The sequence below is a fragment of the Akebia trifoliata genome, chromosome 15 (genome assembly GCF_017979445.1).
Source record: "Akebia trifoliata isolate Shusen 1 chromosome 15, ASM1797944v1, whole genome shotgun sequence".
In the NCBI taxonomy this organism is placed as follows: domain Eukaryota; kingdom Viridiplantae; phylum Streptophyta; class Magnoliopsida; order Ranunculales; family Lardizabalaceae; genus Akebia; species Akebia trifoliata.
Window position 1 is genome coordinate 22,032,172 of NC_141389.1, and position 72,089 is coordinate 22,104,260.

The window sequence follows — 72,089 nt, forward strand, 5'->3', positions numbered from 1 at the left end:
GATGAGTTAGAAGTTTTGGAATGGGCTGATTTGGTGATGATGATTATTCCCTGTAGAGATCATCCTCACCAAAAATCAGCCCATTCCAAAAACTGTAACCCAATTTTCAAAAATGTTTTGCCAAAATGTTTGTCAAAATGTTTGTTGCTGAACATTTCCCATATATATATATATATATATGGGTCCGTTCAGCAACAACATTTTGACAAACATTTTGGCAAAACATTTTTCAAAACATGAGTTAGAGGTGTTGGAATGGGCTGATTTTTGGTGAGGTTGATCGCTACGGTGAGGAGATCATCCTCACCAAAAATCAGCCCATTCCAAAACTTCTAACCCCATCAAAAATGGTTTACAAAAATGGACGGTCCACGATTTTTCAACTTGTAAATTGGGGCTAGAAGTTTTGGAATTGGGATTTTTGGTGAGGATGATCTCCTCACCGTAAGAGATCAACCTCACCAAAAATCAGCCCATTCCAACACCTCTAACTCATGTTTTTGAAAATGTTTTGCCAAAATGTTTGTCAAAATGTTGTTGCTGAACGGGACCCATATATATATATATATATAGCACTCAACAAGCAATACTCCCTAGCTATGCTGTGCACCTCTCTTCGAACCACTTCTCCTTATTGAGGTCGTCCATCGGTTGTGGGGGAGGTAGTGCAACATCCCTGACTTCTTCTATAGTTACCACGAAACATCGTAGCTTTCCATTATCAATTATATCTTGAAGAATATGCTTTAGCCTCCAACACCCATTGGTCGGGTGGTCCTCAACCTTATTTTTTCATCACAATCATAACAACAGTAAAGATGGACAAGAATTCCGAATAAAATTTCAATATCCATGCTATTAATTTAATTGAGATACAAAGATAAAGATCATAATTAATCTTAAATTGATTGTCTCTTAGAGTAACAATGTTGATGGACTACCATCAGATAACCTTCTAGAGTCACCAATTTTTTTTTGTCGCAACAACCGATCTTTGAATTGCTATTTTGAACTTTTAATTGAAATACTAGAAAATCAAACTAAAGGGTTCCATAAAAAAGATGAAAATTCAAAAACAAATAAAGGAAGTCGTAGTTTTTCATACCCCAAAGCATGTTGTTGCCTTTGTTTTGATGTGTTGTCAACTTGAGTTTTATACCATACATGAACAAAAAATGGCGATGAATTGAAGTTTTATATTTGATCATGGTTGAGCAAGAAATTAATGACATATATTTTGTTTCCTTGCCTTTCAAGCCTCTATTACATTTTTTGCCCCATCTGGGTAAACAACTAATGTAGTGCATGCATGAGATCAATTAGGGCATGTCTAGTTGTTGGGACTTCCCTTGCCTTGTTTTTAGTATTGATCATGGTTCAATTCTTGTGTTTATAGTAAGTTTTTCATAGATGGTGCCAAATTATGGATGCAACAAATTGCCTCCACCCCAAGGTACAACCAGAGATTGATTGATGCTCCTTGAGATATGTTACTCTAAAATTGCCATCTGTTTTTGCACTATAGACTCTCTGATGCTCAAGTCAATATGAGAACTTTTCGAGAGTTTTTAAAGGTAGAAAATACCTACTTTGATGAGTGGTTGATGTCTCTATTTATAATAAAAAAAATATGAAAAATCATTACTTGATTTCTTTCTTAATTTGTCCTTAACCTTTTTAGAAATTTTTTACTATTTTTCAAGTTTCCCTTTGTTGGGATCTCCCCCTTATTTAGGTCAATGGACAATTATTAAAAATTAGTTTCCTTCCATATATCCCTGATTTTGCAGCATTTGGCAAGATCCTGGATTTAGCTATTTTCTAAGCAATTCCCTTACTTTTCGACCTTCTATACCCTAGGAAATTCTAATAGGACTAACCTCTGAGCTTATATTCACTAGTACTTTCCTTGGCTTCCTCATGGGTGGGAACAAATTCTTATGTGATATGTATCTGTCCATGGGATCAGAGGGATTTTATCCTCCACAATAACTTCTTTGAATATTTTGATAATGATATGTGTAGACATGTGGGCTTCTTTGGAGTCACCACCATTAAATTGAAGTGTAAATGGACACTATAAAAATATTTTTTTTAAATTTTGTTTTTTGGCTTGTAGTGACTCACATATCTTAAGGATAAAATGAAATGGTCTTTTTAGAAATCTAAGATAAGGATGTTCGGTTGATGAATAAGGAATGTCTCAGGCACTTTATCTTTCCAATCTTAAGATGGTTACTAATATATGACCATAGGTGAAGATTATAAAATTCTTTTTGAGTTTTGAAAATAAAGGAAGTTATAGAGAAAATTAAGAAGTAAAAGAATTATAGTTTAGTTTTAGAAAACTAAGAAACTAAACTAATGAGAAAGCTAAAATAGAAATATTACTTGCTATAATTTTTCGTAAGCCTAGGATTTTGGTAGAAATCCTCATGGATTTCTCCTTTTTAGATCTAAAGGATTTTTTAGAGGGTTATGTGTTCACTTAGAAGCATCTTTTTATTGATTTATCCTTTAAGAGATGTCTATGAGTTGGACAATACCATGAAAAGATTAGGAACCTTGTGCATAAGATGTGTTCTCTTTGAGATTATTTTTTGTTAGCCTAGAGAGTTAGGTATAGATCTAGGTAGATCCCTACCTTTAACCTTTAGCCATTTAAAAGAAAACATTGTGATGTGTGTGACATAGTGTATACATGTAATGGACTTAGAAAGAGAAGATTACCTCCCATAAGGGATTACTCTCTAGCTCTTAAACCATTAAGAAAGAAAATGAAAATCTCTATTCTAGGAATTTAAACTTGCAAGGAAAGTAAATAATAACTAATCAAAGAATTTAAAGCTTGTAAGAAAAATAAAGAGCAACTAATCTAAGAATTTAAAGCTTGTAAAGAAAATAAAGAACAAATATTCTAATGTTCTTAAGAGTTTATTGAGGACTTATAAAAGGAAATTACTTCTAGGAGGTTTTACTTTCTACCTTCAAGCCTCATTAAAACAAATTAAGATCTACATTGCTAAAGACAAGGAATGCTTAAATGTAAAGATGAGAGTAGATAAAAAAGGGAGGTTTATAAGGAAAAATTACATAGAAAAATATGAAAATTACAACTAAAATCCCACCTTGGTCTCTTCTTTTTCTTCTTGGTTAGAGTTGCTTGGGTGCTTGAGAAAGGATTTTGACAGAGTTTTGGTAAGCTAGAAGGTTTAGAGGAGAGACTTGGACTACTTGAACTCCTTTTTTACTCTGGATGGGGGTCTTATTTATAGGATTTTTGGAGACTCTTGGGGTTAAATTTGTCCTAAATCCTAGGGTTCCCAATAATTGCATCAAGACCTTCATAGAAAATCCAAAATTACCTCTCCTCTCTTAGGACTTGATAGTCTTTCACCCACCTATAAGTCTCACCAATCATGATGATCAAGAGGAAAGAATTGTAAAAAACCATAGTTTTTAAAGAATTTCTTTAGGAGGATAGAAAGGTTTTGGGTCAATTAAAAGGAATTAGACTAGATGACATGTAAATATGAATTGAGATCTTAGACATTAAGGTCATCTAGCCCAACTAATTCTCTAACAACCAAGGGTTAATCTAATTTTTGTTCACAAGTTCTAGAGAAATCTATAGATTGGACAAAATTATTACAAACCATGAAATTTGGTCTAATTACATTGAATCTTCTAAGATTGAGGATAGGCTTGGGGGACATAAGGGTAATCTACTTTAGTTTATTTCTAACAAGATGAGATTATGATAGTAATTACACTTATGTGGGGACCAATTTGACTAATGATCTTTGTTGGAAGAATATGATAATTTACAAAAAGAGCAAAGTTATAGGATTATTGAAGAATTGAAGGAAGATTAAAAGAGTAAAAGAGAGGGGCTTCTTGGGAGAAAAGTTATTAAGGAGTGGGTTAAAAGATAATTATCCTTAATCAAACTCGAGCACACATAAGTTTGTAACAGAATTGGCCTTAGGTGAACCAAGGCTTGAACAAAAATAATGCTTGGCCATAGGTCATCTTTGGACTCGGCAAAAAATGCTTCTGTCCATGGGTCATCCTTAGTCAAACCAAAAATAAGTTTGGCCAAGGTTGAGGTACGATTAAGCTTACATTTAAGCTTGGCCAAGGGTTAGTATGTCTAGGCTTAAATCCAGAATCCCGCAAATGGCGTTTAGGCCTTGTGGTTATTTGAAAATAAAAATTTTGAACCTTCTTTAAAATTACCTTAGGTCAAGTCCTTTCTTGAAAGATTTTTAGTATTCTCAGGCTCAGCATAGGCAAAAATGGGGTGTCAACAATATGTTGAACTAATGATATTTTCCCTCCAAGATATAATATCTTAAAAACATTTTGGGGGGTATTTTTATAATGTAATTAACTAAAAAGAAAATAAATTTTTTGTTTAAGAAATTCGTAATTTGTCATTTTAGGTTCTTAAACTCATTTTTCTCACTTTTCATTTTCAACTATTGTGCTCAGTAGGAAGCGGGATAGTGAATCGTAACCAAATATGATTTCAAATACTAAACCACTTCTAAAAGTTGAAAGTGCGAAAGGGTAGGGTTTCCCAAAAGTATTCCCCAACACCACAATACTTGCCCTAACCTTAAACCATGGATGACCATGGATTAATACAAAAAATGCAATAAATTATCCGAAAGACCATACTAGATAAGATATATTGGTGTGAGGTGCCTTAATAATATCCACCCATAAGATAAATATTTGATTTTTAAAAGCTAAGATGAGGGTGAGGTAGCCTAATCATACACCCAGGAAGCCCCACATTTTGATTCCATGGGAAGATTCAACAAATCATGCCCAAGAACGTATTATCTTAATTCTTAAACCTAACCCCACATTTCTTCATAGGTCGAAGTCAGAGATATACGATTCCTCAATCCCATATACCTTTCAGATCGAGGAAAGATGCTACATCACTAACAGATGAGTTTTCATATTTTTTTCTATTTAGAGAGAGAGAGTTTATATTGCCACACCAATTTTTTATTTATCTGATCCAATCACTAAATTAAAATGGATTTCTCAAAGTGGGGACAGCCAACTAATTTTTTACTCAAAATCATAAAAACAATAAAGACAGACAAGAATAGCAAATAAAATTTCAATATCCAAGCTATTAATCAACTTGAGATACAAAGATCGAAATAAATCTTAAATTGGCAATCTCAGGCAACTCTCTTGCGCGAGTCACTAATTTTTCGGCCACAAAATATGGAAAATCATATTGAAGGGTTCATAAAAAAAGGTGAAAATTCAAAAATGGATAAACGAATTCGTAGTTTTCATAACCTGAAGTGTGTTGTTGCCTTTGTTATTGTGAAGTCAACTTGAGTTTTATAGCAAACTGGAAGAAGAACTTGAGGTGAGTTGAACTTCTACCAAAAAAAAAAAAGGAGATATATCAAATTAAGGGGTGTGTAATTATCTATATTTGGTGTGCTATATATAATTTCATGAATAGAGCTGTAAAAATTAAAAGATGGTCTGGCACCGTTAGATCTCTTTCTTTTATTTTTTTACTAATTAATGATGATAGACACAGACAAGGAACTTGATGGCATCATTTAGAAGATTTGCTGTCATAAACATTCTAATGAGGGTTTTGTTTTTTTGTTTAACAACTTCTAGCCTCAAAAGCAACTTATTATATATATATATATATATATATAAACTAGGGTGCAATTTGGTCCAGTTCAAATTGAGAACCGAATCAAACTGATAGTTTTGAGGTGGTTTAGTTCGATTTGTAATAAGTTACGATTCGATTCTGGGTTACAAAAATGGACAACCGATCAATTAGATTCGGTTCTCGGATCAATCTTGTATAGAATCGAACCAAACTGAGAACTGAACCCCTATGCAATAAATAAATATATATGTAAATAATAATTATTATGAATTATTTTAAGAGTTAGGACATAGATTGGTGATCTTTTATGAATAAACTCATGTTAGTGGAACAGACTTATGTTAGTTCGGTTCCAATTTGACCTCAAACCGAACCAAGTTGCAGCCCTAATATAAACTCAACTTTTGATCTCATTAGGCAAATCATTTAGCCATGGATTAGTTTGAATGACACACTTTCGAAAGACAACTAATCATTTTTCGTCTTTTAAACTTTTCAGTGAACATATTATTGTTAATCTAATTAATCAAATATTTAATTGTAAACTTATGGCCGGTCCAATAATTTGTGTGATTGTTGTGTCTGGGAATCTTCCTAGTGTTTTGGCTATTTATAAAGAGGCCATGTACAGATTGTTCTTAATGACAAAAAGTTCCTTTATTTTATGTATCTTAACCACTAAAACTAGAATTTTTCTTAATCTAATTAAGCTATAGATTGCCTAAGCGCTGACGTTAAATGAAAATCATTGTTTCCATGTGGAACATGATTAGAGACGTCCCTTAAGCTATAATTGATTAAATATGTAGAATTTGGTGTGCATAAACTACCCGATTAATTAAATCGATCGAAAGTTATGTAAAAGGATAATTCATATTGGAAATAGAAAGTAAGTGGGAAAATAAATTTTCCTTAAAAAAATGCCAATTTCAGGTAGGGATGCTTATTTTTCGTGGAAAGTCACATATATGAATTCATTTTCCCATGCCTATCATCTTAAGAAATTTAGTTTTCTCGGAAATGAATTACTTACGGTCATACGCACGCTGAGTAATGAGGGTGGATTGTAACATTGTCGTAAAATAGGTTATGTTTTGGTGAATATTTGATTTAATACCCTCTCTATGTTTTCAAACTGATGACGATGATCGCGCGACCTCTTCTTCTACTTTTCAACAAATCCTATCTTGTTGTATGTTGAGATTTAAAGACTGAATTAGATAGAATCTTAAGGTTGAAGATGATACAAAAAGTTTACCAAAGAGATTGAAGTTGGCTAGTTTTTTGAGAAGAAAAATCAAGGGTTTTGACTATATAGAAGATAAGGGTATTTAAGTCATTTTCATTAGTCTATATGAGTATATCAAATATGAACCTTACGAAATGACTTAAATGCCCCTTTCTACAAAAATTAATTTTAATTTTAATATCTTTAATTATATTACCCCTTGTCTTGGGTCTTCCCTCATAGGCTAATAAGAAATGACTTAAATGACCTTTTCTACAACTTTTACTAAAAAAACCTTTTAGATCTTCAACCTTGTCATCAATTATAGCTTCCCCAAGAAGAAAATCCTGGCTCTGGTCCTACTTATAAACTAAGGTTAGAAATTTCAGAATTGGCTGATTTTTGTGAGGATGATTTCCTCACCATAGAGATAATCCTCACAAAAAAACTAAGCCATTCAAAACTTTTAGACCATAGAGGACAAAAGACTTTGTCTACAAGTTTGTCTACGGAACCTAACCCTATATATATATATCCTTTTGATTATTTTAATTAATTTTATTAATTGGAGTATAACAAACAAATGTTGTTGTCGTAACTGGTAACATTCGACTACTCACGACATATATGTGCATTAGATATTTAGATAAATATTATCCATGAATTATCTTTTGCTAATGTTATCAAACTCTTGAATAGTATACTCGAATTTCATTCGAGCTTTAACAGTACAACTAAATATTTTAGTCTCTAATTCTCCATTTGTATTTTGGATGTGGACCTCTTTAGCGAGCATCAAATGTACAATTGAGATGAGAGGAAAAACATAAGTTTCCGAGGGATCAATAAAGATTTACAATGGATACATTTTATCCATCTAGGCAATCCTAGGAATATCTTTCTATCTCAACCGTGTGTTTGATGCTTTGCCTCGTATTGTTTTAGGTTAATATTTACCTTTTGATATTCCCACCCCTACATAAATTGCGAGGATTTGATAGACATCGAGTACATATTTGCGAAGGGAAGCACTCATCACTATGTGTCAATAATCTGGGCTTCGCTTTCGATAATTATTAAACAGATGTGGCCCGCCCGCCTATGGGATGGCCCATCGATACCACTATTACTACCTTGATGAAGTTATGGTAGCACTCTTTCTTGTGGTAACTGTATCCTTAGTGAATTGTTTTTCTTTCAAATTAGTTTCTTAGGGCACTGTCTTTGGAGGATAAAAACAACATTTTCCAGTATGGTCCATATATGTTTTTTACTATGTTCAATCTAAATGGGATGGCCCAATAAGTTTTTGGGGAAAACTTTGGGATTGGGCCCAACTTTATTTTCCATCGGGCATAACAGCCGCTCTTCTTAAAAACACTGAGATTCAATTGCCATGCCAGTTATTGCTAACGCCACCCCAATTCATATGTAAATCATCAAAGAATTAGCACAAATTTGGGGTGGTGTTAGTAAAAGTTGGTGTAACAATAAAAGTTCTCTTAAAAAAAAAAAAAGGGAGAATGTTCAAGTGACTGCGTTATTCACTGCATTTTACACTAAGCTGATGTGGATATATGCACGGAACCATAGATGATTTTCCTCTATGGTTCCATGCACATCTCCACAACAACACATCGTGAAACACAGTCACTCCAGGATGACTAAAAAAAAAAGCTTAATCTAATGCTCCATCCCATTAAATTTGGAATCGTGCTGGAGTGACCTCAAGATTGCACCTTATATTGCACATCTTGATGTGAAAGTGGATATGAACCATAGATACTTTTCACTCATATCTTGAGGAAAGAATCTATGGTTGTCATGCACTTTCATGTCAGGATGTGCGATGAGATGTCCAATCTTGAGGTCACTTCGGCATTATTCTTAAATTAGGTATTAGTTGGAGTTTTCCCATTATGGGCCTGGGATTCTCTTGTGTACCGCTGTCAAGCCCATTTGGAAGCATACCTAAACTTAGTTAGATTTTTGTGTGCAGGCCTGTGCTAAATATTCATAAGATATTGGCCCCAAATAAAAAAGAGAGATACTATTGCCACACCAAATTTTAGTAATGCCACACCGTTCCTATATTGTACTTGACCACAGTTGGTGTGGCATTAGTAAAAGTTGGTGTGGTAATAGTAACCATCATATAAAAACAACTTGTCATTCTGCCTTCATCTCCCATTCAATAATTATATATGTCTCTCAACTCAATTTGTACAAAGTATGGGTTTGAGTTAAAATATGTGGTGCATTGAAATTCATCATCGATGACAGTAACCGCCTAGGTATTGTGTTTTCTTGGGACCAACATAAATGTTCTTCAGTCAAGTAATTCTTTCGCATGGTGTCCGATTAATTACCTAATTAACGTTTCTCCTAATAGCACTTAGGAGTTAGAAGTTTGAACTGCCATTAATCAGTATGACATATTTAAAAAAAAATTCTCCAAAGTAATAAAGATTAATCCTTTATATAAAAAATAACATGGGTCCACTCATCTTCAACATTTTGTACACATCACAGTAATAAGAGCTCCCGAGTGTTCAATGACAATTTTTTTTTTTCTATTTATGTAAATCAATTTTTTTTTTTTCTAATATACTCTTTTTCTCTTTCTTTTATTTTTCTAAATTAAATGTCTGATTACAAAGCATTTCGCAATACAATTAGCATGCTTATGTAGGGATGGTAATCTTAACACGACTTGAATACGACACAAAATTAGTGGGTTTGGATCAAGTTTAGTTGGGTTTGGGTCATAATAGTGTCAACCCATTTAACATGGTTATTAAATTAGTCGGATCCAAGTTAAGGGCATCAATCCTCTTAACCTGTTTTGATATGTTTAATTATTTTATTATTTACATGTAGCTTTAAATATATTAACAATTATCTAAGAATTTTTGAAACTACCCTGTTTTTTTTTGTTAGAATTTCTTAAAACTTTTAATAATATTTTGCTTTTCAAACTCTACAAAATATAGAACGTGTTTTAAGATATTTTTTAAATAATATAAAATTTTAATTTATAAAACTTAGTTTATATCTTGTGATACTTAATATATGTTGATTGATATTGGTTTATGGTTATGTGACTTTACTTTAAATAATGATATTTTTATTTATGGTAGTGGAATTGAAATTTAATTTTCCCAAATAAAGATTAGAGTTTTATTAAACAAGTTATATATGGGTTGGGTCAGGTATACCTATTTATAAATGGGTTGAGTTTGGATTGAAGTTTTTGATAAGATTAATAAATAGGTTGGGTTTGGGTTTGGTAATTTTCATAATACCCTAATCTCAACACAACACAACCTGGCCCATTGCCACCCTTGTAAAATAAAAATTATGAGGATAATGATCAAGAGCCTTAGTATTGAAAAATTAAAATAGCATAGACAATAAAAATTACACAAACACAAGGAATTAAGTGGTTCAACATATCACTATAAGAACAATCACTATTTTTCTTTCTCTTGAGTTTTATAGCTCAAGAAATCTTTATTTATAAAGATTTTGGTTGAGATCATCCTCTCAAAAAATCAGCCCATTCCAAAACTTCTAACCCCATGTTTACAAGTAGAAAAATCATGGACTGTCCATTTTTTGTAAACCATTTTTGATGGGGTTAGAAGTTTTGGAATGGGCTGATTTTTGATGATGATAATCTCCTCACCGTAGAGATCATAGAGATCATCATCATCAAAAATCAGCCCATTTCAAAACTTCTAACCCATGTTTTGAAAAATGTTTGGTGTTGAAAATTTCCCTATATATGGACCCTACGCGGAAATTGTTGTTTTTATACTAGAAAGATAGTGCCCTAAGAAACTAGAAAGAAAAACAGTTCACTTAGTGGTAACGGGAAGTTTCGAAGAAGACTCAGTAGGACTCGCCACTCACGACTGGTACACGGTCACTCACACGTGGGAACACTTTTAATTTTAACTATTTTTATTTATTTATTTGAGTCAAAGTAAACCCAATGCGTAGTCTCTGTCTCTTACTTAGCCGTGTAAGAAAAGATGCTACACCGAACCTATAAATACAACCACTCTCATCTTTCTCCTTCACGTACTCATAAACAACTTTTCTAAGTTTCAAAACTTTTTCTATTTTCTGAAAGACATGAAGAGAAGCAGAGGAGAGATAGAAAGCATAGCAAACATGGCCAAGTGTTTGATATTATTGTCTCGTGGAACCGAGACCGAATCAATAACTCGTTCCCCAAATCGTGTCTTCGAATGCAAAACCTGTAATCGCCAATTTCCATCGTTCCAAGCATTAGGAGGCCACAGAGCGAGTCACAAGAAGCCCAGACTAATGGGAGGAGACCCATTTCAGGAATCCGACAACCAGAATTCGCCACCGAAGAACAAAACACACGAGTGTTCAATTTGCGGTCTAGAATTTTCGATAGGGCAAGCTTTAGGTGGTCATATGAGGAGACATAGAGCCATCATGAATGAAAAGTTGTCTTCTTCAACTATTAAAACTAAATCTGATCCTCCTTCGCACGTGCCAGTATTGAAGAGATCAAATAGTAGGAGGATTTTCTGTCCAGACTTGAATTTAACTCCTTTAGAGAATGATTTGGAGTTTCAGTTTGGAATTTCGTATCCAAAGAAGATTTCTACGCCTATGATTCATTGTTTCATTTGATGTTATCTTACTTTCTGCCTTACCAAATTATTGGTGTTTTTCTAATTATATATTTTTTTCTTTATTTTTTGTGTTATTTTTACATGAGATATTGTAAATTTTCATATATGAGATTCAATGTTAATTAATATAGATTGAGTTATTTGTTGATATACAAAATCTGTACGAATCTCTAGAATGTTTCACCATTAATAACTGCGTAAATTCCGTTTGTTTTTTTCATGGTAACTCATGATTCATGAATGAGGAGATGTTGCTTGTACAAGAGGTTTTAAAATTAATAAGATATTTTTATTTTATTAAGGAGGGATCCTCGACAAGTTTTAGTGAATATTGTATATATCCCTGTGTTCATAAACTGATGAACACACCCTTGACCTCGGTCTTCTACAAGAGCATAGTAGAAAATGACCTAAATCCCGTACATTCGATCTCCAGTAGAAAAAACCCATGAATCTTCTCTACAAAATTCAGAATTCCCTAGAATAAATTTTTTAACCTTGTATTCAACCTCAAGATTACATCTTATTCAATCTCCAAAGCTCAAGAATAATATAAGACTTTTGGGCAAAGTTGAAGATTGAATTCTTGGGATTGAATGTCGTATTAAGGACGATGTCGGATAGGCTAAAAATGTTCACTCTAGAGATTTGATTTTAACAGGTTGAATGAGTTAAAAAAAAGTTTTTACACAAGTTGAAGAGTTTAAAGATGATGGATTTTTAGTTAGAGGTTGAAGATGAGGACATTTAAGTAATTTTTATTAGTCCCTTGGAGACATGGTTTTAAAACTAGTCCGAGATTGATACGTATTGCTTGAGATAATTCGGTATCGGAACTAAACGAGACCAACTCACAAAATCGCTTTTTGATTGAGATTTAGGACTCACGTTCAATTTTTTAATTTTTTGAACGATTTGTCTTAAACATATCGGAAAACTCGTCCGAGACGACTTGGTATTGGGCCTGGACGAGACGAGATGGAAAATCAAATTTTAAAACCATGCTTGGAGAAGACAAAATTTAGTGGATAAGTCATAAATTTGAAATCATTAGGACATCCAAAATATTCATCAAAACCAAGGGCTATGTCTGTATCGCACATAAATTTATCATATAAAAATTTGACCAGTGTTGTGATATTAGAGTTCACACGTGGTTACGGCACAAGTACCAGGAATTAAGGGGGTAAAAGAGAAAAAATAATAAAATTTAAGGAATATTATTAAAAAATCTTTAAGGTTAAAAGGATATGAAACCATAGATCTCTTTTCTCAGGATACATAAATGCAATCTTTTATGTATCCCGAGGAAATAGATATATAATCCCATATCTATAGCACGTCAGACGAGTGAAGACTTTCTAGTTAGAAAATAATAATATATTATAATGTGGGTGAAGCTGATTTGTTTTACTTTTGAAGGACACGTGTGTCATAAAAAATAGAAAAAAACAGCTTGAGAGCTATTTTGATTTTATATTAATAAAAAATATGAAACTCCTTAGAACCGAGAGGACATACAAAAGATATTAATAAATTTTCACTTATAACAATAAAAAATACAAAAAGATCAATACATTTTCATCATACCTAAAAAAGAAATTTGTAGGTAGTAAATTTGGCTCAGACAAAGCGTGACCTCCTTCACAAGAAACTTCTAATCACTTTTTATTTGTTGACTTTCCAGTCTCCCACCAAAATTGATTGGCAACATAAAATCCAAACTTTTAAGAAAGAACAAAAAAGAGGAAATAAGTTTCTTTCTTTAGAGGGACAAATGGATAATTATAATCCTCACATAATTTTGCATGTAACATGTCTTTTGTTTAACCAACAAACGTTGGGTGTAGTAGCAGAAATCTCCTAAAAAAGAAAAAGATCATGAGTTCAAACCCTCTGGTAGTCACTTATAGGGATTTATCCTGACTTACCTTTGCATATGTGATGTACTGAGGGATTTGGACGAGATATGGTGCTCTAAGAGACTGATTGCCTTGTCCTTGCTAGTCGAGCTTACAGGTCTAGACACATCATCGTAAAGATAAAAAAGAAAAGTCGCTCAAGAATTTTCTCTCAAAATTCTCTCTCTAGCTACTAACTAATCACTATTGCTTTTCCAATACATAAAATTGCCATTACTTTATCAATTTAGCACATAAAATTCAAAACAACAAACCTCTGCTCTTTAACAAAAGTCTTTGTCCAAATAAATTAGCCTAATGTATGAAGTTTACAAAGGTTGTAATTCTCTATAGAAAATAAATAAATCATGAGGTTCATTTTATTATTCATTTATGAAATTTTTATTACAAGCAAGCAGATTAGTGATAAGATTTCACTTAGTAAAAAAAATTAAAAAATATTAGTGGTAAGATTTTTTTTGTAATGTAGTATGAGCTCTCTTAAAAGATCCTTTGTAATAATCAATATTCACAATAGGACATTTCTAGGGATTTTCATATTTCAAATACCCATAAAACATACACCAATTTCTAGGAAACTTATGTTCTTCCACCCATCTTAGTTGTGTGTTTGATAATGCGAGTGAAACCTCTTTTGAGATTAGAAGGCTCGTCATAATATGGGATATGAAAGGGATCTGCCATAGTAGGCCACTGTGATTAGTTTGGGAAAGGGCGACTTATGAAAAAAGAGAAAGTCGCATAGGTATTTTTGGAGCTTTGGTTTGGATCTTAACAATATAAGTGTTATACACTTGAGGACAATCAATTGTTCTTTTCACACATGCGTGCTACTTCGAGCATGGGCAGATTTACAGTGGGGGCATTTGCCCCCAAAAGAATTTTTAAAATTACATAATCTTCTTGATAGTTTTGATATATTTTGAGTTTGCCCCTTCCCCCAATTAAATTTTTTTTTTCTTTTGATTTATTGGAACCCCCTCTATTTAATATATATATATAGTTAAAGTACCACATGTATTCTTTAATGGAAGACATACCCATTTTGACCTTGTTGACCTCTCAATTTTTTATGAGTATTTGAGAAACCCTTTTGCTTTCAAATTTATGACTTCTCTATGTGAAAATTGGAAAATTCTACAGAAAAAATTGACAGGTAAAGGCCCACGAATTTTAGAAACTAAATATTAACGGTCTAGGACCGTCAAAATTCTAGATTTTCCAGATTTGACGGCTTAGAGTTGTCGAATTTCTCCCATCCTTTATTAATTTGACAGTTTCAACCCATCAAAAAAAGATTTGACAATAAAAAATTCGATGCCAATTCAATCTCTTTGTCCGTCGAATTTTATGAAATTTGACAGCTCAGGACTGTCAAATTTGGGTTTTTTTTTTTCACATTATGCATGCCCCCTCAATTTTTAATGGATATTTGAGATACCCCTATGTTTTCAAATTGATGATATCCCCCCCCCCCTTCCTTTTGCTCTTCACCTCAATGTTTTAGTTGATTTGGACACCCCTCCATGTTTGGGTGAATATTTGAGATGTCCCTATGTTTTCAAGTTGAAGACATGCCCCCCATTAACGTTGTTCTTCTTTTCTGCACTAATAAAAAATAACCTAAATACCTTGTCTTCAATTTGTAACTGAAAATCCTTCATTTTTTGTCCTAAAATCAATCATCTTCAAATTCTTCAACTTCTATAGAAAATTAATTTGAATATATTTAACATCAACTTAGTCCGTCATTTAAACCTTGCCTAAATCCCTTTGTAGAAAAACGTAGAATTTTTCTTTTGAAAATCTCATCTTCTACTACAACAATCCTATATTTTCCTTTGTTTTAAAGGTTAAAGTAGATTACTCCTCTAGTTCAAGACTAGGGTTAAAAAGTTCGAATCTCACCTTAATGCCTTCATAGAAAACCCTAGAATTTTCTTTCAAAAAAATTTCATGTTTAACAAAAATTCTATATTGTTCTTTAGGTTTAAAGGATAAAGTAGATTAAACCTATGATTCAAGACTAGGATAAATTTTTTACCCTAGATGTTGAAGATTCCTAGCTTTAAAAACATAAATCAAAGGGGTTTTTTAATTTTAAGTTGAAGATAAGGGTATTCACATCATTTTGCATTAATCTATTAGAAAAGACCAAGGTCACAGAGGCATGTAGGCGTTTTGATCAATATTTGAGAAATAACTTAAATGCTTTTTTCTTCAACCTCTAATGAAAAAACCCTTGAATTTTCTCATCAAAATCACTCATCTTCAAGTTCTTCAACCTTATAGGTCAACTATATTTTGCCCCTATAAGAAAATCTTGGCTCTACCCTTAACTTTGTGTTATTTTGAGTCATTGTACTTGTTGTGTATGAGATGTCTTGTATTTTGTTGTACTACGCACAGTTACAGAGGGCAACACCAAAGTGACGAAAAGAGCAATTATATAATATTTTCTTTAAGGGTTTTCTATTTTGGGGGCATTTATGTTTTAGGGAAATAAACGCGTCTTAGCAATTTTCAACTTTATAAATGCAGATCTCTTAGGCTATAAAACCTGAGAGAGAAAATTAGTGATTGTTCTTATTTTGATCTGTGGACATAAGCACATTGTCGAACCACTTAAATCCTTGTCTGTGTGATTTTTGTCGTCTATGCTATTTTAATTTTTCATTGTACTAAGGCTCTTGATCATCGACCTCATAATTTTTATTTTATAGGGGTGGTAATGGGTCGGGTTGGGTCGTGTTGAGGTTAGGGTATAATGAAAATTTACTAAACCCAAACCCGACTCATATATAACCTGTTTAATAAATCTCTAATGTTTATTAGGAAAAATAAATTTCATCTCCACCACTAAAAATAAATATATCATTATTTAAAGTAAAGTCACACAACCATAAACCAATATAAATCAACATAAATTAAGTATCACAAGACATAAACTAAGTTTTATAAATTAAAAGTTGACATTATTTGAAGAATATTTTAAAACACCTTCTATATTTTGTAGAGCTTGAAAAACAAAGTATTATTAAAAGTTCTATGAAATTCTAGTAAAAAAAAAGAAAGGTAGTTTAAATTGTTTTTTAGATAATTGTCAATATATTTAAAGCTACATGTTAATAAAAGAATAACTAAACATGTCAAAATGGGTTAAGAGGGTTGACAACCTTAACCTGGATCCGACTAATTTAATAACCATGTTATACGGGTTGACACTGTTATGACCCAAACCCAACTAGGCTTGATCTAAACCCACTAATTTCATGTCGTTTTCAAGCCTCGTTAAGATTGCCACACCTACATAGGAATGCTAATTGTATTGCGCAATGCTTTGTAATCAAACATTTAACTTAGAAAAATGAAAAAAAAGAGGAAAAGAGTATATTAGAAAAAAAAAAAATGATTTACATAAATATAAAAAATTTGTTCTCGGGATCTCTTACTGTGATGTCTACAAAATGTTGAAGATAAGTGGACCCATGTTATTTTTCATATAAACCATTAATCTTTATTACTTTGGAGAATATTTTTAAAATATATCATACTGATTATTGGCAGTCCAAACTTCTAACTCCTAAAGTGCTATTAGGAGAAACGTTAATTAGGTAATACCATCATAAATACTGATGTAACGATGCATTTTTGGTTAATCTGGACCCCATGCGAAAGAATTACTTGACTAAAAAACATTTATGTTCGTCCCAAGAGCTCACAATTCCTAGGTGGTTACTGTCGTCGATGATGTATTTCGATGCACCAAATAATTTAACGCAAACCCATACTTTGTACAAATTGAGTTTAGAGGCTCATATAACTATTGAATGGGAGATGAAGGCAGGATGTCAATTTTTTTATGAGGGTTACTATTACCACACCAACTGTGTGCAATTATATGGTGCTGTACATAGGAACTGGTGTGGCATTAGTAAAAGTTGATGTGTCAATAGTATCTCCTTATTTATTTAGGGTCCAATATCTTATGAATATTTAGCACAGGCCCGCACACGCAAAATCTGACTAAGTTTGGGTATGCTTCTGAATGGGCTTGAAAACGGTCCACAAGAGAATTCCAGGCCCATAATGCGAAAACTCCAACTAATACCTAATTTTAGAAGAATGCTGAAGTGACCTTACATCGCACATCCTAACGTGAAAGTACATGACAATCATAGAATATTTCCTCGAGATACAAGTGAAAAAGCATCTATAGTTCTTATCTACTTTTACATTAAGATGTGCAATATAATATAAGGTGTAATCTTAAGGTCACTCCAACATGACTCCAAATTTAATGGGATGGGGCATTAGATTAAGCCTTTTTCTTTTCCTTTTTTTTTTTTTTTTTTTTTTGAGTCGTCCCGGAGTGACTGTGCCTCACAATGTGCTGTTGTGGAGATGTGCATGGAACCGTAGATGATTCGAGGAAAATCATCTATGGTTCTGTGCACATCTTCACGTCAGCTTAGTGTAAAATGCAGTCACTCAAATATTTTCTCTTTTTTTTTAAGAGAGCTTCTATTGCCACACCAAATTTTGCTAATGCCATTCAAAATGTGTGCTAATTCTTTGATGATTTACATATGAGTTGGAGTGGTATTAGCAATAGACGGTGTGGCAATTGAGTTTCCGTTTTCTAAGAAGAACGGCTCTTTCGCCCAATCGAAAATAAAGTTGGGTCCAAGCCCAACTTTTTGCCCAAAACCTATTGGTCCATCCCATTTAGATTGTACATAGTAAAAAAAATATGGAAAATGCTGGAATTATGAGGGCATTTACTGCTATTCTCACAATTTTGACGTTGGGTATGTTTCCTTATGATATGAGTAAAAACTATCCACTATTATGTATGCATCTCCACGTCAGAATTGTGAGAATCACAATAAATCCTGTGTCACCCCAGCACAACTCAAAAAATATATGGACCCTACTCGACGCAAAATAAAAAATTTCATAATGCTATTTTATAATCTTTTTGCTAAGATAATTAAATGGGACGGGTTTGGGTTTGGTAAATTTTCATAATACCCTAACATCAACACAACGTGACACAACATGACCCATTGCTACCCCTATAAAATAAAATTTTTGAGGCCAATGATCAAAAGCCTTAGTATTATGAAAAATTAAAATAGCATAGACGACAAAAATCACATAAACACAAAGATTTAAGTGGTTCAACAGTGTGCTTACGTCCATGGATCAAAATAAGAACGATCACTATTTTTTTCTCTCAAGTTTTATAGCCCAAGAGATCTTTATTTATAAATTCGAAAGTTGCTAAAACACGTTTATTTTCCGAAAATATAAATGCCCCCAAAATAGAAAATCCTTAAAGAAAATATTATATCATTGCCCTTTTCGTCACTTTGGTGTTGCCCTTGTAACATTGCATAGCGCAACAAAATACAAGACGTCTCATACGCAACATGTACAATGACTCGAAGTTAAGGGTGGAGCTAGGATTTTCTTGTAGGGGGCAAATTATAGTTGACCTACAAGGTTGAAGAGCTTGAAGATAAGTGATTTTGATGAGAAAATTCAAGGGTTTTTCATTAGAGGTTGAAGAAAAAAGCATTTAGGTTATTTCTTATTAGTCTGTGAGAGAAGAACTATGAAAACATTAATCATCCATTTAATAATATATATAGGGATCTCAAATATTGACCAAAACGCCAACATGCCTTTGCTATCTTTTCTAATAGATTAATGCAAAATGATGTCAATACCCTTACCTTCAACTTAAAATAAAAAACCCCTTGATTTATGTATTTAAAATTAGTCATCTTCAACATCTAGGGTAAAAAAATGTATCCTAGTCTTGAATCATAGGTCTAATCTACTTTAACCTTTAAACATAAATAACAATATAAAATTTTTGAAGTAAACATGAGATTTTTGGAAAAAAATTCTAGGGTTTTCTACAAAGGCATTAAGGTGAGATTCAACATTTTTACCCTAATCTTGAACCAGAAGACTAATCTAGTTTAACCTTCCAACAAAAGGAAAATATAGGATTGTTGAATTAGAAGATGAGATCTTTTGAAAGAAAAATTCTAGGTTTTTCTACAAAGGGATTGAGGCAAGGTTTAAAACGATGGATTAAGATGATGTTAAATAGATTTAAAATTATTTTTATAGAAGTTGAAGAATTTGAAGATGACGGATTTTAGGACAAAAAATAAAGGATTTTCAGTTACAAATTGAAGACAAGGTATTTATGTTATTTTTTGTTAGTGCAGAAAAGAAAAATAACATCAATGGGGGCCATGTCTTTAGTTTGAAAACGTAGGGACATCTTAAATACTCACTTAAATGTGGAGGGGTGTCCAAATCAACTAAAACATTGAGGTAAAGAGAGAGAGAGAGAGAGAAGGGCGTGTGTGTGTGTGTGTGTGGGGGGGGGGGGGGTGATATGTCATCAACTTGAAAACATAGGGGTATCTCAAATATCCATTAAAAATTGAGAGGGCATGTCATCAATTTGGAAGCAAAAGGGTGTCTCAAATACTCATTGAAAATTGAGGGGGTCAACAAGGTCAAAATGGGTATGTCATCCATTAAAGAATACATGTGGTACCTTAAATATATATATTTTTTAAATAGAGGTGGTTTTAATAAATCAAAAAAAAAAAAAAAATTTGATTGGGGGTCGGGGAAAACTCAAAATATATCAAAACAATCAAGGGGATTATGTAATTTTAAAAATTCTTGTGGGGGCAAATACCCTCACAGTACATCTGTTCCCATTCGAAGTAGCACACGAATGTGTAGAGAACCATTAATTGTCGTCGAGTGTATAACAATCATATTGTTAAGACCCAAACCAATGCTCCAAAAATACCTAGGTGTCAATGGAACAGAAAGTTTAAATCTTAACCTAAGGATCGTAACATACCCTAATGCTTTAAGACCGATGCTCGCTTTGGCTCACTTTATGGCGATCCCCCCAGGCCCTTGACCTTCTAAGTATCAGGTACCCCTTTCTCTTTTTCCATAAGTTGTCCCTTCCCAGACTAATAATAGTGGCCTACTATGGTAGATCCCTTCCATATTCCATATTATGGCGAACCTTCTAACCTCAAAAGGGGTTTCACTCACATTATCAAATGTACGATCGAGATGGGCGAAAAAACATAAATTTCCTAGAAATTGGTATATGTTTTATGGGTATTTGACTTATGGAAATCCCTAGAAATGTCCTGACCCATATACATATATATATATATATATATATATATATATGGAATGGTTCAGCAGCCCTAACGTTTGCCAAGTTTGGTGCCAAACATTTTTCAAAATATGGGTTAGAAGCTTTGTAATGAGCTGATTTTTTGTGAAAATGATCTCTATGATGAGGAGATCATCCTCACCAAAAATCAGCATATTCCAAAACTTCTAACCCCATCAAAAGTGATTTATAAAAATAAGACGGTCCACGATTCTTCAACTTGTAAACTAGGGTTAGAAGTTTCAAAATGAGCTGATTTTTTGTGAGAATGATCTCTTCACCGTAGAGATCACCCTCACAAAAAATCAGCCTATTCCAAAACTCCATCAAAAGTGATTTACAAAATATGTTTGGCACCAAACTTGGCAAACTTTAGGGCTGTCGAACTGCTCCCATATATATATATATACGTATATATATATGTATATATGTATATATATGTATAGGGAGGGGTTCGGCAGCCCTAAAGTTTGCCAAGTTTGGTGCCAAACATTTTTTGTAAATCACTTTTGATGGGGTTAAAAGTTTTGGAATAGGCTGATTTTTTGTGAGGATGATCTCTACGGTGAAGAGATCATCCTTACAAAAAATCAGCTCATTTTGAAACTTCTAACCCGAGTTTACAAGTTGAAGAATCGTGGACTGTCCAATTTTTGTAAATCACTTTTGATGGGGTTAGAAGTTTTGGAATAGGCTGATTTTTGGTTAGGATGATCTCCTCATCATAGAAATCATCCTCACCAAAAATCAGCTCATTTCAAAGCTTCTAACCCATATTTTGAAAAATGTTTGGCACCAAACTTGGCAAACTTTAAGGCTGCTCAACCACCCCTATATGTATGTATATATAGGGAAATGTTCAGCAACAAACATTTTGGCAAAACATTTTTCAAAACATGGGTTAGAGGTTTTGGAATGGGCTGATTTTTGGTGAGGATGATCTCTACGTTGAGGAGATCATCATCACCAAAAATCAGCCCATTCCAACACTTCTAACCCCATCAAAAATGATTTACAAAAAATGAACGGTCCACGATTTTTCAACTTGTAAACTGTGGCTAGAAATTTTGGAATGGGCTGATTTTTGATGAGGATGATCTCTACACCCATTCGAAGACCTCTAACCCATGTTTTGAAAAATGTTTTGCCAAAATGTTTGTTGCTGAACGGGACCCATATATATATATATATATATATATATATATGGGGACAGTTTAGCAGCCCTAAAGTTTGCCAAGTTTAGTGCCAAACATTTTTCAAAATATGGGTTAGAAGCTTTGGAATGAGCTGATTTTTTGTGAGGATGATCTCTATGATGAGGAGATCATCCTCACCAAAAATTAGCCTATTCTAAAACTTCTAACCCCATCAAAAGTGATTTATAAAAATTGTACGGTCCACGATTCTTCAACTTGTAAACTAGGCTTAGAAGTTTTAAAATGAGCTGATTTTTTGTGAGGATGATCTCTATGATGAGAAGATCATCTGGAAAAAAAAAATCAATCCAATCTGAAACTTCTTACCCCATTAAAAGTGATTTAGAATGTGGACCGTTGATTTTGCCAATTTTGTCAGTAATTTGTAAATCACTTTTGATGGATTTAGAAGTTTTAGATTGAGCTGATTTTTTGTGATGATGATCTTCTCACCATAGTGACCATCCTCGCAAAAAAAAAAAAAAAAATCAGCTCAATCTAAAACCTCTAACCCATATTTTGAAAAACCATTGTTTTTACATATGTCCCTTAAACCACCCTATATATATATATATATATATATATATATATATATATATTTTTTTTTTTGCTAATTAAAATCTTACTGCTAATCTGCTTGCTGGTAATAAAAATTTCATAAATGAATAATAAAATGAAGCTCATGATTTATTTATTTTCTATTTAGAGAGAATTACAACCTTTGTAAACTTCATATATAATGCTGATTTATTTTGACAAAAAATTTTTTTAGAGCAGAGATTTGTTGTTTTGAATTTTCTGTGCAAAGGTGATAAAGTAATGGTAATCCACCACATGTATTGGAAAAGCAATAGTGATTTGTTAGTATAGAGAATTTCGGGAGAAATTTTCTGAGCGACTTTTTTTTTAATCTTTATAATGGATTGTCTGGACCTATAGGCTCAACTAGCAAGGACGAGGCAATTAGCCTCTTAGAGCATCATATCTCGCCCCAAATCCCCTTGCACACCACATATACAAAGATAAGTTGGGATAAATCCTTGTGACCAACAAGGGGTTTGAACTCAAGATCTTTTCCTTTTTTAGGGGGCCCCAGCTGCTACACCTAATGCTTGTTGGCTAACAAAAACATGTTAGATGCAAGATTGTGAGAATTATAATTATCCATTTATCATTAAAAAAAAAGAAACTTATTTCCTCTATTTGTTCTTTCTTAACAATTTGGATTTTATGTTACCAATCAATTTTGGTGGGAGATTGGAATGTCAACAAAATTGTATTGATCTTTTTGTATTTTTTATTTTCAATAAGTGAAAATTTATTAATATCTTTTGTATCTCCACTCGTTTCTAAGGAGTTTAATATTTTTTATTAATATAGAATCAAAATAGCTCTCAAGCTGTTTTTTCTATTTTTTATGACGAGCTCTCAAACTGTTATATGAACATAAGACACACGTGTCCTTCAAAAGTAAAAAAATCAGCTTCACCCACATTTATTTATATATTATTATTTCCTTACTAGAAAGTCCTCACTCGCTAACGTGCTATAGGTACGGAATTATAAATCTTTTTCCTCGGGAAACATGAATTTAAACACTCATAAAAAATTGCATTTATGGTTTCATATCTTTTTAATCTCAAAGATTTTTTAATAATATTTCTATAAAAAAAAAAAAAAAAAAATCTCTTTTACCCCCTTAACTCCTAGTGCTTGTGTCGTCTTCACGTGCGAACTCTAAAATTACAACATTGATCATTTTTATATATGATAAATTTATGTGCGATACAAACATAGCGCTCTAGTTTCGATGAATATTTTGGATGCCCTAATGGTTTCAAATTTATAATTTATCCACTAAATTCTGTCTTCTCCAAGCATGGTTTTAAAACTTGGTTTCACTTCTCGTCTCGTCTAGGTCCTATACCGAGCCGTCTCGGACGAATTTTCCGATACATTTGAGACAACTCGTTCAAAAAATCAAAAAATTGAATGTGAGTCCTAACTCTCGGTAAAAAAAAAGTAACTTTGTGAGTTGGTCTTGTTCAGCTTCGATACCAAGTTATCTCGGGAGATACGTCTCGGTCTCCGATGAGTTTTAAAACCATGTCTCCAAGGGATTAATACAAAATCACTTAAATGTCCTCATCTTCAACCTCTAGTTAAAAATCCACCATCTTTAAACTCTAACTTGTGTAGAAACTTTTTTTTGAATCATTCAACCTATTACAATCAAATCTCTAGAGTGAATTTTTTTAGATTCAAACCCAAGAATTCAATCTTCAACTTAGCCCAAAAGTCCTATATCCTTCTTGAGCTTTGAAGATTGAATAAGAAATAATCTTGAGGTTGAAAACAAAAAAAAATTAATCTAGAGAAGGAAAATTCTGAATTTTGTAGAGAAGATTCATGGGTTTTTTCTACCAGAGATCGAATGTGCGGCATTTAGGTCCTTTTCTACTATGCTCTTGTAGAAGACCGAGGTCAAGGGTGTGTTCATCAGTTTGTGAACACAGGGATATATACAATATTCACTAAAACTTGATGAGGATCCCTCCTTAATAAAATAAAAATATCTTATTAATTTTAAAACCTCTTGTACAAGCAACATCTCCTCATTCATGAATCATGAGTTATCATGAAATAAACAAACGGAATTTACGCAGTTATTAACGGTGAAACATTCTAGAGATTCGTACAGATTTTGTATTTCAACAAATAACTCAATCCATGTGAATTAACATTGAATCTCATATATGAAAAATTACAATATCTCATGTAAAAATAACACAAAAAAATAAAGAAAAAAAAAAAACTATTATATATTTTAAAATAAATGGAAAAAAAATAATTACAAAAATACCAATAATTTGGTAAGGCAGAAAGTAAGATAACATCAAATGAAACAATGAATCATGGGCGTAGAAATCTTCTCTGGATACGAAATTCCAATCTGAAATTCCAAATCATTCTCTAAAGGAGTTAGATTCAAGTCTGGGCAGAAAATTCTCCTGCTATTTGATCTCTTCAATACTGGCACGTGCGAAGGAGGATCAGATTTAGTTTTAATAGTAGAAGAAGACAACATTTCATTCATGGTGGCTCTATGTCTCCTCATATGACCACCTAAAGCTTGCCCTATCGAAAATTCTAGACCGCAAATCGAACACTCGTGTGTTTTGTTCTTCGGTGGCGAATTCTGGTTGTCGGATTCCTGAAATGGGTCTCCTCCCATTAGTCTGGGCTTCTTGTGACTCGCTCTGTGGCCTCCTAATGCTTGGAACGATGGAAATTGGCGATTACAGGTTTTGCATTCGAAGACACGATTCGGGGAACGAGTTATTGATTCGGTCTCAGTTCCACGGGACAATAATATCAAACACTTGGCCATGTTTGCTATGCTTTCTATCTCTTCTCTGCTTCTCTTCATGTCTTTTAGAAAATAGAAAAAGTTTTGAAACTTAGAAAAGTTGTTTATGAGTATGTGAAGAAGAAAGATGGGATGTGGTTGTATTTATAGGTACGGTGTAGCATCTTTTCTTACACGGCTAAGTAAGACACTACATGTTGGGTTTTCTTTGACTCAAATAAATAGAAAAAAATAGTTAAAATTAAAAGTGTTCCCACGTGTGACTGTAGACGAGTCGTGAGTGGCGAGCCCGATTGAGTCGTCTTCGAAACTTCCAATACCACAATGTGGTAACTGTGTCCTAAGTGAACTGTTTTCCCTATATATATATATAGGGAAATGTTCAGCACCCTAAGTTTTACCACACACTTTAACAAACGTTTTTTGTCCTATATGGGTTAGAAGTTTTGGAATGAGCTGATTTTTGGTGAGGATGATCTCTATGATTAGAAGATCATCCTCCCCAAAAATCAGCCCATTCCGAAATGTTTAACCCCATGTTTACACGTTGAAAAATCGTGGACCGTCCTTTTTTTGTAAATCAATTTTGATGGGGTTAGAAGTTTTGGAATGAGCTGATTTTTGGTGAGGATGATCTCCTCACCATAGAGATCATCCTCACCAAAAATCAGCTCATTCCGAAACTTCTAACCCATGTAAGACAAAACGCGTTTGTTAAAGTGTGTGGTAAAACTAAGGGTGGCGAACGGGACCCATATATATATATATATAGGGTCCCGTTCGCCACCCTTAGTTTTACCACACACTTTAACAAACGCGTTTTATCTTACATGGGTTAGAAGTTTCGGAATGAGCTGATTTTTGGTGAGGATGATCTCTATGGTGAGGAGATCATCCTCACCAAAAATCAGCTCATTCCAAAACTTCTAACCCCATCAAAATTGATTTACAAAAAATGGACGGTCCATGATTTTTCAACGTGTAAACATGGGGCTAAACATTTCGGAATGGGCTGATTTTTGGGGAGGATGATCTTCTAATCATAGAGATCATCCTCACCAAAAATCAGCCCATTCCAAAACTTCTAACCCATCTAGGATAAAAAACGTTTGTTAAAGTGTGTGGTAAAACTTAGGGTGCTGAACATTTCCCATATATATATATATATGGGTCTCGTTCGACACCCAACAAACGCGTTTTTTCCTACATGGGTTAGAAGTTTCGGAATGGGCTGATTTTTGGTGAGGATGATCTCTATGGTGAGGAGATCATCCTCACCAAAAATCAGCTCATTCCAAAACTTCTAACCCCATCAAAATTGATTTACAAAAAGTGGATGGTCCACGATTTTTCAACGTGTAAACATGGGGCTAAACATTTCGGAATGGGCTGATTTTTGGGGAGGATGATCTTCTAATCATAGAAATCATCCTCACCAAAAATCAGCTCATTCCAAAACTTCTAACCCATGTAAGACAAAAAACGTTTGTTAAAGTGTGTGGTAAAACTTAGGGTGCTGAACATTTCCCATATATATATATATATATATATATGGGTCGGGTTCCTGCAACCCACATTGCGACACACATATAGACAACGTGTTTGTCTTATATGGGCAAAAATGTTTGGAATGGGCTGATTTTTTGTAAGGATGATCTTTGTGATGAGGGGATCATCCTGGCAAAAAAGCATCCCATTCCAAAACTTGTAATCCCATAAAAATTGATTTACAAAAATAGGACGGTCTATAATTTTTCAACAAAAATTGGACGGTCTAGAAGTTTCATAATGAGCTGATTTTTGGCAAGGATGATCTCCTCACCACAGAGATTATCCTCACAAGAAATCAGCCCATTCCAAACATTTTTTCCCATATAAGACAAAACGAGTTGTCTATATGTGTGTTGAAATGGTTGTCGTTTGAACCTGACCCTATATATATATATATATATATATATATAGGGAAATGTTCAGCACCCTAAGTTTTACCACACACTTTAACAAACGTTTTTTGTCCTACATGGGTTATAAGTTTTGGAATGGGCTGATTTTTGGTGAGAATGATCTCTATGATTAGAAGATCATCCTCCCCAAAAATCAGCCCATTCCGAAATGTTTAGCCCTATGTTTACACGTTGAAAAATTGTGGACCGTCCATTTTTTGTAAACCATTTTTGATGGGGTTAGAAGTTTCGGAATGAGCTGATTTTTGGTGAGGATGATCTCCTCACCATAGAGATCATTCTCACCAAAAATCAGCTCATTCCGAAACTTCTAACCCATGTAAGACAAAATGCGTTTGTTAAAGTGTGTGGTAAAACTTAGGGTGCCGAACGGGACCCATATATATATATATATATATATATATATATGGGAAATGTTCAGCAACAAACATTTTGGCAAAAAATTTTTCAAAACATGGGTTAGAGGTTTTGGAATGGGCTGATTTTTGGTGAGGATGATCTCTACGGTGAGGAGATCATCATCACCAAAAATCAGCCCATTCCAAAACTTCTAACCCCATCAAAAATGATTTATAAAAAATGGACGGTCCACGATTTTTCAACTTATAAACTGGGGCTAGAAGTTTTGGAATTGGCTGATTTTTGGTGAGGATGATGTCTATGATATATATATATATATATATATGGGAAATGTTCAGCACCCTAAGTTTTACCACACACTTTAACAAACGTTTTTTGTCCTACATGGGTTAGAAGTTTTGGAATGAGCTGATTTTTGGTGAGGATGATCTCTATGATTAGAAGATCATCCTCCCCAAAAATCAGCCCATTCCGAAATGTTTAGCCCCATGTTTACACGTTGAAAAATCGTGGACCGTCCATTTTTTGTAAATCAATTTTGATGGGGTTAGAAGTTTTGGAATGAGCTGATTTTTGTTGAGGATGATCTCCTCACCATAGAGATCATCCTCACCAAAAATCAGCTCATTCCGAAACTTCTAACCCATGTAAGACAAAACGCGTTTGTTAAAGTGTGTGGTAAAACTAATGGTGCCGAACGGGACCCTATATATATATATAGGGTCCCGTTCAGCAACAAACATTTTGGCAAAACATTTTTCAAAACATAGGCTAGAGGTTTTGGAATGGGCTGATTTTTGGTGAGGATGATCTCTACAGTGAGGAGATCATCCTCACCAAAAATCAGCCCATTTCAAAACTTCTAACCCCAGTTTACAAGTTGAAAAATTGTGGACCGTCATTTTTTGTAAACCATTTTTGATGGGGTTAGAAGTTTTGGAATGGACTGATTTTTGGTGATGATGATCTCCTCACCGTAGAGATCATCCTCACCAAAATTCAGCTCATTCGAAAACCTCTAACCCATGTTTTGAAAAATGTTTTGCCAAGATGTTTGTTGTTGAGCATTTCCCATATATATATGGGTCAGGTTCAAGGGCCATGTGAGAAAACATGTAAGAAAACTTTCGTTTTTCAAAATAAGGGTTAGAGGTTTTGGATTGAGCTGATTTTTTGCAAGGATGGTCACTATGATGAGAAGATCATCCTCACAAAAAATCAGCTCAATCAGAAACCTCTAAATCCATCAAAAGTGATTTACAAATTAGTGATAAAAATTGAAAAAAAAATCGACGGTCCACATTCTAAATCACTTTTAATGGGGTTAGAAGTTTCAGATTGGGCTGATTTTTTTTTTTTGGATGATCTTCCCATCATAGAGATCATCCTCACAAAAAATCAGCTCAATCTAAAATTTCTAACCCATATTTTAAAATTTTATTTACCGCCGAAAGTTTTCTTACATGTTTTCTCACATGGCCCTTGAACCTGACCCTATATATATATATATATATATATGGTCCCGTTCGGCACCCTAAGTTTTACCACACACTTTAACAAACGCGTTTTGTCCTACATGGGTTAGAAGTTTCGGAATGGGCTGATTTTTGGTGAGGATGATCTCTATGGTGAGGAGATCATCCTCACCAAAAATCAGCTCATTCCAAAACTTCTAACCCCATCAAAAATGGTTTACAAAAAATGGATGATCCACGATTTTTTCAACGTGTAAACATGGGGTTAAACATTTCGGAATGGGCTGATTTTTGGGGAGGATGATCTTCTAATCATAGAGATCATCCTCACCAAAAATCAGCCCATTCCAAAACTTTTAACCCATGTAGGACAAAAACCGTTTGTTAAAGTGTGTGGTAAAACTTAGGGTGTTGAACATTTCCCATATATATATATATTACTATGTTCAATCTAAATGGGTTGGACCAAAAGGTTTTTGGGCAAAATGTTGGGTTTGGGCCCATCTTTATTTTCGATCGGGCATAAGAGCCGCTCTTCTTAAAAAACGGAGACTCAATTGACACGCCAACTATTGTTAATGCCACCCCGATTCATATGTAAATCATCAAAGAATTAACACACATTTTGGGTGGCGTTAGCAAAATTTGGTGTGGCAATAGAAGTTCTCTTTAAAAAAGGGAAAATGTTCGAGTGACTGTGTTATTCACTGCATTTTACTCTAGGCTGACATGGAGATGTGCATGGAACCATAGTTGATTTTCCTTGAATCATCTACGGTTACATGCACATCTCCCCAATAGCACATTGTGAAACACAGTAACTCCAGGACGACTCAAAAAAAAGGATTAATCTACTGCCCCATCTCATTAAATTTGGAGTCATGCTGGAGTGACTTCAAGATTGCACCTTATATCGCACATCTTGATGTAAAAGTGGATAGGAACCATAGATGTTTTTCACTTATATCTCGAGAAAAGATTCTATGGTTGTCATGTACTTTCACACTAGGATGTGCCATGTGAGGTCTAATGTTGAGGTCACTTCAGCATTATTCTTAAATTAGGTATTTGTTGGAGTTATCTCATTATCAGCCTGTAATTCTATTGTGGACCGTTTTCAAGCCCATTCAGAAGCATACCCAAACTTAGTTAGATTTTTGTGTGCAGGCCTGTGCTAAATATTCATAAGATATTGGGCCCTAAATAAAAAGAAAAGGAGATATTATTGCCACACCAACTGTTACAAATGCCACACCGGTTCCTATGTAAATCATAATTGCACACAGTTGGTGTGGCATTAGTAAAAGTACTATTGCCATAACAACCTTTAATAGGATATTGTGTCCTAAAAAACTAAATAAATAAGGAGTTACTATTGCCACACCAACATTTACTAATGTCACACCAGTTCCTATGTAAATCACCTTATAATTGAACACAGTTCGTGTGGTAATAGTAACCCTCATAAAAAAAACTTGTCAAGCCTTCATCTCCCATTCAATAGTTATATGTGTCTTCCAAGTCAATTTGTACAAAGTATGGGTTTGGGACCAACATAAATGTTCTTCAGTCAAGTAATTCTTTAACATGGGTTCCACATTAACCAAAAATGCATCATTACATCAGTACGTATGATGGTATTACCTAATTAACGTTTCTCCTAATAGCACTTAGGAGTTAGAAGTTTCGACTGTCAATAATCAGTATGATACATTTAAAAAAAAACTCTCTAAAGTAATAAAGATTAATCCTTTATATAAAAAATAACATGGGTCCACTGATCTTCGATATTTTGTAGACATCAGAGTAAGAGATCCCGAGTGTTCATTGACAAATTTTTTATATTTATGTAAATCAATTTTTTTTTTCTTCTAATATACTCTTTTCCACTTTCTTTTATTTTTCTAAATTAAATGTTTGATTATAGAGCATTACGCAATACAATTAGCATTCCTATGCAAGGATGGCAATCTTAACACGACTTGAAAACGACACGAAATTAGTGGGTTTGGATCAAGCCTAGTTGGGTTTGGGTCATAATAGTGTTAACCCGTCTAACATGGTTATTAAATTAGTCGGATCCAGGTTAAGGGCGTTAACCCTCGTAACCTGTTTTGACATCTTTAGTTATTATGTTATTAACATGTAGCTTTAAATATATTAACAATTATCTAAGAATTTTTAAACTACCATATATATATATATATATATATATATATATTTTGCTAGAATTTCTTAGAACTTTTAATAATACTTTGTTTTTCAAACTCTACAAAATATAAAAGGTGTTTTAAGATATTTTTCAAATAATATAAGTTTTTAATTTATTAAACTTAGTTTATGTCTTGTGATACTTTATTTATGTTGATTGATATTGGTTTATGGTTCTGTGACTTTATTTTAAATAATGATATTTTTATTTTTGGTGGTGGAAATTAAATTTATTTTTCCCAATAAATATTAGAGTTTTATTAAATAGGTTATATCTTGGTCAGGTTAAGTATACCTATTTATAAATGGGTTGAGTTTGGATTTAAGTTTTTACTAAGATTATTAAACAGGTCGAATTTGGGTTTGGTAAATTTTCATAATACCCTAACGTCAACACAACACAACACGACATGACCCATTGCTACCCCCATAAAATAAGAATTATGAGGCTAATGATCAAAAGCTTTAGTACTATGAAAAATTAAAATAACATAGACGACAAAAATCACACAAACACAAGGATTTAAGTGGTTCGACAGTGTGTTTACGTCCACAAATTAGAATAAGAACGATTACTATTTTTCTCTCTCAAGTTTTATAGCCCAAGAGATCTTTATTTATAAAGTCGAAAGTTGCTAAAACATGTTTATTTCCTGAAAACATAAATGCCCCCAAAATAGAAAATCCTTAAAGAAAATATTACATTATTGCCCTTTTTGTCACTTTGGCGTTGCCCCTGCAACTTTGCATAGTGCAACAAAATACAAGACATCTTGTACACAACATGTATAATGACTCAAAATAACACTCGAAGTTAGGGGTGGAGCTAGGTTTTTCTTGTAGTTGTCCTATAAGGTTGAAAAACTTGAAGATGAGTGATTTTGATTAGAAAATTCAAGGGTTTTTCATTAGAGGTTGAAGGAAAAAGCATTTAGGTTATTTTTCGTTAGTATGTGAGAGAAGAACTATGAAATCATTAATCATCCATTTAACAATATGTATAGGGATCTCAAATATTGACTAAAATGCCTACATGCCTCTCTGACCCTGGTATTTTCTAATAGATTAATGAAAAATGATGTCAATACCCTTACCTTTAACTTAAAATAAAATAAAAAAAACCCTTTGATTTATATTTTTAAAGCCAGGCATCTTCAACATCTAGGGTAAAAAAATTTATCTTAGTCTTGAATCATAGGTCTAATCTACTTTAACATTTAAACTTAAAGAACAATATAGAATTTTTGAAGTAAACATGAGATTTTTGAAAAAAAAATTATAGGATTTTCCACAAAGGTATTAAGGTGAGATTAAAATTTTTTTACCTTAGTCTTGAACCAAAGAACTAATCTAGTTTAACCTTCAAACCAAAGGAAAATATAGGGTTGTTGAAGTAGAAGATGTGGTTTTTTGAAAGAAAAATTTCTAGGTTTTTCTACAAAGGGATTGAGGCAAGATTTAAAACGATGGATTTAGACAATGCTAAATAAATTCAAAATAATTTTCTATAGAAATTGAAGAGTTTGAAGATAACTAATTTTAGGACAAAAAATAAATGATTTTCAATTACAAATTGAAGACAAGGTATTTAGGTTATTATTTGTTAGTGCAGAAAAGAAAAACAATGTCAATGGGGGGCATGTCTTTAGTTTGAAAACATAGGGACATTTCAAATATTCACTCAAATGTGGAGGGGTGTCCAAATCAACTAAAACATTGAGGTAGAGAGAGAGAGAGAGAGAGGGGGGGGGGGGGATATGTCATCAATTTGAAAATATAGGGGTATCTCAAATATTCATTAAAAATTGATAGGGCATGTCATCAATTTAAAAGCAAAGGGGTGTCTAAAACATAGTTAGTAAATTCGCGATTGATTCGTGAATTAGATGCGAATTAGACGAGTAATAATCTTCACGATCAAAACTATTGTTAGTTTCAAAGATTCGGATTAATTCATGAATATTTGAATCCCAACAAATAGATCGTAATTTGTACGTATATTCCATAAGTATTTTAATGAAATATTTTGTATTTTTCTATTCTTAATTCTCCCTTCAAAACTCAAGAGAAGGAAAAAAAATCCTAAGTTGAAAATAGCCCCCACAAAAAATAATTAATCTTGAACAATTTAGAGAGTTTCTAGAATACGTTGATGATGATTGTGAAGATCTTGAAAAGGAAGATGAAATTACACCTAATCGTGAAGATATTTATTTTGACGAGCTATTTGGTTCATTTACTTCACATTAATAATTTTTTAGAAAAAAAAAATTAATTTAATTAGGTTATAAGACATAATGATTTTGGCATTAATTAGTATATTATATTTTATACTTTTCATTTACATTGATTATTTGAGGATTAAAACTAAATCTTTAATTGCGAATATATATTTTATTGGATGAATGTGACTGTGGATTGTTTATTTGTTTACTTAAGATATTTTTAATTTAACTATTGATAATTTGATTAGTAAATTAAAATTGTTAGATCATATCATATGTTATATATAACCAAAATTTTGAAAGTTTAAAAAATTGTTGGATCTAAATCATTCTTGAATTATTTCTATATCATATTTTTACCATTCTATGTTTTTTCACCGAATTTTCGAGCTTACCGGTGCATCGCTATTCCGAATGGTACCCGATTTATTTTCATACCGTTTTTTTCCCGTCTACTAACTTGCTAACTATGGTCTCAAATACTTATAGAAATTTAAGAGTGTCAACAAGGTCAAAATGGGTATGTCATCCATTAAAGAATACATGTGGTACTTTAAATATATATATTTTTTTAAATAGAGGGGGTTCCAATAAATCAAAAGAAAAAAAAAACTTAATTGGGGGAGGGGGCGAACTCAAAATATATCAAAACTATCAAGAGGATTATGTAATTTTAAAAATTATTGTAAGTGCAAATGCCCCCATTAGACATCTGCCCCTATTTGAAGTAGCACACGAATGTGTAGAGAACCATTGATTGTCCTCGAGTGTATAACACTCATATTGTTAAGACCGAAACTAATGCTCCAAAAATACCTAGATGTCAATGGAACAAAAAGTTTAAATTTTAACCTAAGGATCGTAAAATACCCCCATGCTTTAAGACCGACGGCCTCTTTCACTTACTTTATGGCGATCCCCCCAAGCACTTAACCTTCTAAGTATCAGGTACCCCTTTCTCTTTTTCCATAAGTCGTCCCTTCCCAGACTAATCACAGTGGCCTATTATGACAGATCCCTTCCATATTCTATTTTATGGCAAACCTTCTAACCTCAAAAGGGGTTTCACTCACATCATCAAACGTACAACCAAGATGGGTGGAAAAACATAAGTTTTCTAGAAATTAGTATATGTTTTATGGGTATTTGAAATCCCTAGAAATGTCCTATTGTGAATACTGATTATTACAAAGGATCTTTTAAGAGAGCTCATTATACATTACAAAAAAATCTTACCACTAATATATATTTGCTAAGTGAAATCTTACCACTAATCTGCTTGCTTGTAATAAAAATTTCATAAATGAATAATAAAATGAACCTCATGATTTATTTATTTATTTATTTTTTATTTCGAGAGAATTACAACCTTTGTAAACTGCATACATTAGGTAGATTTATTTTGACAAAGACTTTTTTTAGAGCAGAGATTTGTTGTTTTGAATTTTATGTGCTAAGCTGATAAAGTAATGGCAATCCACCGTGTGTATTGGAAAAGCAATATGATTTGTTAGTAGAGAGAGAATTTTAGGAGAAAATTCCTGAGCGCTTTTTTAAATATTTTTATGATGGAGTGTCTAGACCTGTAGGCTCACCTAGTAGGAACGAGACAATTAGCCTCTTAGAGCATCATATCTCGGCCCAAATCCCCCGGCACACCACATATACAAAGATAAGCCGGGATAAATTCTTGTAAGTGACTAACAAGGGGTTTGAACTCATGATCTCTTCCTTTTTTAGGGGACTTCGGCTACTACACCCAATGCTTGTTAGTTAACAAAGACATGTTAGATGCAAAATTATGTAAAATTATGTGAGGGTTATAATTATCCATTTATCACTCGAAAAAGAAACTTATTTCCCCTTTATGTTTTTTCTTAACAATTTGGATTTTATGTTACCAATCAATTTTAGTGGGAGACTGGAAAGTCAACAATCAAAAAGTCATTAGAAGTTTTCTTGTGAAAGAGGTCACGCTTTGTCTGAGCCAAACTTTACTACCCACAAATTTCTTTCGTAGGTATGATGAAAATGTTTTGATCTTTTTGTATTTTTTATTTTTATAAGTGAAAATTTATTAATATCTTTTATACGTCCAGTCGGTTCTAAGAAGTTTCATATTTTTTATTAATATAAAATCAAACTTTTATATGAACATAAGACACATGTGTCCTTCCAAACTAAAACAAATCCGCTTCACCCACATTTATTTATATATTATTATTTTTTAACTAGAAAGTCTTCACTCGGCTGACGTGCTATGGATACGGAATTATAGATCTATTTCCTCGAGATAAATGGATTTAAATCCTCATAAAAATTACATTTGTGTATCCTGAGAAAATAGATCTATGGTTTCATATTTTTTTAACCTCAAAGGTTTTTTAATAATATTCCTCAAATTTTATTATTTTTTCTCTTTTACCCCCTTAATTTCTAGTGCTTGTGCCGTCACCACGTGCGAATTCTAGTATTGCAACATTGATCAATTTTTTATATGATAAATTTATGTGTGATATAGACATAGCCCTTCGGTATCGATGAATATTTTGTATGCCCTAATGGTTTCAAATTTATGACTTATCCACTAACTCCAAGCATGATTTTAAAAGTTGGTTTAGCGTCTCGTCTCGTCCAGGCTCGATATCAAGTCGTCTCGGACGAGTTTTCTGATATGTTTGAGACGACTCGTTCAAAAAATCAAAAAAATTGAGTGTGAGTCCTAAATCTTAGTAAAAAAAAAAAGTGACTTTGTAAGTTGGTCTCATTTAGCTCCGATACCAAGTTATCTCGGGCATTAGGTCTCGGTCTCAGATGAGTTTTAAAACCATGTCTCCAAAGGACTAATAGAAAATTATTTAAATGTCCTCATCTTCAATCTCTAATTAAAAATCCATCATCTTTAAACTCATCAACTTGTGTAGACACTTTTTTATTTTATTTTAAAACTCATTCAACCTATTAAAATCAAATCTCTAGAGTGAACTTTTTTAGTCTATCCGACATCGTCCTTAATACGTCATTCAAACCCAAGAATTCAATCTTCAACTTCGCCCAAAAGTCCTATATCGTTCTTGAGCTTTGAAGATTGAATAAGATATAATCTTGCGGTTGAATACATGGTTAAAAAAAATTGAATCTAGCGAAGGAAAATTTTGAATTTTGTCGAGAAGATTGATGGGTTTTTTCTACCAGAGATCGAATGTGCGGGATTTTGGTGAACACAGGGTTATATACAATATTCACTAAAACTTGATGAGGATCCCTCCTTAATAAAATAAAAATATCTTATTAATTTTAAAACCTCTTGTACAAGCAACATCTCCTCATTCATGAATCATGAGTTATCATGAAATAAACAAACGGAATTTACGCAGTTATTAATGGTGAAACATTCTAGAGATTCGTACAGATTTTGTATATCAACAAATAACTCAATCTATATGAATTAACATTGTATCTCATATATGAAAAATTACAATATCTCATGTAAAAATAACACAAAAAATAAAGAAAAAAAAAACTATTACATATGAAAAAAAATATAATTACAAAAACACCAATAATCTGGTAAGGCAGAAAGTAAGATAACATCAAATGAAACAATGAATCATGGGCGTAGAAATCTTCTCTGGATACGAAATTCCAAACTGAAATTCCAAATCATTCTCTAAAGGAGTTAAATTCAAGTCTGGACAGAAAATCCTCCTACTATTTGATCTCTTCAGTACTGGCACGTGCGAAGGAGGAGCAGATTTATTTTTAATAGTAGAAGAAGACAACTTTTCATTCATGGTGGCTCTATGTCTCCTCATATGACCACCTAAAGCTTGCCCTATCGAAAATTCTAGACCGCAAATCGAACACTCGTGTGTTTTGTTCTTTGGTGGCGAATTCTGGTTCTCGGATTCCTGATATGGGTCTCCTCCCATTAGTCTCGGCTTCTTGTGACTCGCTCTGTGGCCTCCTAATGCTTGGAACGATGGAAATTGGCGATTACAAGTCTTGCATTCGAAGACACGATTCGGGGAACGAGTTATTGATTCGGTCTCGGTTCCACGAGACAATAATATCAAACACTTGGCCATGTTTGCTATGCTTTCTATCTCTCCTCTGCTTCTCTTCATGTCTTTTAGAAAATAGAAAAAGTTTTGAAACTTAGAAAAGTTGTTTATGAGTATGTGAAGAAGAAAGATGAGATGTGGTTGTATTTATAGGTTCGGTGTAGCATCTTTTCTTACACGGCTAAGTAAGAGACTACATGTTGGGTTTTCTTTGACTCAAACAAATAAAACAAATAGTTAAAATTAAAAGTGTTCCCACGTGTGAGTGACCGTGAACGAGTCGTGAGTGGCGAGCCCGATTGAGTCTTCTTCGAAACTTCCGAATCGGCGAATCTTATTTCCTATCTTCTAGAAGAATTAGTTATTCAAGTGTGAACAAACATGGAAAGATGAATAAGAGTGAAAGAGAATAAATTATGTTAACTTAACACGGGATGCAACGTGGATAACACGTATCATAGTGTACACGCGGTTTCAAGTTGAGTGTCACCTTCGTTATGTAATACTTTTGACACGGATTAGTATTTCCTTCAAATCCGGAAAGTGGGTCCCACTTAACCTCCCATCAGTTATGGCAAAATTGATTGTGATCAATGGCTAATTAGGATTAAAGGACACGTGTACGGGTCTTATTGTCCGATTTCCGTGAAACCCTTTCTTTACTATGATTGTAAGATTTTGAGTTTTTTTTTTATTTTTTGGAAATCCAACACCACACCCTCTAAGTTTTATCGAAAAACTTAAATCTAAAAAAAAAAAAAAAAACTTTTTAACTAGATTCAAAATTTTAAAAATTGATGGCTATTGAACATCCACATAACTCCTAAACTTACAAATGAAATTCTTCAATAATTTTTTTTTTTTTTTAAATTCGATGAATTTCGTCCTCTACAACTCTTTAACATTGGATCATGTTTTTGGATGCCAAAAAATGTACACAACGACCCTTAGTAAGGGTGAAATCCTTACTAACTTAGTAAGGATAGGGGACTCTAGTTTTCTTGTGGTGTAGGAAGCTAAAGTGTGGTGGTTGTACTAACTCCTCTAAACTCACTTTAATGCGAGTTTATCACATTACAAGTTATAGTAAGAACGACACGTCAGCAGGTGCGTTGTTTTTGGTGTTTTATTAAGTGGGTAATACTTGATGTCATCCTATGTAATATCTTACAAAATAATTTTTGTCCATTAACCTTATAGGCAATCTTTTGATTGATTTATTGGCAAAGAGTCAACTTAATTGTTGACTTCTAAATAATGGATTTGATCAATTTATACTCAAATATAATTTAGACTATTCATAAATCGACACGACAAAACATATGGGGTCTGTATGTTATTGACGTGCCAAGGGCATAAAACCATTAATCTTTTCCTTGTGTATCTCGAAGAAAAAGATTTATGGTATTGTGTCACTCCCACGTCAATTGCATACATACCACATGTTTTGCCGCGTTGATTTATCACAGCTTTATAATTTATGAGTCGTGCCAGAGTAACATTGAAATTGACATTGTTTCACACATTTGGTGTTCATAGAATCATAGATGCTCTCACTTGTATCTCGATGAAACGTATCCATGGTTCTGTACACACATCCACATTAGCAATGTGTGAAACAATGTCAATTTCAATGTTAATTCAATATTTTTCATAATTGATATATTGTATCAATCACATCTCACCATGAGTATCAGATTGAGTGAAGATAAGAGTAGGATTTACATAAGGAAATTAGCAAGGTTGAGATAAGAGTGGTACCTAAGAGCGAATGTACCTCAACACAGGATATATCCAAGTCATGTACTTGGAAGGAATAAAAACCATTCGAGATGGGTCAATTTGCTGATACGATGATGATCCGAAAGCACAATTGATGACAAAAATCATTGAAATAAATAATCACAGATCTATAAGATTCTGGAAGAATAAAAATGTAAGTAAATTGCTTGATTAGAGTTTGAGGGAAAAATATCTAGAAATACTAGGAGAGTCATAAATTAGGTATTTTGTAACTATTTTCTGAATTTGAATTTATTCCAACTTAAGCATTAGAGACTCTTTGGTAGGTATCATTCAATGTTCGACAAATAAAAATACAATATCTATATCAAAGTTACTCACAAATCGATTATGGTAATCTCAAAGAATTTGTGATCAAATGAAAAATTATTCACTTCACATGGGGATTTGTGATCTTTTTGGCTTGATCCATGGGGATTTGTTCACGAGAAACATTGAGTAAATTCCATTCAAATGTATGGGGATCTCGGGAATCATCATAAAATAAAGATTTGTAACTTCTGTAATTAATGCTTAAAATCAACAGAGGGCATTTCACTCTCATAAAATCCGAAGAAAAATTTAGGATATCGATGATGTACCTCATAAAGAAATTAGCTTATAAATATTGGGTACAATTTTTGTTGTTTTTATGTGATTAAGTATATTTTATAGTTGTATAAATTTAATTTTTGTATTGAAGATTCTTTGAAAGGCACCACATTAATATTAGGAGTATCCTACAAAGAGGAGATTAGGCAATCATAAATCACAGAAGAATAATGATTGAGTCGTGATAATCTGACACCCCCTTTGACATACTTCCCTAGCACAAAATCGTAAATCTTTTGCCTTGGGATACACAAGACAAAGATTTACAATTCTGATATCTTGAGGCAAATGGTCTACGATTCTATAATGGGGGGCGTATGTCAAAGGGAGACGTCAAAAAATCATTGTTCGTAATGATTTTTTGACTCCTCCCCTCTGACAATACTCCCCAATCTCTCATGATGTGGCATGTGCTAGAATCATAGATTTTATTTCCTTGAGATACATAGTAACACATATTTCTAGATATGCAGAGTGTGTATCCCGAGGAAAAATGTGATTCCCGCACATGTGACGTACGGAGGAGAGTCAGAAAATCACGACTCATCACGGAAGGAGAATGGGCCCAATTAAGTGTTGGACATGACTTTTTCAGAGGTGAACATCAAATTTGTTATAGGAAACAAAGAAATTGGGATTCCATTTAGCGTGTCCGTACTCCGTACCATAGCTTTTGCTGTGTGCGAGGACCAGCAATCAAATTCTGTGGCGGCCAGTCAAGTATAACTGCTTGATGTCTGGTGGGTAGTAAGTATTTGCTGCCACGTAGATTCGACGAAGGATAGCGCCAAATCTCAAAACAAATATTTTGGGCCCACAAAATGATGACCAAATCATTATTTGAAAAATTCGGATATGTATTACCTCGCAATTGACTCGAATGAGTCAAATAAAAATTAAATTAAACTTATAATTATTATTATTTTTTTTATTTTTTTATTTTTTGAATGGTGATAATCTCACTATCTGACATGGCAAATTCAATCGACTATCTTACATGACAAGTTCAAGAATTGTAGATTTGTACTCCTCTAGATATACGATTGCAATTCCTCATTAAAATGTATCTCAAGGCAATCGTGTATCCTGAGGAGCGCATATCTACGATTCTCAAATTTGTCCTGTCAGATAGTCGAATGAGTATGTCATGTGGGGTAGTTAGATTATCACAATTTTTTTTTTTCTCTACAAAAATATTAAGCAAAAGTAATGTTTTCAAAATTAAATTGATAATTGAATAAAAAATTTATCAAATTGATTGAATAATGGCCTAATCTTGAGTCAAATTGGTTGAATGGATTTATATCTATTAAAAAGATATATATACATACGAGCATACAAGAAGCATTCAACAACGAACACTTAGAGAGACAATATGGAGCTAATGTTTTATGAATTAGAAGTTTTAGATTTGATTGATTTTTTGAGAGGGTGATATATATATATATATATATATATAGTGAGGAGATCAATCTCACAAAAAATCAGTTCATTCTGAAACTTCTAACCCCATTAAAAGTGATTTATAAATTGAAAAATTCTCAACCGTCAATTTTTATCGTTAATTTGTAAATCATTGTTGAATTCACATTTCATCTTAATGTGACTATATATTCAAACACAATCTCGACCATATATATATATATATATATATATATATATATATATATGTGAGATCCAATGGTTGACATTTATCCCAATCTTTAGAGCTCACATATACATGATCGGAATTGTATGTGAATATATAAGTTCACTTTCATGAGTCTAGAAAATGTATTAATAATTGAAACAAATAAAATATCTAAAGGTGGCGTTCAATAATGAGTCTTCCAAGTCATCTTCAACTTAAAATAAATCATGGAAATAGATCTAAACCGTTAGATCGTAATCAAAACATGGGCCCACCATGTCAGCTGTCATTTAGTTCCTTCTAGTGAGCCATCGTGTTTGCTTATTAGACCGTTAAACCTGGTAAAGAAATCTTGGTGTGGCCTCATAAGTCATAATGTAGTCACTAAGGACGTATACGTGTTTCTAGAATTGGAGACCTTTTCCCCTATTGTGAATTACTTGTATAACTTTCACTTAGACTACATTGTCTTAGAGGACACGAAACAAGACATTCTCGAAGTCAACAAATACCCCAAAAAATGAAACAACCTGTAATGGCTTCTCAAAATATGAATACCTATGCTTTATAACTACTGAATTGACTCGAAACTCATCCAACTCAACTCAGTTTAGTTGGAATTTTTAGGGTAATAGTGGAATTTTATTATTAGGATATGTAGTATTCTTTCTTATGAGTAAGTGTTGAAGTTGATGGTCCTCACATTATATTAGAATTTTCTTTCAAAAGTGCATGATATATCTCTTTCAATAATACTAGATATATGTTCAATATCTATCCACAACATGAAAAAAAGGCCATATTTATATTTCATAATATTCGACGTTTCTAAGTTGTTGAATCAATGAACATAAATTTTTTTTTACTGTCACGAGTAATTAAAATTCGATTTTTAAAATTCATGGGCTTTGAACTGTCGAATTTTTCTATCAAAAATTTCAATTTTCACGCAATGATCCTCCCCTCCCTATCAGTTTGTAATAACCCATCTTTGATAGACAATCTGCAACCCTATCAGGTTGGATTGCGTATTTTAACTGTCAAGATCAGGTATTCAATTTCTATCCACAACATGAAAAAAGGCCATATTTAGATTTCATAAAATTAGACGTTTCTAAGCCGTCGAATCAGGGAACATCAAAAAGATTTACAATCTGAGGAAACCAAAATTCAATTTATAAAATTCGTGAGCTTTGGAACGTCAAATTTTCCTGTCAAAATTTTTAATTTTCTCGTCAAAATTTTTAATTTTCTCGTAATGATCATCCCTTCCCTATCAATTTGTTGACGGACAATCCGCAACCCTATCAGCTTGGATTGTGTGTTTTAACCGTCAGGATTAGGTGTTTTTCCACGGGTCACTTTACATGAGTCACCCAATCCTCATCCTATAGGAATATAAACAATAAGTATAAAGGTCATAATGTCATGAAACCTTCCGAGAAATGAAAAATCCTAGAGTACTTTTCTAACTTCAAACAAAGATTGAGACTCTCCATTAATACTTTTAAGATAAGAAGAAAAATATATTTCTGAGAGGTCAATAAATCTTTGGGGGCATCAATGCCATTTTTCTAGAGATACATTATCTTGCGGATCCCTAAGAATATTTTCCCCATTTAAACAGTTCATTTGATGGAAAGCTTCATAGGTTGATTGAGGCTTACATTTTTTTTTCAAAAGATCATGGTGTTAGGTGTCATTTTAATTCACTCTTTCTGCTATTGTCCATACATTTTCGAATGTTTCTTATGATAATCTCCTCATCATAGAGATCATCTTCATCAAAACCCAGCTCATTCCAAAAGTTTTAACCCCATGTTTTTGAGTTGAAGAATCGTGGATTGACCACTTTTGTAAATCACTTTTGATCGGTTTAGAATTTTTGGAATGTGCAAATTTTTTTATGAGGATGGTCTCCTCATCATATAAATCATCATTATCAAAAATCAGCTCATTCCAAAACTTGTAACCGATGTAAGACAAAACGTTAGCCAAATGATTGGCACCCGAATGACTCTTTATGTATATAAAAAGAGGGGGGTGTACATGATATAGGACAAGTTGCTAAAGAATTCATGGAACGTTTGGATCGTCAGAAGTCCAAGCATAAGGCTTAGTCCCATGTGGGCCCACGGACCCGGAGGGACAACGAATTCAAAATCATTCGAAAAGACCCATATTTGAATAGAAACGTCGAGATCGTCAAGATCAATTGCCTTGCGATTGAGTTTGCATTTTTAGGCCTAATTCATTCACCTACCCTATTTTTTAGGCACTTTGGAAAATGAAATCTAAGGGAATTTTGGTAAAAAATATTTTTTCAAAGTCATTTTCGGTACAAAATCCAATTTCCAAAGTGTATTTGTTGCACTTTAACGTGTGCTCTTAAGGTAATTTTCCCTTACTATTTTTGGTAATTTTTGTTTTGTTAACAACTTTAGTTATAAAAGTCAGAATTATGAACCGATGATTCTCCCTTGCTTCTAAGTAGTATCTTTTTCACGGCTTAGGTCGTTTTTACTATTTTTAATAATTTTTGCTATTTTGAAAAAATTTCGTACTTTACTAAGATTAGAAGTTTTTTTTCAATAAAAGGGGTTGTAATTGCGATGCAAAGAGGATCTTCAATTTAATAAAATTTCTCTTTAAGAGTTCTTTTCTGGTGGATTTCAGATTTTAATAGTTTTTATTGTTTCACGTTACATTAGTACATAAGCATTAAGTAGGAGGCAAAAAATATTTTTAAATTGAGAGATGTGTGAAAAATATGTTTAATTATACAAGGAGTTAAGAAAAAATATAATGAGAACCTGGGATTGAGACTTGTGATAGAAGTATGATATCGAAGCAATCGAACAACTCATCAATCTTAGCTAATTGGATTGTTGATGGGTAAGTAAGAAGAAAAGATGGGGATAGAGCTAACGTGTGAAGAGGTGTAAGAGCAACAATAACAATGGGTTTTCACACTACCCAATCACCCAAAAAGGGAATGAAAAGTTGAAACTTGAAAACCCTAATGAAATGTGGAGACCAGAAAATAACATTTGGGTCGGATTTTTATCGGATTGGAGTAGGATTTATTTGAACTTGAACCAAAAATTTATCAGAGCAACGGATTTTAAACCTGAATCCGATCCAAAAATGGAAAATGTAGATAGTTGATCTGAATCCAATTTTTTCATATCAAATTGGATCATTGCCAGCCCTACTCATAAGAAATGAAATTCAAGCCACACAACCATGAAAAACCCTAAGTGTTCCTAAGAAAAGCTATCCCTTTGGACTACAATTTGTTTGGCAGACATGAAAACTAGTTGTTGATTTAACAGCTTAACACCCATATTCATGTACAACAAAATCCATATTCTCACGTAAGGGGAGTTGATTTCTTGTGCGCCCCCATTGACACGTAAGCATGTCCTTAGGTCATAGTTCTAGAGGAATTAATACCAAATATTATTCCAAGTCTCAAAATCTTTCATTTTAATATATTTTCCAGAAAAAAAGAGTTTCTATCAAATTACATCACTACCTTATTTTAAAGAATAATGATTTGCGTGACGTCCCCTCTTACATACACTTTCTGACGTGGTGCGTACTGGAATCATAGATTTTTTCTCGAGATACACTACTGCACATCCATATGTCAGAGGTGACGTCAGAAAACAACGACTCTATTTTAAATTTATTTTGATGGAGAACGACTTAAGAGTATGTATCTGTACTTGTACTTAGGTTGGTCAATTATTTATTTCATTATAAATCGAAATCATATTCTCTTGATCTAACTTTGACTTTCCTTAGTAGATGAACGTACGTATCCACGAATCTAGAACAAGTTCATCTTGACCTAAAGAAATCACTGTTGCAATAAAATATTATATTTTTATTTCTACCAAAAGAATCTGACCCGAGCTGTTCAACATGATTCCCTACCACTAGGACATATATAGTATATCTCGATCACTCTTAAATATCTTGAACCACCGATTCAAACCAAAGAATTCCAAGGCGGCAATAATAAAGCATTTATATTTCCCTATGAAAGCATTATTATTTAGGAAAGACCAGCACTACTAATCAATGGAAAGGGCCACATGGTTTTAAAAGTCAAGTTTTCGGATCGTAGGTACAAATGACCCAATTAAGTGTAGTGGTTCTTTATTTCAATTTGAATTGAGACATATCTTGTTAAATTCTCTGTTTTAGGAATTGTGTGGTACTTACTAAAGAAAATTTGATGCCTAAGATACTGTTTGTTAAATTGAAACTTGTAAGCATTGAAAGATTTGTTTTTATAAGTATGCGTTGAGATTGATGAGTCATCCACCTTACATTAAGGCGGTGCTTATTTGTGCTATTTTTCAGTGCTTATTGCTGAAAAAAAATATTTTCAGTATTTTCTTAAAATTATCATGTTTGTGTATCGAAAAAATTCAGCACAAAGTGTTGAAAATTTGACTGAAATTTTTAGTGCGAAAAAGACGTTGAATGCTTATTGTTATTTGCTCTCAGCACCGTTTATATTTTTCGTGGACAAATATGCCCTTCACAAATATATTAATTACCGCATCTGTCTTGTCTTCTATTTCAACCCAAACAACAAAAATTTGAAACTTTTATCTCTCTCGTCTGAAACTCTCTCATCTCACTCGACTGAAACAAATACCACTTGAATTCATCTCTCTCTCTCTCTCTCTCGACTTAAACTACATCATCTCTCTCTTGTTTCTATCATCTATCTCTATAGGGAATTCTACTCGAAATTCTCAACCTGTGAGAAACAAAAAAATAGAGAAAAAACACTTGTAAAAAAAAAAAAAGCAATCATACGCACAAAACAATATTTACGTGGTTCGGCAATTTACCTATGTTCACGGAGTTGCAAGGATTTTATTATTATCGAGAGGAATTACAAAGTGCGGTTCAAGTCCCAAAAATGACAACTAAGATCTTAAAAAATCATAATCACTAAAAACGACTTCTATATACTACGCACAGGATTCACAATGGATTACAAAACAGACCCATGCATCCACTCCATAGACTAAGCATCAGAAAATCTCTCATCAAAATATCATGCAAACATTATTCGGGTCGGGTCGTCAACCGGATCAAACATAATTAGGCTCCACAAAGCCCAACAATCTCGACTAAAACTTTCTCATCTCGCTCGACTAAAACTAATATCGCCTTAAATTTGTCTCTCTCTCGATTGAAACTACCTCATATCTCTTTCATTTATGTCATCTCTCTCTTGCCAGATCTCATAAATTCTCTTTCTCACAAGATCTCACTCTTACTGGATCTCTGTGGTCTCAGGTTTGTTTTTTTCTTTCTGTTATTTCTTTAATTAATCAATGCATTTTCTTTAATTATTTAATACATTGAGGCAATGTATCGATCAAGAAGACAAAACTTAAGATTGTCTTGATTAAAAATTAACAGAAGAGATTGTGAAACATTCAATGCTGTACGTTCGATTTTTCGGACGTATCTCACTAAAAATTAACCGAAGTTTAAGTACCAATTGTGAAGAAAATAGTGAAATTGAGTACTCATATGGAAACTTGTAAATCACCACAGAACATTAAAGCTAATTATAGTGCAACAAGAAGTTGGCATTGGGGATATATTTACACCTACATTGTTTTAAATATTATTTTGTTATCTTTAATCTTAATTTATTTGTAATTGCACATTTTTAACACTTTTTTTAATTGTTGAAGAGGGACAAGTTTTGTTTTTTCTTGTTTGAAGAATAAGATTTACTGCATCGATTGTGTGTGTGTGTATCAGTGTTTTTATTTAACACTTTTGCCAATCATCATCCCTTCTTTTAAACTTCTATTATACTTTTATTGTCTTTAGATATGTCTTCCATATACAATTTTATATTTGCTTAAGTTCTATTAACAATTAACAATTTATTGTTGACAGTAGTTTAACTATTTATGCATTTATTTTTTAGATTTTATTTAATGAATACAGTTTATGTTGATTGAGTGTGAATGAGTAGATAATGATTGTTGCTCCTTAGGCATGGAGGTTCCATGAATCATTTTTATAGTCAGCATAGCTGCTCACTTATCCATCTATAATTTGGGTTGTTTGGGTTTGGACACTACATTATTGGAGTTGCACACAAACATACAAATACAAATAAAACGTAAGCTACATGTGATATGAGATGATCAAAGAAAGATGTGCAAATTAAAACAAACATATAAGGTGCCATTAGAGGCACTTTCCACAAATTATTATAATCATCCACAATAGTAAAACTCGTAGTAAATAAGACTATATGGAAATCACATCTTCAAAACCTTGAAATTAGTAAATAATACTTAAACTGGTTACGAGCATATAGTTTTAAAACTTCAAAATTTTGAATCAACCCCGATGTCCGACAATTCAAGTCAATAAAAAATTATAGTTTGTGTGTGATCCTAACGAAGCTATATTATGAAAGAGTGGTCTAAAAAGCTTATGTGCACTTGTAACAAACATAGGCAGAATAAGTGGAGAGTAAAAATGTTGTATTGAATCTTTCTAAAATTCATTTCGATCCATCATGAGTTTGCACGAGTGATAAAATTGGACTTGTGGGTCAATTAGATGAGTCAAATAAAAATATATGAATTTTATAAATATTTTACAATAAGTAAAAAAATATTTTTTAAGTTCTCCTAAAAAGGAATACATATATAACCAAATAACTCGATCTAGTTTTCAACCTCAATGGGTGTAATTTCAAGTTGAATTGATGAGTTAGTTGCGTTGAGTTTGGGGTCAAATCATCTCGAAATCTAATCGAATTGAGATGACTTTGGCTGAATTGTTATCGCTAACATGTTAATAAATTGGTGACGGGAATTAAACCCACGTCATTGGTTTCATCACCCATATAAATTACCAACTAAGCTAGGTGGGAATCTTCGATTTAACAAGTTTTACAACTATGGTTACTAGTATATAAGTTAGGTAGGAGGATAAAAACAAAGAACTTATGATTAGAGTCTTGATAACGTAACTCACAAGGTGGCATACTCAAATGACTCCATGACCTGAACAAGTTCAGGTAATGTAGACATGTGCATCTCGAGATACACAATTGCACTTTTCATAAAAATATATCTCAAAACGTACAAATCTACGATAACCAAATTTGTCCATGTCATGAAGTCATTTGAGTATGTCACATGACGAGTCATATTATCACTAATCTTTAAGATTAATATGCCAAACCCCAACCATGGAATAAAAAAGAGAAGTCTCATTCCACCTTTGAAATGCATGCAAGTTCCAAGTCAAAACATTTGAACTTCTTTGCTTTGAAACATTTTCATTTCCTTTTGTGAGCACGTTTAGCTTCATAAGATATCTATTCACCACCACGTGTAACCGTCATCCATACTTTCAAATCATTGACTTTTCTCGGGATTTGCGTCACGGGATTCTCCAAAATTACCACGACAACCATCACGCATTCACACCCTTTACTTACTAAGAGGAGTGATTCTCGTGTGCGTTTCAAACTCACACACGTTGGCGTTTAAAGTCAAAGTCCTCCCCACCTTTGGGCGGAGCTAACCCTAGTAAGCACAATCTACCATTTAAATCGTCAAAAATTTATCAATTTTTCATTTTTTTCAATGAAAATATTATTCTTCCGATTAATTAATTCTAAATAAAAAAAAGAATAAAATATATGTTTTTCTAACATTTTTTTACTAATTTTTTATAAATTTCAATCGGAAAAAAAAATGCTACTGTAACTTCTTTTATGTTGTAAAGTTTAAAGTGTAAACTTATAAGTTGTTACATGTAGTACACATTCGACTTTGAAGCTATCATACTTCAAAATTTTAAAGAAATCTATCTTTTTACGTGATAAATACACTTTTTATCATTTAAAAAAATAATGACATTTTAATTTTTCAAATTAATAATTTGTGCCCTTGACTTTGACCTTCTATTATAAATCAATGGAACAATATCCTCAATGCCCTTATTATTACCATCACTACTATATCATGACCTTAACATCACTATTGTATTACCAACGTTTTGATTTTTAAATTTTTTAAATGAGATGAATAGTATACGTATAAAGCATATGCCGCATGTTTTCCATTTATTGAATTTTTTGCAATCCAAAATCGAATAGAACTCGATTTTTTTAAATATCGAATTTTTGCCATATAAAAATTACTAACGAGGGACCTACATAACGACCAAAAATTCACCTTGGTGGTGCATGTGTTGGTTTGGACCATTTTTATTTTTATAATTTAGGGAAAATTACTTAGGATATGGTGAACATATGCCCTGAGGGCACACGTTAAAGTGTAATAAATTCACGTTGGAAATTGGAATCTTAGGGTATTTTGATTAAAAAAATAAAATTTTCAAAGTCATTTTCACTACAAAATCGAATTTCCAAAGTGAATGTATTGCACATTAACGTGTGCCGTACCAATTACTTAATAGACTTCGTGGGAGGTGTTTGTCTATAAATAAATCCTAACTTTTTGGGTGGTAGTTAGATAGTCCATTTAGTGATCGTTTTTCTTTCTTAATTGGTCCCTCACCCCATCTCTCATTATTGTGTTTTTGAAATACTCAAACTACGGTTTTTCTCATCTTCTTCGCATCCAACGGCCGTTACTATCATTTTCAACAAAAAAAATTACCGTGAATGACGGATGGAGAATGATATATTCCTAATTTTTGACATTTAGATGTTTTTTTCTTTTTTGTCTATTTCGATTATTTATAAAATAAAATGAAGAACGGAAGTGAGATTTTAAAAAAATTTAAGATTATATCGTAACTTTTGGTTCGAGTGTCTGTTTCAAACCATAATATATGGATTTTGGGTATTTTGAGAAGATAATCAAGTATTGAAATTGAAGAAATGAAAAAAATTAAGAAAAAATTTGGATCACATTTACAGTGTCAAGTTCACTACTTTTTATTGTCAAGTTCAACATTTTTAATTTCAACCTCACCACTTTTTATTGTTGAGTTTGATGATTTTTTTTGTCGAGTTCGACAATTTTTAAAAAAATTGAATTCAAGCTACTGCCGAGGAAATATCCGTCACAATAGTTTAATTTCAAAAACTATTGAGGGTAAAAATGTGTAAGAGTTATTGTAGCAGATATATCTACTATAGTGGCAAATATATCCTATAATAACTTGAATTTTAATTCTTTTAAAAATTGTCAAACTTGATAATAAAATGTTGAACTCGATGATAAAAGTGGTGAGCTCGATAATAAAAATGTTGATATCGATTATAACAAGTTATGAATTCAACGCTATAAATGTGATTCAGATTTTATCAACAAAAAAAAAAATCATTTTTTTCGTTTTTCAACTTCAACATCGGATAAATCTTCTCTAAATACTTAAACTCAGATATCATACTTGCAAAATGGATACTCGAATCAAAAGTTACAATGTAAGCTTAATAAAATTTAGAATCTCAATGTTGTTCTTCATTTCTTTTATAAATTGTCAAAATAAATAATACATCTACAGATTTAAAATTAGGAATATATCATTCTTCATTCACCATACATGATAAAAAAAACGTCAAAAATGATTGCAGGTCGTCATTGAAAAAAAAAAAAACATTATAATTAGGTTGATGGACCATTAAAAATGAAAATTATAATTATGTGAAGAAGATGAGAAAATGATAATTTGGTATTTCAAAAACATTATAATTAGAGATGAGGTTGATGGACCATTAAAAAAGAAAATGTTTACCATATCGAATATCAAGCTACCGCTCGAAGTTAGGGACTAATTAGAAAAATAAAATTTTACATAAGGTCTATTAAGTAATTTTGTTCTATTTTTTAATAATTAAACACCCACGCAAGAAATGCATATTCTCACTGGTCAAGTCAAAGAAAGCTACTATGACATATTAGAGCCGAGGAAAATGCTGTCGGTGTGTTAACACCTGAGAACACTCCATCAATCATTCATTCATCCTTGGGTTTGGGTTGGTAGTAGGATCATGGAATGTTTCCTATTTCCATGCCATAGCTTTTATTTAAGGGTAAATTACACTTTGACCCCCTATGATATGAGATAATTGCATGTTGATCCCCTATCATTTTGACAATTATAATTACCTCCTTTAAAGTTATCAAATGAAAATTCACACCCATTTGGATTGAGGGCCTTGAGGCTCTCCATTAACATAACCATTGGGATGTTTGGGATTCCCAAGGAAAATTTGCATCCCTAGGAAATCTGATTTTTATTTCAAATCCCAATGGTCATATTGATGAAAAGCCTCAACCTTGGTAGAGGTTAGAAACGTCCTTCTTTGTAATTCAATTAAGGTAGTCAAGTCAATTCATTTCTTCTTTATCAACTCTCGATTATCACCTTATTGTTCCAAGAAAATAATCACAAAATATACATTTATCATTGATGGTTTACTACTCGAATATGATCCTTTTCTTCTTCATTTTCTTTCTTTTTGATGATGAATTTGATTATTTTCTTACAATAATCTATATAATAAAACATAATGGTGGATCCCCCTTTATTATAATTTTGTGAGATATAAAAATTGAGACAAAAGAGTGAGATCCTTGTTAGATTTTTATGCAGTTAAAATCTTAAACATAAATTTAATAAACTATGATTTCCCAATAAGATCTAATATATCTCATACCCAAGTATATTATTCATTCAATTATTAAAACAAGTTTATGGTATTTATTTTGTGTCATTATAAAGTCGTTGATTCAAAATCGTTGGAGATATGCCTTGCAATCTTTATGTTCCTCGAAGCTTTCGAAACTCCAATCAAATTAATCATTTTTTCTAGATTCACCTTCTCTCTTTTCTCTATGTGGATTGGTTAGGGTTCTAATGATTGATGGATATCACTCTCGTGAAGTCTCTTCTTTGTACGTTTTTCATAATTAATTCGTTCTCTATATGTTGCTAATATAAGGTTATCGATCATCTTTTATTAATGAAGGTTGAGGGCCACTAATTATTCTTTTAGTAAGTTTCCTATACATCAAAGTATCTTACTAACTTTAAAAAATATTCATAATTTTAACGATATTGAGATTCCTTAAATATTGATATCTATAATGTATATAGAATTCTTGTGCAATTAAACAACAAAAAATCGAGAGGTCAATTGGGCCACACCATAGAATTGTAACAATCCTTACAAATCCATTTTTGAAATTGGACTGTTACTAAACTACCACCAAACTCCCAAATTTAAAAATTAAAATTTAATGAAGAAAATTAATATATATATTTTTTTAAGTTTATACTTTATAGTACTTTGTCATTTACATCATTGTATCATTGGATCATGTTTTTAGATGTTGCAAGGTGAGCTCAACAGCCCTTAGAGCAACTCCAATCATGCTACTTGTACCCATACCCATACCCATTTTAGTGGTTATGGGTAGCAATTATGAGTATCCATGGGGCATGCATTCCAACTATGCTACCCATAAATTGATTAATAATTTTTTAAGAGTTGTGATAATATGACGTCCCCTCTAAGATACACCTCCCATACACTTCCATCACATAACCATAGATCATTAGCCTTGGCATACACAAGAAAAAGATTTATCGTTTTGCATATCCCAAGGCATGATCTACGATTCTGTGATGGGGGCATTTGTCAAAGAGAGGGCGTCAAAAAATCATTATTCATTTTTAATTCAAATTCCGATTTACAACTTTCTAAAATTGATTTATTTTCAACATGACTACTTGATTTATTTTTCCCTACAAAAAAGATGGGTAATCAAGTGGGAATACCTATTTTAGGTATCAAAGAGGTCAAGATCCAAAAAATGGTGAGGGAGATATCATATTTAGGGGCTATTCGTTTGGAATAGAAAAGCCAGCTCAATTGACTTTTTAAGCTTTTAAGCCAAAAAAGCTCCGTAAACAATGTTCGTTTGAGCTCTTTTAGCTCCAATGAAAATCAATAAAAGTTAAAAATCGACTTTTATTCAGAGACGTTACGGAGAGGCTTCTTTCATTTGCTTCTGTACAAAGCCGAACACCGAAAACGGCTATTGAATAATGACCAAAATGCCCTTCATCTTTTTCTCTATTTCCAACGAAAAAATCGTCTGTTTCGTTATAGAGTTCGAACGACTGTAAAACCCTCTCGTCACTCTCTACTCTCACTCTCGACTTCGTTCTTCTTAGATTTCTCTCGGCTCACACCTCCTCATCAACGCCGAACGACTGTAAACCCTCCTCGTCACTCTCTACTCTCACTCTCGGCTTCGTTCTTCTTAGATCTCTCGGCTCACACCTCCTCGTCAAAGTTGAACGACTGTAAACACCTCCTCGTCACTCTCCACTCTCAATCTTGGCTCACACAAATCGATCTCTCAAGGGTAAACCCCTCGTCGTCACTCTCTACTCTCATTCTCGGCTTCCTTCTTCTTAGATCAATCTCGGCTCACACAAATCGATCTCTCTCGGCTCACACAAATCGATCGCTCAACACTCTCTACAGATCGCGAATCTTGGGTTTCCTCATCACTCACGAAGGTAAAATCTCTACTCTCTGCTCTCGATTTTGTTGCCTCAGTGTATACCCTTCTCTCACCCTCTCCACTCCAAATCTGAACAAAAAACTATGGGATCTCCTACAACTAATTTATGGGTCTTGTTGGGGTTGGGTTTGATAGAAAAAATGAACAACTTGCAACTTGTATCCTTACATTTTCACGAATTTTATTTTATTTAATGTTTTCTGTCAAAAACTTGAATTGGTTTTGTTATTGGGATTGAATCTAAAAGCATGGAAATCTCTTTTGATTCTATTGGATTTTCGTTGTGGGTGAATTTATTTATATTGTTTGCAGCTTTGGATGACAAGTTTTCTGATTTCTATGGGATTTCTAGTTGTTTTTGTGTTTATTTAAAATTGTAATTGGATAGGTGTGGAATGGGTAAAAAAAACTGGAAATTGATGATTGTTATATGTTCAGGATTTGTGGTTGAGTTTCTTCATGATGTTTGAAGCTTTTGCTAATTTTCTGATTGAATTTGTTATTTTCTTCAATGATTTAGTTGAAAACTTGGATTGGATTGGTGTGGGATTGATAAAAAAGATAGGTTGTTCTACTATTTTTGGGTTGTTGAGTTCCTCGTTGAGATTTGAAGTTGGTTTTAAGTTATGATTTTTGCTATTCTTCTCCAAGTATATCTTTGGACAATCTGGAACTTATGGGGAGGTAGGTGATAGGGGTGCACATTGGATTGGATAAATCCGAGATCCGAAGCAATCCGAAGCCTTTGGATTGGATTGGTTCGGATTAAACACACCCACGGTTTGGGTACGGATTGAAGAAAAAAAAATCCGATTAATTTGGTTCGGTTCCGGATTAGGATATAATAGAACCGAACCAATCCGATTAATTTTTTTATTACCCTAAAGTCCACGCTTAAAAAAAGGCCTACTTGTTTTTAAGGTTTGAAGATTGGAGGAGATAGAATATTTGGATTGAGGAAGAAGGTATCTATCTTCAATAAGTATGAGAACCGAGAACCGATCCGAACCAATCCGAACCAAGATTGGATTGGATTGGCTCGGTTCTATAGGGTAATTGGATTGGTTCGGTTTCAAATTTGTAGAACCGATCATGTTTGGTTCGGTTCCAATTTTGTCAAAATCCGAACCAATCCGAACCATGTGCACCCCTACTAGGTGAACCAAATGTATTGAAAAGAAAATTCGTAGTGGTATGTGCAAAGCTTATGAACAAACTCCTTAAGAGTTTTAACCTAAGGGTTCGGTTCACATGGGTTGGTTCGGTTTCAAACAAGTTAAATCTGTGCACATGGGTTGTTCAATACTTATATAGAATTGGGTTCGGCTAAATAAGCTCCTAACACTTGCTAATAACTGTATTAGCTAAATTACATATATTTAGATAGAATTCCTCACGTGACAATATCACTTTTTAAAGTAAAAACTGTCATTGTCTCCTAACACTAGGTTTCGACCCTTCTTACCATTTTTATTTTATTTTTTGAAGTTGGGTTTGATTTTAATTGGATTTAAACTCACCCTTGTTGGAAAACATTTAAAACCATGCTTGGGTTATGCTCAAGTTGTCTAGTTGTCTCGATCTCGGAAGAGATTTAAAACCATGCTTGGGTTATGCTCAAGGTAGAAATTGTACAACTGTTTCCTTTCCATCAAATTTGAAGTAAGGTGTAGGATAATGTGATTAATTTTATGGATCTACCACTTTGGGAATTCATCTCTTTTTTTTTATTATGAGGATGCAAGCTTACAATCTTAGCTAAGGTACAACTAAAAGCCTTCCTATAGTGTAATTTTAATGTTGATTCTACATTTCTTTTTAGATTCTCTCTCTTTGTTGATTTTTGTGATTTCAGGGTAAGTTTAGCAATTTTAACCACACTTAAATTGTATTTTCCTTTATGTAAACAATACTCACCCAACCATATGTTCAGATTTATTTTTATTTTTATTTAAACAGTCCTTTATGTAAACAATACTCACTTTTTACAATTTTTTGAACTCAAAATACCAGTTTTTTAACTTTATATTAAAAGTACTAATAACCCTTCTTTTAACTTATATTCAAATTGTATTTGTACACCTCCTATCTTTATTATATAAAAGAGTTGGGTATTGATAAATGTGAAGGGTAAGAATGATAAAAAGGTAGAAGAAAGGAAAACAACAGTTTTTGTATGAAAAATGTAGAATTGTTCATTTTTTAGACCATTTGGTTAAAAAACTTATTTATGAATAATGCAATTTTTTGTTTAAACTCACCTCAAATGCAGAATTTATATAGATAAATGCAAATTTATATAGTTATTTGCTTTATGAATTGATGGATTAGATTTCTTGACATTTTTAAAGATAAATTTTTGACTTGTTTCGATTTATTGATTATTTCTTATCTATTATTTTTTTAAATGAATATTTAAATTGTCAGATGCCGAGACAAAAAGTAACAGAACCAAAAGAAACAGAGTCAAAAATTGATTCTGCAAGATGGACACCCTATCTTCATAAGATTTGGGTTGATATCTGCGTGGAATTAGTTAAGAAGGGAAAAAGACCCGGTACTTCATTGAATGTATCGGGATATTCATCTCTAATGAAACAATTCCAGACAACGACGGGGCTCAATTACACTAAGAAGCAACATAAGAATCACTGGGATAAAAGTAAAGCTATGTGGGCTAGATGGATTAAGCTAAAAGCATGTAGTGGTGTGGGCTACGATGCTGCTAACAATAAGGTCTTAGCAAGCGATGATTGGTGGAACTCTTGGTTGGAGGTAATTTCCGATTAAATTACCAAATAGAAATGTCACGTTTACCTATTCAAACCTATTAAAGAAATTTATTTATTTTGTAGAAAAATAAAATTGATGCACAATGGCGTTATGAGGGACTAGAACATGTTGAAGAGTTGGACATACTATTTGGAGGGACCTATGCTACTGGAGAGTATGTCGTAAGCTCTTCTAATCCTGGTGTACGTCCATCTGCTGGGTCATCTAGAGTTGGAGAGTATGAGCTTCAAGATGATAATGATGACAATGATGGTGATGATGATGATCTTGCATCTGTTCAAGAAACGCAACCACCAGAGTCTCAACCATTAGGTCCTCAGCCACCTGTTGATAGTTCTCCTAATATTGATGTTGATGGTGATGATATCCCTACATTTACTGCACCATCACACAAGAAATCTGGAGATTTTCAATCCCATTCCAAACGACAAAAAATGACGAATGCAACTATGTTGGGACAACAGATTGATCGTTTGATTGAAGCAGTTTCGTCGAGGACGAGCGGGAGTAGTGCACCACCTCCACCACCTCCTACACAACCTGGTAGCATTAAGGAGTGTATTGATCTGTTAGATGCAACAACAGAAATCATCCCTAATAGTGATCGTTATCGGTTTGCACTAAAATTATTTAGTATGAAGAAGGAGTATAGGCAAATTTGGTGCATTTTGCGAACCGATGAACTCCGTATTGGGTGGTTGGATGGTGAGATGGAGGATGCTCGAATTAATCGTTCGAAGTAGTATTTGTATACTTTTTGATATGTATGTTTATTGCCATCTTTCATTGATGGTTATGACTATATCCCACCCCTATGGTGGTATGCTATTGACAATGTCTGTTTATTTTTTTATGTTTTATGTGGATTGGGTGGTATGTCTATTATGTAGTGAATGTTAAACATGTTTATTGTGTTATCTATGTTATTTGAGTGTTATGGCTTGAATTTATATAATTTGTAATTATGTATTTATACAGACTTATGGATTCGACGATGATACTTCCACGCACGATGATATGTCCAGTAATGATGAAATTCATGACGTGAATACCATAGATGATGATCTATCGTTAGATATTTTGGTAACAGGTGCTATTGTTGCAATACAACAATACGCTGACACCTTTATCTATAGGGAACCACATAGGAGTTCTGTTTATACTGGAGCAGATTATGTGCGTCATATCATTGATGAAGAGAGTAACACATGCAATGATTTATTTAGGATGGAACGACATGTTTTCCTAAATTTGTGTGATATATTAGAAGGAAGGGGTCTGTTAAAAGACGAAAAGAAGATCTCGGTCAAAGAACAAGTTGCAATGTTTGTTTATACCGTGGGTCACAATGAAAGGCATAGGGTACTGAGGGCCAGTTTTAGACATTCATTAGATACAATTAACAAATATTTTCACATAGTTCTACGAGGCTTAATTGAAATTTCAAAGCTTTTGATCGTTCCTCCTAATCTCAACGAAGTCTCGATGCATATACGAACCAATGAAAGATATTGGCCATATTTCAAGGTATTTTTTTAATAATTTTCTTTTATTTACCATTATTTTTAATAACGTCAAATATCGTTATTTATATTTGAAATATGTAAATATAAGGACTGTGTTGGGGCGATTGATGGGACACACATTAGTGCACATATCATGTTCGTGCATCAGAATAGATTTCGAGGACACAAAGGCATAACACAAAATGTTATGGCTACTTGTGCTTTTGATATGACATTTACACATGTCGTAGCTGGATGGGAGGGATCAGCTAATGATTCTCGCGTGTTCCTCGACACTATTACAAAGTCATCATTACAATTTCCACATCCTCCTTCAGGTTAGTTATTTTAAAGTTAAGATAAAATACAATATTAAAATGAAATTTTCACATCTTCGTTCTTAATATGTTATTTTCTTTTTTCAAGGTAAATATTATTTGGTCGACTCTGGATATCCATTGATGGAAGGTTACCTTGCACCTTATCGGGGTGTAACATATCATTTACAAGATTTTAGAAGAGAGTCGAGGTCAAGAACAGATAAAGAATTCTTTAATTATATGCATTCTTCACTTAGGAATGTCATAGAACGATGTTTTGGAGTTTTAAAGGCAAAATGACCAATTTTGAAGCAAATGCCACGTTACAAATTCGAAACACAACGAGATATTACATTGGCTTGCATGACACTCCATAACTTCATAAGGAAGCATGCAATTGCAGATGAAGAATTCTTACGTTTCGAAGAAGAACAAATTGTGGAAGATGAAGGGGGTACACCTGAACATGATAATAATGGAGAGCCTGTAGATCGTCGATCTCGTGCTACCATGGAGAGGACAAGGACTGGAATAACTAATGCATTATATGCTGTTTGTAATAGAACTTAAGAACTTTGATTTATTTTAGATTTGTTCTTAATGAAAATTACATTTCTCTTTTTCTATGATATTGTAGTACTTTTTATTTGATAAAATGTGATTTGTGTATGGGATGTTATGTGGATATTGGAATGTGTATATGATGTTATGTGGAGGTTGGATTGTGTATGGGATGTTATGTGGAAGTTGGATTGTGTATGGAATGCTAATGTGTATAGGATGTTATGTGGATATTGGATTATGTATTATGCAGGTATTTTCTTTTTTCAGGAAAATCTCATATGTCCATTTTTAAGAGGAGATGCTGCCAAAATTTCGATAGAATTATAAAAATTATAAATTTTGTTAAAGTAAAATAATTATATATATATATATATATATATATTAAGACATTCTGGTCATTTTTTATTATAATGTTAATAGTAACATTTCTCTTAAAACAATAATGAACTATAATGACTTAAAACATATTGATGTACGTATTATGTATTTTTTTTAATGTTCATGTGTATTAGATATTGCGTGGATGATATATTATGTATTATGCAGTGCATTATGCAGGTATTTTTTTTATTAGGAAAATTTCATATATCCATTTTTAAGAGGAGATGCTGCCGAAATTTCGATAGAATTATAAATTTTATAAAATTATTTTAATTAAAAATAATTATTTTTATAATTTTTTAATATAAATTTATTATATTTATATATGTATTTAGTGTAATTATATATTTATTAAAGTATTCTGATAATTTTTTATGCATTCTGGGTGCATTATCAACATTAAGGGTATTTTGGTCATTTTATCAGAATCCAGTAATAAAAAGCTATCAAACGAACATGCTTTTTTGGCTTCTGTGCTTATGTAACGAACAAGCTTCTGCTGGATATGGCTTTTCAGACTCTGGGCTTCTGCTTCTTCTAGAAGCCAGCTTCTGGAGCTGAAGCTAGCTTCTGTAAAGAACAGACCCTTAGACTCCATTACTCAAAATAGAAGTTGGGAGGGGATGGATAGTGCATTGGAGTTGCTCTTAGAGCATTTCCAATGCAGCACCCTCTACCCATACCCATAAATGAGCTTTTCAAGTGATATGCACTCTAACCGTGTTACTCATAAGTTCTACCCATAAATTATTTAATAATCTTTTATTTCAAATCAGATTTAAAAATTTTGTGAAATAATTTTAAACATAACTCTTAGGATTTTTTTCCCATGAAAAGAATGTGTAACTAAGTGGGAATATCTTTTTTTGGTATCAAAAATGTCTGCACCCAAAAACATAATGAGGGATGGGTCTTGGGTCGGAGACACTATTTTTCGACCCCACTACCCAAAACAGCAGTTGGGAGGAATGATGGTACTGCTTGGAGTTGCTCGTATAGTAAGATTTTAAACTTACTTAGTTTGTAAGGCTAGCCTTACTCTATACCATATATTAGTTTCACATTAAGCAAAGCCAAAACCGTGGCGGCCAGTGAACCATCACTGCCAGAAGTTTGGTGTTGACCAAATATGAGTTGCCACGTGGATTACGCGGGGAACACTTGCATTGTGGCAGTCTGGGAAGAAATACTTTGGGCACACAAAATGATGACCAAATCAAGTTTGAAAAATAAAAAAAACTCAGTCTAACAACTCGCAAATTGACTCGAATGAGTCAAATAAAAATTAGTTAAATTTATAAATATTTAAACATGATATTAATATTTTAAAACAAATAAAAATATTTTTTTCTTCATGAAAGTATTAAGTAAAAGATTTGTTTTCAAAATCGAATTGATGATTAAATTGATCAACTCATGGTCTAGTCCTTGTTCAATTTGGTCAATTAGTTCTATGGAATTATATGTATTAGATAGTCTGTATGTTTTTTTCGTAAATCATCTTTGTGGGATAAAATTCTAACGATCTCTCAATCATATGGGAGTTTTCTACAAAAATATTCTGACGATCAAATTAATGATAATTTTTACAAAGTAAAAGTAAATATACAAAAAATTATGTACCTTTACCTTAGTCTGACTTCCTATTTATAAAATTTCATATCAAAGTTTTCCAAATTTAAACTTCCCAAATTTCTAACACATCCATATTTAATAAGTTCCTTTTGACCCACAACTTCCTAATTATATACTATTTCAAGTTATCCTATTACTACTTGGATAACAATTGTTTCAACACTTTTTTTTTGGGTACATATGAGAGATATTTCCCTTTATTTTAAGAGGTAATTATGTATTTGCCTAAATAACAGGATGCACTTAGGATTATATATGTTCCTGAACATAAAGTAACATATAGTCGAATTACAACTTTGAATCTAGATGAGATTCATAACGACCCATCTCTGAAAATATTTCGTGATGGGACATTATACACACATTGTTTAGATATTTGGATACGGGATTATTTTATCCTATCCTCAGAATCTTCATTTCTTTTTGTGGAAAAATAAAATTCAGAATCAATTTATTACAAAATTTGATTAAATCTTGTCGAGTCATTGGGTCTCAATTTTAAGATAGTAAAATTTAATAATTCAATAGGATTTATGTAAGATGCAATTTTTTGCACTACCTTGAGATTCTCACTCAGTGCTTCAGATCTACAACTCTTTCGCTCCTAGGTGTGTCTACAACACAACCTTGTCGACGCCAAGTCAGATTGAGTACAAAATTGACATAAGTTTCAGTGTAGGGAAAAAGTATGCCTTTTAATGTCTTACATTTTCGTATTTATAAAAGTGAAACCCTAATCTTTTTCATTGCCTTGTTGACGTTATCTTCCTTTTAATTCGGAATTAGAGTCCAAAGAATCAAAATGTATCTGATTTTGAATTATGTCCTTATTCATTCAATCAATTTAGTAACGCATTTCCTTTATCTAGGATGGTCCTTAATTTTTCGGATATCCTATAGACCGTAACTTAGTCAGAATCTTGGTATTTTGGGATCTGAATTCTATGTTGCACTTGATCCACTTCTCTTGATTCCAAGCTCCGAGGTGAGGTTATTCTTGTTCCCCTTCCTCGTAGTCAAAGTAATGGTTTCATCAGCCTCCAAATTCAGCTTATTAATTTGTCAATCAAACTCGAAGTATGGTGCGACATCATATTTGAAATGTGGACGCTCTACGTTGGACTCAGATTACTATAATGCCACATGTTACAATTTAGTGTATTTGCAAAAATAATCATCCATTGTTTCTAATCCAACAAAGTATATTTTCAGAGAGACGTGATAAATCAACGTACCAAAAGATCGATGGTTCTATGCCCTTGCCATGTCAGTCACGTATAGATCGCATATGTTTTGCAGCATCGATTTATCATTAGTCATTCTCAAAGTGACAACCAAATTTATGAATTCACTTGATTTTTTTATTGACTAAATGAGTTGGTTCCATAGTGTTTGCACCAAATCACATCGAAATCAAATTGAGTGAAATAACAACATTTTTAACTAAAGAATAATAGAAAATCTATTAACAATTAAAATAAATAAAATAATTAATAGTTCACCTTAAAATAAGTCAAGGAAATGGATCTAGACCGTTAGATCACCATCAAAACACGGGCCCACCATGTCAGCTGTTATTTTGTTCCTTCTAAGTGGACCGACTTATTGGCTAAGTTAAACTTGATAAAGAAATCTTGGTAAGGCCTCATGATGTAGTTCCTAGAATTGGAAGCCTTTTCTCCTATTGTTGACTAGTTTGTGTATCTTTCACTTAGACTGCAATGTCGTACAGGATACGAAACAAGACAAATCTCTAAGCCAACAAATACCCAAAAATGGAACCAACTGTAATGTCTCTCAAAATGTGAACACCTATGTTCTAGAGAGCTACTATTGCCAACCAAACTTTTACTAATGCCACGCCAATTCTTATATAAAAAGTCAAAGAATGGCCAAAGTTGGTGTGGCAATGGCCAAAGTTTTATAACTATTGAATTGACTCCAAACTCATCCAACTCAACTCAGTTTAGATGGAATTTTGAGGTAAGAGTCAGATTTTAATTTTATCTTCCTGATATGTATTAGTTTTTGAGTCATGGTAATCTGACTTACCCACGTGGTATACTCAATTGACACCCCTAACGTGACATATTCTGAACAGTAGATTTGCACTCTTCAAGATATAGAAATGCACGATTTTATGGGAAGACACATTTCTGTATCCTGAGGAATGCAAATCTAGAGTTTCGAACATGTCACATCAGAGGTGTCAATTGAGTATGCCACGTGGGTAAATCAGATTATCACGATTCTTAATTTTTTTTATAAGTGTTAAAGTTGACAGGGTTTCTCACCATATTAGAATTTCCTTTCAAAAGTATATGATATGTCTCTTTCAATAACAGATTGAAGAGTAATAGATGCATGTTCAACTTCTACCCTTCCCTCCCTATAAGGTCGTAATAACTCATATTAGATGCTAGATAGATCTAGATCGCAATCCTATCAAGTTGGATTACGTGTTTTAACAGTTGGGATCATGTGTTTTCCATGTGCGACCACTATTACTTGAGTCATCGAATCCCGGTCCTCAGAGAATACTAAAAATATAATAATGATAAATTGACTCAAACAAAAAAAGTTATAAAATATACCCTAACTCACGTGGAAAGAACAAAGAATTATAGATTTTTCCTTGTGTATGTCGAGGAAAAAATCTATGGTTCTATGCACATGCCACGCTAGTTGAGTATGTCTGAGTTTATGGCGACTCTAAAAAATAATGTAGAAAAAATACAATGCCATGAACCTTTACAAAAATAACCCTAATGTCATGAAGTAAAGTACTTTTCTAACTTCAAACAAGGTTTGAGACTCTCCATTAAGACTTTTGAGAGGCCAATAAATCTTGGGATTTCTAGAAATACATTATGTTGGGTATTCCCAGGAGTATTCTCCCCATGTCAACTGTCCATTCGATGAATAGCTTCAAAGATTGGTTGAGGCTACACTTCTCCTATTTAGAAAAGGACTTTTCTCTATTAAGAAAATGATTTTTCCAGCATCAATCTACTGTTCAGACTGTCGACTATCCATACAACAGACGGTTGAGATGATATTCCCTTGAAGATTCCTGGATTTGATTGTCCCTAGTAACACTTGTAGTGACCATTCAACATTAATGAAGTGTATATATATATATAAATATGGGTCGGGTTCCATATACCCCTATTACGACTCACATTGCGACACACCATTTTGTCTTATATGGGCAAAAATGTTTGGAATGGGCTGATTTTTTGTGAGGATGATCTCTATGGTGAGGAGATCATCTTTGCCAAAAATCAGCTCATTATGAAACTTCTAGCCCGATGTTTACAAGTTGAAAATTTTTAGACTGTCCAATTTTTGTAAATCAATTTTGATGGGATTAGAAGTTTTGGAACGGGATGATTTTTTGCCAGGATGATCCCCTCATCACAGAGATCATCCTCACAACAAATCAGCCCATTCCTAATATTTTTGCCCATATAAGACAAAACGGTGTGTCGTAATGTGAGTCATAATAATGCCATCCTATATATATATATATATATATATATAGGGTCACGTTATTACGACCCCCTTTGCGACCCCCTTTGCGACACACCTTTTTGTCTTATATGGGCAAAAATGTTTGGAATGGGCTGATTTTTTGTGAGGATGATCTCTATGGTGAGGGGATCATCCTGGCAAAAAATCATCCCATTCCAAAACTTCTAACCCCATCAAAATTGATTTACAAAAATTGGACGGTCTATAATTTTTCAACAAAAATCGGACGGTCTAGAAGTTTTGGAATGGGCTGATTTTTTGCCAGGATGATCCCCTCACCATAGAGATCATCCTCACAAAAAATCAGCCCATTCCAAACATTTTTTCTCATATAAGACAAAAAGGTGTGTCGCAAAGGGGGTCGCAAAGGGGGTCGTAATAACGCTGTTCATATATATATATATATATATATATAGATATGAGGGCGGTTCAAAGGATATATGTAAAAACAATGATTTTTCAAAATATGGGTTAGAGGTTTTGGATTGAGCTGATTTTTTGAGAGGATAGTCACTATGATGAGAAGATCATCCTCACAAAAAATCAGTTCAATCTGAAATTTCTAAATCCATCAAAAGTGATTTACAAATTATTGAAAAAAATTGGTAAAAAATCGACGGTCCACATTCTAAATCACTTTTAATGGAGTTAGAAGTTTCAGATTGGATTTTTTTTTTTTTTTTCAGATGATCTTCCCATCATAGAGATCATCCTCACAAAAAATCAATTTAATCCGAAACTTCTAACCTATATTTTGAAAATTTATTAATGTTACATTGTTTTTACATATGTTTTTTCATATGTCCCTTGATCCTAACCCTATATATATATATATATCCTATGGTCACCCACTACCCTTTCGAAAAGTCCTACGTGCAACTGGTTGAGTCGATGGTCAATCAAACCTTAGAGGGTGGCCCCAAGGAATTCTTTGCTTCTTGGGGTTTCAAACACTTGATCTACCTTTCCCGAGAAGCTTATCTAGGTTGGGCATGTCATATATATCATTTGGGAGACAAAATTTGTCCTATGGTTTTAAAGTTTCAGATTGAGTTGATTTTTTGTAAGGATGATCTCCTCATAAAAAATCAGCTAATTCCGAAACTTCAAACCCATATAGGACAAGGCGATGGCTCCACGTTGTCTCCCCAGTGTTGTCTGTCGAATAGAACCCACATATATATGGAAATGTTCGGCACCAACGTTTTGCCCTACATTTGTCTTACATGGGTTAGAGGTTTTGGAATGAGCGGATTTTTTGTGAGGATGATCTCTATGGTAAGGAGATCATCCTCACCAAAAATCAGTTGTCATTTTGAAACTTCTAACCCCATGTTTACCAGTTGAATAATCATAGATCGTCTATTTTTTGTAAACCACTTTTGATGGAGTTCGAAGTTTTGGAATGGGCTATTTTTGGTGAAGAGTATCTCCTAGTCCATTCCAAAACTTCTAACCCATGTAGGACAAAACACGCGTGGCAAAGCGTAGGGTGCCGAACATGACTATATATATAGGAAAAGGTTGTATGGACCGAGGAACCATGTAGAGTATGGACTGAGATTCACATTTGGGACACATGGACTACCTGATTGGTCCAAATGACAACTAAGCCCTCTTATTTGGGATTTGAGGTTTTAAAAAAATGATGTAGCCTTTACCTCAAAATGAGTTGTCTTTTATAAAGTATCTTGAAATTTATCACATTTTTTCTGTCATTATCTCTTCTGCTAAGATTACTACATATCCGATTGTTTATCTTCAGACATAATCTCCTTGCTCGATTACTAGGGGTATCATGTTGTGATGTTGTGAAAGCAATATTCAAAGTCCTTTAGCATTTAACACGGATGGGTATTGTTGTATATGTTAATATTCACAATGTGGAAAAAGCCCAAATTTGGCAGTCTTGGGCTATCAAATTTCATAAAATTCGACGGATCAAGAAGTTAAATTTTTCATTGTCAATTTTTTTCAAATTAATGAAGGATGAGAGAAATTCGATAGCTCTAAGCCTTCAAATATGAGAACATCAAGAATTTCGACAATCCTAGACCGTCAAAACTCAGTTTCTAAAATTCGTGGGCCTTGGCTCGTCAAATTTTTATGTCGAATATTCCAATGTTCATATGGTGATTGACAATGTAAGTGGCATAACATTTGATGAGCATTAATGCAAATGCGTCATTCATTCTTCAAGGGATTTTTCTAGCCTTAACCTATAGATGAGACTCTCTATTAACATGATCGTTAGGATTTGAGGAAAATGACAAATTTCCTAGAGATCAACTCCAATCTTCTATGGATTATTCACACCTTTTCCTAGCTATACATTTTTCTTGGAAACCTCTAATATCCTAATAGTCATGTTAAGGGAGAGTCTCAACCTTTATTAGCAATTCAGAATACAACAAAAATTCGATTCATGAAACATTCAAGTTCTATTCGATTTTGGATTGCAAAAAATTACCCAAAATTTCGATAAATGGAAAATATGTGGCATATGCTTCATGTGTGTATTATTAGTTTCATTTAAAAAATTCGGCCATATGACAGTGATGGTGATGATGAAATTGGTGATAGTAATAATGATGGTGGTGATAATGAGGACATTGAGGTTATTGTTCCATTAATTTTTAAAAGAAAAAAAAATGTCAATAGACAAATCATTAATTTGAAAAATTAAGATGTAATCTCAAATAAATGTAAAGGATCGTGTCATTAATTTTTTTTAAAAATAAAAGGGATATTTGTCACATAAAAATGTGGAGTCCTCCAAAATTTTGAAGTATGGCCGCTTCAAAGTCGATTTGTGTTACATGTCACAACTTACAAGTATACACTTTGCAACATACAACAAATTATAGTAGCATTTTTTTTTCACTGAGTTTTATAAAAATTCGTAAAATATGTAAAAGTCAAAAAATTCAAATTACCATTTTATTATCAACCATACATTTCTGAATGTTTCTTTTAAGAAAGCTTTGCTTAAAGGAACCCCACACTTGATTGTTGCTTGGCCAGAGATGCATCAATTTTGGTCTTGATATTGGATCTCGTTTAGTATTGGATCGAGAGAATACATTTTAACCTATGTTACTTGATTTATGGGTTCGCTCAGTTTGAATTCGAGTTCACGATTCATGGATCATCATTCGTCACTCGAGAATGAATCTGGTTCTTAGGGGTGGACGAAGATGGGAGCATTTGAAGATTGAAATGACGAGTAAGGTAAGCTTTTGGAAAGAAAATATAAAGTTTTTATTTATTTTTATATGTTGATGATGAGGATTTTTTGTCATTTTGCATTAATCTACTATTAAATACCAAGGTCAAAGGAGTATATTATCAATTTAAAATATTGGGGAATGTCTCAAACATTATCAAAATTTAGCCGGATATATTAAATAAACAAAGTAGAGTGGAGTTCGCCACTTTCACGAGTACGTGGCGAACTCTACTGCGAACTAGTTTCATACGAACCAATTCACAGCTCGATACTATCCATCTCGAGGTACCATTTATACGGATAAGATAAGGTGGATTTTATCTATTCCCACAAGAAGAAAAACAAAATTTTCTTACAAATTAATTCTTTTTAAGTGATTGATATGAGTTTTTGCTTTTTAGGAATTACTATTAATATAAAGTTTTTAGAGACATATTTTTCTTGGGAGTCCTTAGCATCTCAACTGTCTATTTGATGGAGAATATTTTCCCTAAGTATCTCCTAAGAAGTGAAATTCAAGCCACATAATCATGAAAAAACATGAGGGATTCCTAAGAAAAATCTATTCCTAGAAAAACTGATCCATAGGAAATGTTTGTTTTTATTCCCTTTAATCTCAACCATCTATAGAAATTGGTTTTTTAATTTTAATTTTAATTTTAATTTTTTTTTACTAATGATATATTGACTCGAAAAACATCACTCGTTGACATGGATGTATATATGGAAGCATAGTTTTTTTCCTTGTGTATCTCGAAGAAAAGATCTATGATTCTATGCACATGCCACATCATTGAGTGAATTTCGAGTGATTTTTTTCTAATTAATTTATCGCAACTCTTCTTTTACACATTTGGACAACAATTCTAATTTTGAAAAATGTTAAAGTAACTGCAGAGGACACTGCATTAGAACTAACATGGAGGTATCCACGGAACCATAGATGCTTACAAGGAAAAACATATATGATTCCGTGCACACATCCATGTTAACTCAATGTTTAACCGTTGTGTCCTGCCCAAACACTTTAGGAAAGTTCTTTTATTTTGAGAATTTCTTTTGCCACACGAATTTTTTACTAACACCACCCTAAGATGTATGTTAAATCTTATGGTGATTCACATATGAATTGGGCTGTGGTTAGCAAAAGTTGGTGAGGCAATAAAATATCTCTTTAGTACATGGAAACTTGTGCTCCTCCCATTGACACATAAGTGTGTATTTAGATCGTAGTTCTAGAGGAATACAAAGTATCATTCCTCTTCTCAAAATCCTTCATTTTAATTTATTTTTCAAAACTATATGCAACTTGTTTTAAATTTATTTTGATGGAGCACGTGTATTCGGTGGGTCAACCATTTATTTGATCATATAAATCGACATCATATTCGATGCTTTTATTCCGACTCAAGATATTTACAAAAAAGTGATCAACTTTTGATGAATTTATTATTACAACTCATTGGTCATTTTAATTATCAAAATGTGAATGATAACAAATTCAAAGGTTTTTAAAGTGACTATTTAAACCTTCAAAATGGTCATTTTATTCTAATTTTTTTTTTATAACGAAAACGTAATTATTAAAATGAACAGTGAATCTGAATCGTAAATAACTCATTTTCAACTCACGAAATAGTAATACACGCTTCCGACTTTACTTTCAAAATGAATGTATCCCCATATCTGGAATAAGTTCGTCCTGACTCGATTATATCTATATATTCACTGTTATAATAAAATATTGTATTTTCAATTCTAAACAGAAGAATCTGACCTGATTCAGTCCAAAATAATTTCCTAGTTGTATAATATGGCATAGTATTCACAAACACTTTCCTGACTAAGTTAGTAAGGAAATAAAGGTCTCACCGAGACTCGTCCACCTCAAAATAAACCTTGAGATTTGTTACAAAATTCGAGGTTTTGTTTTGATGGAGAATGAGTCTCAATAAGGCCTTTTTTTTCCTTACTTAGGAAAAGACCCGCGTCCATAATTAATGGATGAGACCACGTGGTTTTAAAAATCGAGTTTTCGGACCATATAAGCTTTTAAATTGTGTTTGCTAACCTGTCAAAAAAAAAAAAATATTGAATACACTCAACTTAAGTATTAAATTTAAAAAATATATATCTCTTTTGATAAATAATTAGGCCATTACAACCATTTCTTCACCCAAATTTTTACTCTCTTTTGATTTTATTTTTTTTAATAACAAAAATTATATAATAAAAACGCTAATTATTTACATATATTTATATATAGAATATGAAATTATATTTTTGTTGTCAGGTAATTAGGTAAGATATGACATATATTCATACCCAATCCTACAAAACTTTTGGCTGAATGGGTATCATGTAATATTACTCAAATTCTTAATCAGATAGAAAAATCTTACCCATATCCAATTCATTCAAGTTGGATGAGTTGGGTATTATCTGACCAATTGCCAACTCTAATTGCGTCTATGTTTAACTTTTTGTCCAATAGCTAGCTTCGATTAACCCAAGCAAGTGTTCAGTTAGCCGGGGATTCAACAGTCACTACCAACAAATAGTCTCTGTAAATAAATGTATCATTGGGTTAGCCAAAATTAGTAGGCTTCGATTAATCGAGAGCTACCTTTGGTTAGCCGAATGTGCTAAGTGCATTTTGCATTAGCATTATGTGACTTCTTGATGCTGAAAATTTTGAGCAAAAATCCAACACATAGTGCTGAATTTTTTTAAAAACAAATATATTAAAATATCTTAAAATGCTGAAAAACAGACCTTAAGTGAAGTTCATGGCCAACTATTTTAGCTAGAATCATATAAAAAAAAATCAGAGTAAAGAAATCCTATGCTTATGTAGGTTTATCCTTCATATAGGTTTTTTTGTGAATCTTGTTGTTACACACAGAGACAACATTCTCAATGCACTTTTAATTAAAATTGTTTGAATTATTTTTGTATGTAAACCCTATTAGCATCCTTTTCTATCATTTAATGATTTTATAACTCAACCTGACAGGGGTGACTCAAAAACTCAACTGATGTGTCCCCTACAAGAACTGTAGATTTTTTCTCTCGAGATACACAACTACGCATCCCCATAAAACATGTGCAGTTGTGTGTCCTAAGAGAAAAAATCTACGATTTTTGCACCTGCTACATCAGTGTGTTTTTTAGTAACCTATAATATCATCACCCAAAGACTTTACCAACCAAGTTAACTGGCACCTGCAATTCTATTAGAATTTTTACAATTAAAATTTTAATAATAAAAGAATTATTTTTTTTTATCAAATTAGATTTGAAAAGTAATTACTCTTGCTTAATCGAGTAAATCTAAACAACAATGAAAAATTTTAACTCGTAAACTAATTCTAAAAAAAAGACCGAGCTTTCCAAACATTTGATTGATTCAAGTCATAGAGTCCCCACTCAGATTGGCAAACTCGTTCGTCCTCTAAATCCATTATGACTCACCGGAGTTCTAAAATCATGTGTTATAGTTATTAAATGATTACGTGCCGAAAGAAGTGGCATTAACTCATTTTTCTAGACCCACTGATCATTTTTATTTATGTAAATCAAATCACTATGGGGTTCATGTATTTGAAGGAGTTTAATGTCAAACTCACTCCAGGGAGTAGAGGATCATATCTTATGGTCAATAGAAGAATTAGGTTGAATCTTTTTTATTTATGTGGTCACCTTTCCCCAACTAGGTATAAACAAAAACAAAATGATTTACTTTGTTTATAAAAGTTTTTTTTTTTTTTCAAAATAAATAGCTGACCCAACTTGATCTTGATGAACTAAATTATCATATTTTAATATCGTTTATCATACGTGCATATGAGTACGTAAATTTAACGTTAAACTACTATACTTTTAAGACTGAAAACCTTAGAATCGACTCAAATGTCC

General features: G+C 32.8%; 2 protein-coding genes and 2 pseudogenes across 2 annotated transcripts; 2 read left to right on the forward strand and 2 right to left on the reverse strand.

The window, feature by feature from the left end:
- Positions 1–10,993: 10,993 nt before the first annotated feature.
- On the forward strand, positions 10,994–11,696 carry LOC147384608 (zinc finger protein ZAT11 pseudogene; annotated as a pseudogene).
- Positions 11,697–24,785: 13,089 nt separating this feature from the next.
- LOC147384609 (zinc finger protein ZAT11 pseudogene) lies at positions 24,786–25,422 on the reverse strand (annotated as a pseudogene).
- An 11,502-nt stretch (positions 25,423–36,924) lies between these two features.
- Positions 36,925–37,914, reverse strand: LOC147384610 (zinc finger protein ZAT11-like). Its single transcript, XM_086424732.1, has one exon. It carries the CDS (start codon positions 37,657–37,659, stop codon positions 37,126–37,128), a length of 534 nt encoding a protein of 177 aa, XP_086280858.1. The 5' UTR covers positions 37,660–37,914; the 3' UTR covers positions 36,925–37,125.
- Positions 37,915–56,622: 18,708 nt separating this feature from the next.
- Positions 56,623–57,967, forward strand: LOC147384611 (L10-interacting MYB domain-containing protein-like). Its single transcript, XM_086426585.1, has 2 exons — positions 56,623–56,985; positions 57,066–57,967. Exons 1-2 carry the CDS (start codon positions 56,638–56,640, stop codon positions 57,744–57,746), a joined length of 1,029 nt encoding a protein of 342 aa, XP_086282711.1. The 5' UTR covers positions 56,623–56,637; the 3' UTR covers positions 57,747–57,967.
- The last annotated feature ends 14,122 nt before the right edge of the window (positions 57,968–72,089 follow it).

Excerpts from the sequence above, each read along its gene's own strand:
- LOC147384610 (XM_086424732.1), bottom strand. The coding sequence starts at position 37,659 with ATGAAGAGAAGCAGAGGAGAGATAGAAAGCATAGCAAACATGGCCAAG.
- LOC147384611 (XM_086426585.1), top strand. The coding sequence starts at position 56,638 with ATGCCGAGACAAAAAGTAACAGAACCAAAAGAAACAGAGTCAAAAATT. Across the intron at positions 56,986-57,065 it reads GGTGGAACTCTTGGTTGGAG|AAAAATAAAATTGATGCACA; the intron begins GTAATTTCCGAT and ends TTTATTTTGTAG.